Source organism: Ciconia boyciana, chromosome 8 (assembly GCF_034638445.1).
Source record: "Ciconia boyciana chromosome 8, ASM3463844v1, whole genome shotgun sequence".
Taxonomy (NCBI): domain Eukaryota; kingdom Metazoa; phylum Chordata; class Aves; order Ciconiiformes; family Ciconiidae; genus Ciconia; species Ciconia boyciana.
In genome coordinates, this window is record NC_132941.1 from 22,526,359 (window position 1) to 22,581,166 (window position 54,808).

Consider the following 54,808-nt stretch of genomic DNA (forward strand, 5'->3'; position numbering starts at 1 on the left):
AGCATCACGCACTCAGCCCCGAGTGCCTCAGGGATGCTGCCCAACACATGCTGGGTCATCCCCTTCTCTCTGCTCCCGGAGGAAACTCTCCAGCAAGAACTGCTTGATCATCGCTATGGTCTGTTTGCAGCTGAAAGTTTCTCTTTCTTAACATAATACTATGAAAATGAGTTTTTCCCTCTCCCCTCCAGCCCCAAACTGAATCACAGGGGGTTTCTGGGCAGGATTTTTACTACTGAAATTTTCTCAACCACCTGCTCGTGGGCAGAAGCTGAAAGTTTGCAATGAATGGATTTGTTCACGTGGAGAGTGGGGAAGACCCCAGGATGAAACCACTGCAGAAAAGAAAAGAGCTTGTTGGAAAATCCATGAAAAACACTGTCCTTCCCAAGCGACGAGTGTGATTGGCGGGGAGCTGAGCAGCGTTGGTCCACATATGGGTGTGGGCTGTATTTTTAAGGTAAGAAAGCAATGCAGTCAGCTCCATGCCCTTTTTTCAGCCACTAATTTCATGCCTGCTCTGCCCTGCTCTCCATCCCAGTGATGTGATGCAGTCACTTTATTCTTCCCCCAAAACAGATCCGCTGCCAGCATCACCCTGGCTGAAGTCAGCCCCATCCCGGCCAGTTCCCATCGGCTTGGGGGCCCAGAGGTGTCTGCAGCAGCGTAGGAAGGATGAGCTGCTCCCCCAAAACACCTTCCCTCTGCTAAATCACTGCAGTCTTGGCATTCCCAGCCCCAGGTGCCTGAGGGATGAGGTTGAGGAGGGGGAGTTTTCAGGGAGGCTGGGGTTTTGCTGGAGCTGGGGCTGCAGTGCTGGCTCAGTGATATTTCCTGCCGCGGAGCAGAAAGCCAGGGGTTTTCTCAGCAGCCTCTCAGAGGTGTGATTTACCGGGGGGAAGGTGTGAAGAGGCTGGGCAGTTAGTAACCCTGCTCGCTCGGGAGGTGATACGCACCAGGAAAGCCCCGCAGGTGGAAAGCAAGAGTGTGACGCCCACGGATGCCACCTCTCAGTAGGAGGAAACCCCGCTGGAGGGACCCTGCTTGTCCCCAGTGTGGGTGGCAATGGGAGAGGGCCACTGGGGAGGGGAGAGACTCTCTGTTTCGGCTCGTCCAAGAATAGTAGTGGATACGCCTGAATCACGCGGGCTTTGTGGGCGAGCTGCTGCCCATGGAGGCGGGGGAAACGCCTCCGCCCATCCACATGCCGCCCAGTTTGCTCATCACGGATGAGGCCACCAGCAAAAGCGATCAGAGCCCCCATCCCCGCTGCGATTTCTGCTGGCTGGGGAAAGAGTGACGCTGTGGGTTTCTGAGCACCTCCCCGACCCGTTTCCTGCCCCCCCAGTTTCCACCGGAGCCCCCCCCAGCCATGCGGGTTCCTGTGCCCACCGCAGCAGCTGGCGGTTTCCTCTGCGAGCATCGGGGGACAGGCACGGGGTGACGGAGCCCATGAGCTGGCTCCCCACACTTTGGGGAGATGGTGGAAAGAGGGGGTGCAGAGGTTACACTGTGATGGGTGGCTGTCCCCTCTTGGGGCTGGAGCTGGTGGCCAGCACAGCCACCCAGCCCCACGTGAGGGCAGAGCTCAGCTGCGTGGCCATGTGTCCCTCCATGTCCCTTGGGCCCACAACTGTGTTTTTACAAGCACCAAGGTGGCCAAACTGCTCCGGACTGACCCCGTTCCCATGGCTGGAGGGGAGGGAGCAGGTCCCACCCAGGATAGTGACAGTGCAGGGGTGAAGGACAGTGGGGTGGGATTGTGCCACCGTGTCCCCAGGGTGTGGGGCTGCTCTGGGGTGCACACTGAGCCAGCGGGTGCTCACCCAGGGTAGGCATCTTCATGCAAATGGTGGCAGATGGGACAAGATGGTGGCTGGGACAGGAGGGGACAAACCCTGTGCCTTGGGAGGGGACAGGCACCATGGGGCAGGAGGGGACAGACCCTGTGCCTTGGGAGGGGACAGGCACCATGGGGCAGGAGGGGACAGACCCCCTGCCCTGGGAGGGGACAGGGAGCATGGGGCAGGGGGGGACAGAGCCGGTGCCCGGCAGGGGACAGGCCGCAATGCCAGGGAGGGAGGGGACAGGCCGCTGGCAGTCCCCGGCGCGGTGGCAGCAGACGGGGCAGGCGCGCCCCCCGGTGCCCGCCGCGGTTGTGGCAGCCGCCGCGGAGCCCGGCTCAGCATCCTCGCCCGCAGGCATCCCCCGCTACTTCGTTCCTCCTCCCAGTTCCCGGGGAAAATGAAATCCTAAGAAAGGTTTAAAACCAGAATAAGCCAGCAGAGCCCTCCTTGAGCAACTCCTCCTCCTCCAGGCCTTCAAGACCGTGGAATGTTGTCCCTCAAGGACACCCAGGTCACCCCAAGGAAAGTCCAGGGACCCCCAGGGACCTGCCTGGAGTCCTCCCCCCCCTCCAGGGACACCCCAGAGACCCCAGAGACACCCCAGGGATCCTCAAGACCAACTCCAGGGACACCCCAAAAGGATGCCTCAGAAAGGCCCAGGGACCCTCCAGTGACCCCCGCCCATTAAGTCCATTGATACACCCCATTGATAACTGGTCATGAGTAGGTGTTACTGGGCCTGGGGACAAGGGAAGGTGTCTGCCACCACGCTCAGGGGTAGGGGACTTTGTCCCCAGCTCCGTGGGGGCCATGACACCCCAAAAAGCCTCTCCCTCCTGGCAGGGGCGGGTGTTTGGTGTTCCTACACTAAATGGCAGCTGATGCTCTGGAACAGGAGTGCCTGGGAAGGGGGGGACCTGCCTCCCCTAGCATCCCCTGCCCTGGGGAGGGCAGAGGTGAGATACCCCTGGCAGTGGCCAGGCCGTCCCCAAGGCTGTCCCCGCCTGCAATGACCCATCAGGCCTGAGCTTTGTTAAGTCTAACCCACGCTATTTTGTCCCCTAGATAATTTTTATCATTTATTCTGCAGACAAAACATTTCTCCCCTTTGCAGCTGTGTTTTAATTTTCAGCGCTTGCAACAGCACCCACTTTTATTGAGGTGGCACGGGCCACCTGCCAGCATCACCCCTCGTCACCCCACGCCGCTTGAGATCTGTGCATAGGGCAAAGCCCCCTCTGGTGAGGCTGGGAGAGGACGATGCTTGGCAAACCCACTTGCCTTCCCCAGTGTCAGCCCGCCTTGGTGCCAGGGCGAAACGCCCTGTCCCTGGGGCGGCCGTGACTCATCGGGAGGCGGGTGAGAGCATCTCGCCTTGAGCGGCGGCCGAAGGGGGATAAGAGCGAGGCCACCCTTGCCTCCCTCTCCTGCTGCCTGCTCCCATGCTCGCCCGGGCTGCGCCCAAGCCAGGCACCTTGTGGGGATGTCCCCCTGCCCGAGCTGGGGGATGCCGCCGGACTTGGGGGACTGCCGCCCCATTTCATGCTCCCCCCATCACACCAAGTCCTCGACCCTTTAACCAGCTGCCCGGTGACTGGCGAGCCGGCTGGCTCAACCTCTACCGCTTCTGGCAGGAGGGCGGCTTCCACAACGTCCATCACATCATGGCTCGCAAGTTCCAGCAGTTCGGGCCCATTTACAGGTGAGGCAGCGTCTGGCCCCGGCATCCCCCCTGCTCCCTGGCTTCGGCAGCCTTTCCAGTCCGGGATGCTGCTGCTATTCCCAGCCCTGCTCCAGGCAAGAGGGGGGTAAATAGGTGGCTGGGCTGCCGGAGCAGCTCATCCTGCTGTGCACCAGCCAGGCTCAGTGCCATGGTGAGGGGCAAGAGGGGAGACCCGCTCGTACCTTGCGGATCTGGGGTGTTGGGAGGAGGGGACGGCAGGGCTGGAGAGGGGCTCTGCCCCCCGTGATCTCCAAAGGTCCGGAGCTGACATCCCCAGACAGAGGAGGATGGGGGCAGTCCAGGTCCCGCACACCCTCGCTGTGCCTGCCTGAGCCCTGGGAGCCTGATCCTGGTGCTGAGCTTCTGCATCCCCTGCAGGCAGGATTTTGGGGGGTGCGAGGGGAAGGGTGGTTGATTTGGGAGTGCTGGGGGCAGGTGGTTGACCTGGGGAGAAGAGGGACTGTGGGGGGATGCAGATGGGGGTCAGGGTGCGGGGCTGACCCCCCCTCCATGCCCCGGCAGGGATAAGCTGGGTGTCTACGAGAGCGTGAACATCATCAGCCCCCGGGACGCCGCCACCCTCTTCCAGGCGGAGGGGATGCTGCCGGAGCGCTTCAGCGTGCCCCCCTGGGTGGCTTACCGCGACTACCGCAACAAGCCCTACGGTGTGCTCCTCAAGTGAGTCGGGGGGCCAGGGGGTTCCCTCAAAATGGGGCTCCCAGGTCCTATTGCAATAGCCCTGGCACACGGGGTGGTGAGAAGCTGGAGCATCTCACCTCTGGGTGATGGGGATCTTGACTGGCCCCGTGCTTGAGGGGGTGGCATCCTCTGGGGGGGATGGGTGGGGGGAGACTCCTCTGACCCCCCTACTTTGGTGTTCCGCAGGACGGGGGAGGCCTGGCGCTCGGACCGCCTGATGCTGAACAAGGAGGTGCTGTCGCCACAGGTGGTGGAGGGTTTCGTGCCTCTGCTGAGCGAGGTGGGCGAGGACTTCGTCCAGCGGGCACGAGCGCAGGTGGGGAAGAGTGGCCGGGAGTGCTGGACGGCCGACTTCACCCATGAGCTCTTCCGCTTTGCCCTGGAGTGTGAGTGTCAGGGGCATGAGTCTCTGCAAGACGTGTCCCTCCCAAAACGCCCCGTTGCAGGGTGCCCGAGATGGGCAACATGCTGCATTTCCCCCAGCTTCATCCTCAGGGATGGGAAAACAAGCTTCTCCCCCAAAGCCATAGGGTCTAGAGGGATGTCCTCTCTCCAGACAAGTAGAGAACAACTCAGCACTGTTGATAAAACACTGTTTTATCATCTACCGATCATCAACTGGAAGCCAGCCCTATCCAACAAGGGATGCCTCTATGGCCCCATGATGCTTGGAGCGAGGAGGAGGCCAAGCCAGGTCCCCGTAGCCATGGAAAGGCTGGAGTTGGCCATGGAAGGGTGGAGAGGATGGGGACGGGGTCCCCTTTGGCCAGATCCCCTCATGGGTGCTGTGCTTGCAGCCGTGTGCCATGTGCTGTTTGGGGAGCGGCTGGGGCTGCTGCAGGACTTCGTGGACCCGGAGGCACAGCGCTTCATCGACGCCGTGACGCTGATGTTCCACACCACCTCGCCCATGCTCTACCTGCCACCCGCCCTCCTCCGCCACCTCAACGCCAAGACGTGGAGGGACCATGTCCAGGCTTGGGATGCCATCTTCACCCAGGGTGAGCGCTCCTCCTGCCTGCACCTCCCTGTGTCACCCAAGGCCTCTTTGAGGACTTGGCTTCATAGTGCAGCCTCATCTCAACAGCGTGGAGACCTTCTCCTGGGTCCAACCACCCAGCACAGGGCCACCAAGGCCAGGAAGGCTTTCCACATCTGGAGCTTGTGGGATGGAGCAGTGAGGAACCATCCAGGAGTGATGAAGGGCAGATGATGCGCATCACGTTTAGGGGAGCAACTCTCCCAGAGGGGCTTGTGGCCTCAGAGATCTTTTGGCACCTGGGACAACCCTCCTGCAGGGTGTCCGCCCCGGGCCACCCTCACCCCCCACCCTCTGTGCCCACCCAGCCACTGCTGGGTCCCGCAGCAGGGACCACAGTCCCAGGCTGCTGCAGGGACAACTGTGATGGAAAAGCCACCGGCATGGGGCAGTGGTGTCCTAAGGTACCACATCTGGTGCCTTCCTCCTCCACCATGGCCCTGGGGGAGGAAGGCCATGCCATGTGTCCATGTCTCCTCAGCGGACCAATGCATACAAAATGTCTACCGGGACCTGCGGCTGCAACGCAAGAGCACCAAGGAATACATGGGCATCCTCTGCAACCTCATCATGCAGGACAAGCTGCCCTTGGATGACATCAAGGCCAGCATCACCGAGATGATGGCGGGTGGGGTGGACACGGTAAGGAGCAGGCAGGCTTGTTGGGCAGGGAGTTGTTCCTGGCTGGTGTTGAGCCTAGCTCTCCTGCCCTGCTCCAGACCTCCATGACGCTGCAGTGGGCCATGTTCGAGCTGGCACGGTCCCCGGGGGTCCAGGAGCAGCTGCGGGCAGAGGTCCTGGCTGCCAAGCGGGAGGCAGCAGGGGACAGGGTGAAGATGCTGAAAACCATCCGGTTGCTCAAAGCCGCCATCAAGGAGACGCTCAGGTGAGGAGGAGCCCCTGCTGAAAAACAGCCCCAGCCCCTTCCCTCCCCAAATGCCTGGCACTGCTGGGACATCGTGCACCAAGGTGGGATGTGGGCGGGCCAGGCTGTCCCCAAAATCAGGTGCATGGGACCTGTTTCCCCCAGGCTGCACCCCGTGGCGGTGACCCTGCAGAGGTACACCACGCAAGAGGTCATCCTCCAGGACTACCGCATTCCCCCCAAGGTGAGCACAGCCACCGGGTCCCTCCTCAGCCCGACCAGCTTCGCATGGGACTCTGGGCTGAGGTGGGACCTGGAGCATGGGTGGGTGACATGGGGGGAGCAGCCATGGGGCTCATCCGGGGCTGGATCCCAGCCCTGCACCCCCTTCCTGCACCCCGAGTGCTGGCAAAGCCCCTTGGGGAGCCCAGACCCATGGGGCTGATCCTTCCCCACAGACGCTGGTGCAGGTTGGTCTCTACGCCATGGGCCGGGATGCTGAGGTCTTCCCCAAGCCAGAGCAGTTCAGCCCCCAGCGCTGGCTGGCAGCAGGCCCCAAGCACTTCAAGGGGCTGAGTTTTGGTTTCGGACCCCGCCAGTGCCTGGGGCGCCGGATTGCTGAGCTGGAGATGCAGCTCTTCCTCATGCACGTGAGCATCCCGCTGCTGGGGACACCGGGGACTTGGCGCTGGAAGGGACCGGGGAGGTGGCATGTGTGGGTGTTGGTACCTCCAGTATTTTCCATCCCCTCTTTTCTCCTCCATCCCAGATCCTGGAGAACTTCAAGATCGAAACCATGAGAGCGGTGGAAGTCGGGACCAAGTTCGATCTCATCCTGATCCCAGACAAACCCATCTACCTGACCTTACGGCCACTCGAGTCCCCGGCATGAGGAGCCCGATCCTGGGTGACACCCAGCTGGTCCCGGTTTGGGGGACATCCCCAACAGCCCGGCAGGCGCTTTCAGCTCCTTACAGCCAGACTCTGGCATGGGGATGTGATTTGGGGGACGGCTGGGACGCTTTCACGGCCACAGCCTTGGCTTGGCACATCCCTGCCTTCGCTCCAGCCCGCTCAAGGCTGTGCTTACGCCACGGGGGAGATAAACCGGAGCAACCCCAGCCCCACCACCACCCCTGTAACCCCCAATGGAGTTCGGGGTGGGTGGGTGCTGCTGCACCCCTCTGGCTGCTCGGAGGTCCCCAGGGACCATGCTGGGGACCGCGGCCATGCTCCCCCGCCACCCTCTAATGTTTTGCTTTGCCTTGAATTTGCTCTGTAATTTCATCATGCGAAAAAGCACCGGCTCCTGTTTGCTAGCATTAAGTTTCTCCATCTCTCTTGCCAGGCGTGGGCTAAGGCAGGGGGGCCAGGTGCCGGGGTCTTCTCAGAGGGACTGTGGGGATCGCTGGCAGGTTCTGGTAGGGAACGGGAAAAGGTCTTAGGGAGCTGTAAATCCATCCCCCCTCCCCACTCCCCTGGGGGGCATCAGCTGTGGATGAGAGGGCTGCAATAAGGAGGTCTGGGGTTGGTCCTGCAGCCCTAGGGACCACCCTCCCACGTCCCTCCTGCCCAGGGTCCTGCAGGGAAACTGAGGCAAATCCTCCCTGAAGTGGGGGTGGGCATGGAGACCCCCTGCTATCCCCCGCCCCCAGCTGCCTGGGTGCAGAGGGGCGGCTCTGAGCCCCCCTCTGTCCCCCTGGCAGCAAACACCAGCTGCCAGCCCCCGTGGGGGGTGGCCCTGGTCCCCCCAGGGTGCTCACCGAGGCAGGATCATGGGAGAAGCTGTGCTCCCACTCCAGCAGACGAGTGCCAAGCTCCTGCTTCTCCCGTCCCCAGCTCCTCGCCACCTCCTCCAGCTGGGACAGACCCAAACCAGGCTGGTTCTCTCCAAAGTGGGGGGCCAGAGGTGCCCCCCACCCTGGCCTGACACCCCAAGACCCCTGCCATCAAGCGGGGTGCGGGAGGGTGATGCTCACCTGCCTCTCCAGCACCCGCCCACGGGCTTGTGCCTCCTCCAGCCTGGCCAGCAGAGACAGCTTCTCCACACTCCCAAAAACACCCTGTGGGCCATGAGATGAGCAGGAGAGGGAAAAGGCAATGCCGGATTACCCTCCCCTTCCCATCCCCTGCTCACAGCGGGGAGCAAGCCACAGGGGTGGCTATCGCCACGCAGAGCCAGAGATGCCACCTGGGTGATGCCCCCAGTGTGCCCAGTCACCCCCTGGTGTTGCTTTCTGGGGTGCCACAGTTCTGCCCCCCATCCCAGCCCTGTGCCCCCCTCCCCAGTCTCACCGGCAAGGCTGGGGGCTGTGAGGCGACGGGGGGCGAGGGGTGGGGCGGCCTCGCCAGCTCCTCCCGCAGCTTGCGGATCTCAGCCAGCAGCGCAGTGTACCCCTCCCTGGAGAGGGCTTCACCTGTGGGATGGGGTGGGCTGGCCACTGGGACGTGTCCTACACCCTCCCCATGCAGAGATGGGGGCTAGGAGCAAGCCCTCGCCTCCCCCACGCCCAGGGATGGGTGCTGGAGGGCTCAGGACAAACTCTGACCCCCCACCGCAGACCATCCCATGGTGCAAGCCATCAGAAGGGGATGGCCGCCATCAGAGCCCGGCAGCTGTATATGGTTCCCCCCACAAGGGTCCCCGTCCCCACTTGCACCCACTTGCTGGCTTCTCAGCGCTCCTGCCTGCCCTGGTGAGCTTCTCCTGCAGCACCTGCTCCATCGCCTCGATCACCTGCGGGAGAGAGCAGAGCTGTCCCCATGTCACCAGCTCAATGCAAGGCTGCGGTGACCACCAAATCTCCCCAGCCACCATGGTCCTGGGATGAGGTAGCGCTCATGGAGGGGTGGGATGGGCCAGAGGGTCCTGTCTGCTCCACAGACCCTCGTGCCCCTCAACCTGTCCTCACCCCAACCTCGTGTCCCCCGACTCACCTTCTCCTGCTGCCGCACTGTCTCCTCCAAGCCCTTTGTCTTGGCCACCTTCTCCTGGCACCTCCTCAGTGTGGCTTGCTGCTGCCGGTGGGCTCGCTGGAGCAGCACCAGGTCCTTCTCCCGGTCATTTTTCTGGGGGGGGAAGAAGGGGAAAAGCCCCCAGGGACCTCCGTGCCAAGCCTCAAGCCTTGGGGCATCACCTGCAGGGCTGGGAGAGCCTCATGGTGGGGGTCCTGGGGCTCTCAGGCACTTGCTTGGCTATGGGGGTACTGTGATGCTCTCCCTGCTGCCCCCCTGCTCCTCCACCCCCACCCCGTCCCTCGGGCAGCCCCTGCCTGCTCCTGCCAGAGTCCGTACCCGGATCAGCTCATTCTGCAGCTGCTGGACACGGTCCTTCAGCCTCCTCATCTCCGCCGTGCTGGCCACCAGCTTGCACTTGAGGGTGGCTGCAAGAGCCCATGCCACGTCCTCGGCACCCGGCCAGGGGACGGTGTGGTCCCCTCCACTGTGTGAGGGAGAGGGGTCCCCTAATTCCGCCCCCCTCCTTTCCCATCACGCACCAAGCCTGTCCATCAGCTCCTCCCGGGTCATGACGTCCAGGTCCGCGTCGGCAAGCAGAGCGTGGCCCAGCTCCTCCTGTGAGGCCAGGCTGTGCCGCAGGTGCCTGTTCTCCACCTCCAGGCTGGCGACGTGCTGGCGCAGGGACAGGAGGTCCCCCGCCATCTGCTTCAGTGCCAGGCGGTAGCTGCTTGCCTCCTGCCAGCCCAGAGCAGAGCTGCTGGCACCCCGCTGCCAGCCTGGGCTTTCCCCGTCCCCAAGAGCTCAGCTGAGGATATTTGTCTTGAGGGTTAGACCCACCATGGAGGAGCTAAGAAACATCCAGGTTTTCCCCTCCTCTTGCAATCATCTATCCGTCTTTTCCCCATCCATCCACCCTTCTCCAGCCATCCTTTCCAAACATCCATCCTTCTATTCCCCATTCATCCTTCTCCAACCTTCCTTCTCCAGCCATCTATCCTTCTCTTCTGTAGCCATCCATCCTTCTCCCTCCAAATCCTCATCCTGTCCATCATCCAAATCCATCATCCTGTCCCTCCAAACCTTCTCTTCTCCACCTGGCCACCTCTCCCTCCACCCCGCAGACCCACCCCCTCCATTTCCCCATCTCTTCCTACCACCGCCTTGGTGGAAAAACAACTCTCGCAAGGACGTGGGGTGGAGCAGCGTCAGAGTCGGGGGTCAGCCTCAAGCTCCGAGACTTAAGGGGCTTTGCAGGTCTTTAGAAGAAGGGAGGTGGTGAAGAATAATGGAGGGATGAATGTTTTATACAGATGAGCCTGAGGGTTTTTTAGCACCCATGCGGCTGGGGAATGTCTTGCCAGGTGATGCTGGGGGGAAATAATTCCCTGAGGGTTTGCATCTTCCGGGCTGACCCTCCAGAATCCCTCCCGGCCACACTGGGCTGCGGAAAGGATCCTGGCAGCGGGGACCTTGGCTGGGGGGAGCCGCGTGCCTCCAGCTCCCCCGGCCCCCCGCTCCCAGCCTTGGGAACGGCCTTGGCGGGGGGGGACAGGGCACGAGGAGGGGGTACAGCAGCATCACGCAGCCTTGGGGAAGGGGGGGAAGCGGGGAGCAGGTGCTGCCAGAGGCTCAGCTCCTTCCTGCCCATCTGCCCGAGAGCTGTTTCATCCAGGACTCGGTTCATGTGCAAGATAAATGCAAGGACTGCCCCTCCGCGAGACCTTCACTCACCGGCAGCGTAGAGCCAACGGCAGCCTGGCTTTGGTCCCCACAGGAGCCAGGACCCACCTCGGGGACAATGCTGTCCCCCCCAGTGCCCACATTGCCCCCTGCTCCTCCGGCCTCCCCGGCACTCACTGGCTCCTGGTGGTCCCTGATGATCTCCTGGGACCTATGGAGCAGAGAGTGGGGGGACACCCTTGGCCAGCTGCTCCCACCAGAGTGAAACACCAGCAAAGCCTTGGCTGGGGAACCCTCCATAGGAGACAGGAGCCTATTCGGGGTGCCAGGGGGCAAGGCAAGCACTGGTGGGGATGGGGGTGCAGGGAGGGTGGGAGCCTGGAGGAGATGAGGAGGAAGATTGGCAGTGATGGGGCAGGAGGAGAAGCTGCTGGGGAAAACATGGGGAGAATGGAGGAAGGAGGAAACCACCCCAAGGAGGATGAGAATAAGGAGCCAAGAGCGGGCTGCAAAACAGGCATGGGCCCTGTACCTCTGCTCCTCCGATGGCACCCCTGTCCCACGCGGGAACAGCTGTTTTCCAGGCAGGATGCAGGCCACAGCGTCAGCCTCTGGGAGTGACACATCGTCTTGGTGGAGCTGGCAGGAGACATCAGAGTGGAGGGTGAGGATGAGGAGCAGGCTGGGGAAAGCCCTCAGAGAGGACCAGCAAGCTACTTCAGCCCCTTCCCCACAGCTGGGAGCAGCTCTCCTGGCTTTCACCTGGAGCAAAACACCTTTGCCATCGTTGCTTTGGGGTCAGGATCCAGACCTGCTCCAAAACCCTCTGGCATCGCTGGCTGCGATGCTTCAAGCATCCCCCTTTGGGACTTGGATGCAACATGGTGTGGCCACAGGGCTGGAAGACCTTCTCCTGAGGATGGGGACACTTAAAAACACCTGATTTTGAGCATCATCTCATGGCTGGACCCTTGAGCTGGACCCTTGGGAGGAAATCTGGCTATGACTGAAAGCAACCCCAACCGGCTGCTGTCCCTGTAACAGGGACCTCTGGGTCCTCAGCTCCCGTTGGTGACACCAGCAACAGGGTGATGTCCCCATCCGCACCCACCACCCCCCGGCACTCACAGTGGAGGAGAAGGGTCTGTAGTACAGCATCATCCCCACTCCTGGGGTGCTCCGTTCCCCCCGGCACCCTGCTCCCAGCAGCCAGCCCTGCCCGCCGGCGGGTTGCCAGGTTCTGCCTGCCCCAAACAAACTCCCCAGCGGCCCGGCCACCCCCGGGCAAACATCCTGGCCCCACGCTGCCACCCAAGCTGCTGGCCGGTGGACTTACGGCTATGCTGGGTTGCTGCAACATGAGGAAAAGCTGTTTTTCCCAGGCCCTTTCTGCTGGCAAAGGGATTTAGGTGGCGCTGGGGGCTCCCGGCAGCTTGGCGTGCCGGCAGCTGTTGCTACAACACAACCCTCCTCTTAGCAACTCCTCCCTGCTGCAGCTCAGCACCTAAAATCACCCGGCTGCACCCTGATGGGTGCGTTCCAGGTGCAGGCAGGTGCAGGCAGCTGGCTCTACTCCTCCTTGCCCCGGTCACCCGCATCTCTTCCCCTTTAGCATCCCTCCCGCCATTGCATGTCCCATTGGTGTCCTATGGCCGCTTCCAAAGCCATCGGGGGCAGCAGGCAGCGCCTGCCTGCTGTGCTGCCTGCCTGCAAGCACTCCCTTTGAGACACCAGCCCCTCACTGCCCCCAGCCCTCCCTTCCCATCCCCAGCCAGGTTTCGGCCGCTGTTGCCTTATCTCCTGCTCCCAGCAGCGCAGACCCAAGGAGGTGACTCGGTGGCAGCCGCTGCCGGATCCCAGCGCAGCTGGGTGGGTCTGACAGCGGCAGCACCTCATTTCCATGCCTTGGATGCAGGCATGGAAATGCTCTCCCCTCCCAGCACACTCCTCTGATGTTTCAAACGCTCAATTAACTTCTGAGGACCCATGTCTTAGAGATGCTGGGCAGCATCGGGCTTTAGCTCTGCCTTGGGGTTTGGCCTGATTCTGAGCAGAGAATAATTTGCTGAATAACCCCACTTTCATCCCGAGATTGACTTTGTAGCATTGTAAAGCAAGGGATGCCCTGCCCCAACCGGTCTCCCAGTTCTGTCCCCCTTTCAGGCTACCCACAGAGGCTCTTCTGTCTCCCACTCGCTGCGGCATGCCGCATCCACCTCTCCTTCGGTGTTTGTTAAGAAACAAAGAGACCGGTGTAAGCCAATGGAGCCCCTCGCTACCTTGTCCCATGCCATCAATTTTTCATCAAAGAGCCTTTGGGAAGCGTGCAATTATCTGCTCCATCAATAATGCACAGGACTGCACTTGGCTTGCCAGGGCTGGGCAGCTGCTTTCCCTGCCTGTGCTGGAAGGCGCTGCGCTTGAAGGTGCTGGCTTTTCTAGGCTCAGACAATACCTGCAGAGGCTGGGAAACCATCCCCAGCCTTTAGTCCCAGCCTAACGCTGCTCAGACACGCACCGTCCCGTATTTCTGCCTGAGCTTGTTGCAGCATCACCTCTGCGCTGCCTCTGGGGACAGGGGCAGAGTTAAGGGTATCTGAACACATTTCCCCCTCCACCTCCTATCTCAAATCCACCCAGAGATAGCTGCGTCTCTCCTTCCCACAGGTGTCCGGAATGAAAGGCTGGGAATCCACGTCTGAAATGATGGGCGCTTTGAAACTCCTGGCACTCGCAATTTATTTTTTAATTTTTTTCCCCATCATTTCCAAGCCTCTGAAGCTTCCCCTCCCTTTAGAGCCTTTCATCCACCCTGACGAGCCACCCCGCTCCTTCCTGTATTTGCTTAGGGCAAGTTTTTTTTTTTTATTTACTTAACAAATTGCTCCGAGACACTTTGATGTATCCGATTAGCTTTGACTGCTGGAATCAATTCACCTCCAGATGGAGCAGCACAGAGCAAAGTGAGGGGAGGGGAGCTAGCAATAAACCTCCGTGGGAAGCAGGAAGGTCCAAAAGTGGCCAAAAATAGGGTGTGCCAGAGGACTCTGCATCTGCATGGCATCACCTGACCCTGTCCCTGGCTGGGGAGGGGACAACAATGCACCCCGGAGAGAGGCTGAGGACAGGCCAACTCATTTCACTTGTGAGCACGGAGGCATTTGAGTTCCTGGCAACACACCAGCCTCTTCTGCAACACAAACTCCCTCCAGCCCAACAAATAACACATCCCTGGATGAGTATTAAGCCCAATTCCTTAACTGTTATGAAGATGGGATAAGCTCAGATTTACATATCTGAGAAAAAAAATTGCTGCAGCAGCTTAGGAAGATCAGAGGGAAAAAAATCCCATTTTTTCCTCTTTCTGAAACAAAAGCTTATGAAACCATCAGGAGATAATGACGCCTTCATTTGCTTTGCCCAATGCCCCCATCAACCTTACCCATCCCGCTGGGACAAGGGTACCGGATGGGGCTGGGGGGGGATGTCAGGTCCCCGACACCCCCAGCCCCTCCCCGGGGACACACCGCTAGCCAAATCCATTCTCAGGACAACATCTGGGTGGGTCGATCAGTGGGGCAACTGGGTTTTTTTTTTCCCCTCTACTTCCAAAATCAAAGCATTTCCCTGGGGAACCCCAGCCCCCGAGGGATTTGCAGGTCCCCTGGGGGAAATACGGAGATTTTCAGCCCGACCGCTTCCCGTGCACCTTGGCAGCATGCACCAGCCAGCGAAAGGCAGCACATAAGCGGGGTTTTATCTGATTAAACTAAGGCTGAACTCCCTTCCCATGCATTGGGGCTAGCGGGGGAGCCGTGCTGGGGGTGGGTATATTAGCCAAAGCATTACAATTCAATTTAAGAGTTAATTGGATTGCATTGAAAAGCGCTTAATCTGAGCTGAGTTCGATTTAACAGAGACACCACATCTCCTGCTACCTTCCCAGCCAGGACGATGATTTTAGGACGGGTGATTACCATCACTAGCCAGCTCTGGGCCCAGCTGCTGGCTGCTGATATCATGTCAAACAAGGAAATAAAAGCCTCTGGATTACACTGGGTAACTTGGGGAGGCAAGATGCTCGGTGTAGAGACGACTGCTCCTCGGGCTCCCACCCGCCTGCCTGCTTCTTCAAGATAAGGCTCAAGAAAGCAGTCGTGCCACCAGCAGGGACTGTCATTCCTCTGTGAGTCGCTGCTGGTTTATTTTGCTCAAAGAAAAAGGAAAAAAAAAAAAAAAAAAATCGGCAGCTAGGAAGAAGTGGGATGACTTTTGAGAGCAAACTCTGGCTGAGTCAGCTCCTGGCTCCTGAAAAACAATTTTTCCCCCTATCCCGCTGCACAGGGCTGCTTTTGGGAAGGATGGGGACAGCCAGAGTGATGTCCCCAAGTGATGTCCTGCTGCTCATGGTGACCAGAGGGAAAGGGAGGAAGGGGAGGTCAGCAGAGCCTCCCAGGATGGGTCTCTCCTCCCAGCATGGGTCAGAGCATCCTACAGTGCTGCTGCTCACCCATGACCACAAACTGGGGCCAGACCTAAAAAAGCCCCCTCCGGAGATCAAAAAATGAGGGCAATAGGTTACGACTGTTACCCTGGGTTCACGCTGGTTCTTTGCAGTTTTTTTTCCTCCTAGGAAAACATCCTCATCTGTTCTTAAGATAAACATGTTTCCAGCAGCTAGAGATGTGAAGAAGTGGAGAAATATCACAAAAAAACCCAGTACCAGTGGGAAACTTGGCAGCACTTCGCAGCTCCCTGAAGAGTCTGTTCTCCAAGCATACCTTTTAAAATCTGTGCATGGGACCCGAGTTGCATACCCGCCCCTAGCCCCACATTTTTTAATTGCCCTCAAAGCATTTGCATCCCCTGGGCTTTGAAAAATAAGTGGCTGCAGAGGGATAAAACCCAAGCATCCCCCTCGCCCCTGGTGATAGGCGCTGCCGTGACTTGCCCTTGGCCTGGCAGGCGGTTTATTGCCGGTGCTGTGGCCATCCATTTTCATGTTTGCTTATGTATTGACGCGATTTGCTGATAAAACGCCCCTTGCATTTCAGCAGCGAGCATAAATCCATCAACACCCCAAGCCACCGCGCCGAGAGCACCCAGCGTTGTGCAGCATCTGCTGCCCTGAGCACCCACCACTCTGAACACCCCCCACCCTGAGCATCTCCCCCGGCCATCGGGCCCCATCCTGCGTTAATTAGCACTGGGAAAGGCTGAGAAGTCACTAAACGAGGATGGGTGAGCCGTTCTGTGCTATGTTCACTGAGGGTTTAGTAGTGCTGCCGGGACTGGGTTAGAGCAGGACATGCAAGGGTGCACACGTGCCAACACATGCACCCCCAAACACACAAAAAATGGTATTTTGGAGCCAGTTTTCTCTTTTTCCCCTGCTCTGGCTCACTGCTGGGGTCCCCGGTCCATACCCGCTGCAGCCACATCCACGGACACCCAGACCCAAGCAGGAGAAGCACATGCAAAACCCACCAAGCCCAACCCATTTCCCAGCCCTGCTGGTAGCCTGGATCACAAAAAAACCCCTCACGCAACGTAACTGTGGTACTCAGACCACTTGCAAACCCCTCAACCCACTCCCAGCCTCCCCCTGCCCCTCCAGCACACTCTGCTTTCCTGCAAAAGCCACATCCCTCCTCGCCATCCCACCTTGCCCCATCTTGCACCCAAGAAAACCGCATTTCCAGCTGCTTTTACTCTCCCCCAGCCCAGCCGGACTACAAGCAGAGACCGGGTATATTGCAGCCAGGTTTGGGGTGGCTGAGAGGCTTCTGCCACGCCCTAAATCCCATCAAGAGCCTCTCCCCACCTTGCGCCTGCTGGCTGTGGGTTCCCCCATCCATGCCCCAGTGTCACGCAGGGGGACACCAGAGGACCCACCCTCAGCACAGCATCTTCGTGCACCAGGTTCATCAGCAGCAGGGCAAAATGCTAATTAAATAAAAGGGGAGCAAATTGCTGAATCCTTAATCTCCTTGAGAAGTAAGACGGGCATAAATATCATCTGGGGTCACATGAGCTGATTTACGGGCCTCTTTTATTAATTGGCTTAACCCTGCGTAACGGCCGTGCTGGGGAAACGCACCCTTACCCACCCAGCCCGACACGTGCTGAGCCTGGTGCCTGGGGGTGCTCGGGCACCCATGGGTGTCCAGCTCTCTGGCAAACCTAACCGAGCCTCGCCCGGGGCCAGGGCAGAGCGGAGCATCCTCATCCCAGCCTTGCAACCACTCCTGCCTGCATCCCGGGCTCTCCCAGCCCTGGGAAGAGGAGCAGCTGCCCCGGGCAGGCGGGAGGGCCCCTGCTGCGGCAGCCCCGGCCCGAAGCGCGGGCTGCGCCGGCGGGGCCCGGCAGGGCGGCGGGGCTGGCGCTAGATGGGGCTGCAGCCGCGCTCGGGGCCGCCCGCAGCCCGGGCGTGCGGGGAGAGGGGCCGCAGCGTCCTCGGCCCTTGCGGCCGCCTCTGCCTTGCAGCACCCTCGGCCCTGCAGCACCCTCGGCCCCCGCAGCATCTTCACCCCCGCGGCACCCTTGTCCCTTGCAGCTTCCTTTTCCCCTGCAGCATCCTCCACCTTCACATCCCCCTCTCCCTTCACATCCCCCTCTCCCCTCGCAGCACCCTTTCTTTCCCCTCGCAGCACCCTCTCCCCTTGCAATACCCTCGGCCCTTGCAGCATCTTCACCCCTTGCAACATCTTCTCCCTGTGCACCTTCCTTTTCCCTTGCAGCATCCTCATCCTTCGCATTCCCCTCTCTCCTCGCAGCACCCTCTCCTCTTGCAGCACCCTCGGCCCTTGCAGCACCTTCATCCCTTGCAGCACCTTCATCCCTTGCAGCACCTTCTCCCCTTGCAGCACTTTCTCCGCTTGCAGCACCTTCATCCCTTGCAGCACCTTCATCCCTTGCAGCACCTCCACCCCTCGCAGCACCTTCATCCCTTGCAGCACTTTCATCCCTTGCAGCACCCTCAGCCCTTGCAAGCACCTTCATCCCTTGCAGCACCTCCATCCCTTGCAGGACCCTCTTCCTTTGCAGCACCCTCTCCCCTTGCAGCATCTTCTCTCCTCACAGCACCCTCATCCTTCACATCCCCCTTGCATCCCCCTCTCTGCTCGCTGGTACCTTTGCAGGTACCAGCCCCAAGGAGCTGCTGGGCTCAACAATGTCACTCAGTCCTGGGGGTCCCCTGCCAGCTCACTGAGGCAGACAACCCCACTCAGCAGGTGCAGGAGCCCCTGTCTTCCTTAGAGGTCACCCAGCAGCTAGAAATGGGTCCAGCAAAGGGGCCCCAATGCTTCTGGCAAGTAAGAAATGCTGCCCCCATCACTGCTGCCCGTTCTATCATGTCATGGTGTGTTTTGGGGGACAATCTGCACATCTGGGCTCTCATTTTATGTGATGGAGCTGATGGCACACATGCAATGCTGGGAAAAAAAATGCCAGCAAGGAAAAAAAAATTATATTTACTTCTCCCAGCCCCACAAGAGGCCCTTTGGCTTGTAAAACCCCCAGTGTCGACAGGTCAGGGAAATATGGGTGATGAGAGTAGGGAAAGAAAGGCTTGAAGAAGAAGAAAATGTTTGAAGAGATTGGAGAAAACGCCCCCCTAATCGTTAAGTGCTGCTTGTAAATTATTCATCGACTGGTAAGAGAGGCGCAAATCTATTCAGCGAGAGGGCAGAAGGGTAGAAAAACACGGTTAGGCTGAGCCCAGTGTAAACCTCAGCCTAAGGTCAGATATCTCGTCCCTCAGAAATCAGGCTCAAACCTTGGTAAGCCCAAGGGGGGGTTTAATGTCCCAGCACAAACCTGCATGGAGGCTTTTCTGCCTCTGTGGGACCAGGGCAGGGAAGGGTTACCCCATCTCCGATAATATTCCTCATCGCTTTGTTTTCCTCGCACCCCTCCCCTTTAATGAAGGCATTAATGAGCAGATCCGGAGCAGGACCTCAAAAGCTGCAGGGTAGGGATGGGGATCCGGGTTTGATCAGCCAGAGCAGAGTGGGAAAAAGTGACAGGGCTGTGATCAGCCAAGTGCTCCCCCCCAGACCCCCCCAGACCCTGCTGCCGGGCGTGGGCTGTCATGTCCCAGCTCCCTCCCGCACACACGCTCCATTAGTAGGGTGTCAGCCCTGATTCCCGGGGCTGTCAGGAGATGGGCTTTCTAGGGCTTTCCAAACAATTCCCCCGCGTTGCAATGCAAGTGGAGTGAAAATAATTTGCACTTTAGGGGGAAGAAAAAAAGCAAAAAAGAAAGAAAACGACTGTCAAAGGTTGGGGGGAAAAAATAATCCTACCAGCAATGCTTTCTAGCATTTTTAGCCAGCAAAAGGGCAGGGCAGGGTGTGCCCAGTGCTTGTGCAAACCCCTTCTGTCCTCCCCAGCTCCCGTTGTCCTGCTGGAAGCATCCTTGAAACCCCTTCCCACCCTCCCTCGCTTTACCAACACAGGGGTCATGTTGTGAGGATACAGCAAGCTGGATCTGAGGCTGCTCGGGGCATTGGCGCAAGCAAATGGCAAAGCTGGAGGTGAAAATGCATAGCACGGACCATGTAGTTATGCCAGGGCCGGATCCTGTGCAGGTCTGAAGGGTGCCAGGGCTTCTCTGGAGCCCCAGGGCAATTTGGTCCATCAATTTTGGACCTTGCATCCTCATCGCATTTAAGCTGTGCCCTGGTACCCGCCTCCGCACACCCCATTACGGGTTTCTATTAGGCTGGGCATAAAGCAGCCACCGCGGCCACAGAAAAGGAAGCAATAAAGCTCAGTGGATTGGAGGAATTAAAACAGCTGGAGGAAAAAAAAATAGCTTTTCTGTATTTTTATGGTGGTTTTTTATTGCTAATTTTCTTCCTGCTTTGCAGCCTGAAACACAGGGAGCGGGATTGGGTTGAAGGTGGAGTTTGGGCAGCCGCTGGTGGGGAAAGAGCTGGCGTTTGGGCAGCACAGGGCCCCTCCACCTCCTCCCTCCCAGCTATTTAATAAGCAGAACTGAGGTTTAACGACCTGTTATTTTTAAAGCCAGATGGCTTAAAGTACAGGAAGATATTAGGACCATGAGGGCTGGGTTTGAATTCATCCAAGGGCTCCATTTATCAATACAAAGAGCTGGAGAAGGAGAGCAGCTGCCTTTTTTTTTCCTGGAGCCAAAAGGTATGAGCTGGAGGTGCCTGAGGTCTCCAACATAATGCAGCGGTAATAGGAGAGAATTTGCTAAATGGATTTGGGATTGAGCAATCAGATCGAAGCTGGTGCATCCAGGCTGCTCTGGCGAGTGCTGCCCCCGCAAGGTGATGGGATGGTGTCCCCCCTCCAGCCCCTGTGCCACCCTGAAACAGCCGGGGACCAGGGGTGCAGGCACAGATGGAAAGTCTCCTCCATGGGCACAACACAAGAAATTATTGGTACAACCAGGCTACAGATAAAACCCACTGCTCCCAGCAATGCATACATTGGAAGAGAGATTAAAATTTGGGATATATGCTGTTTTTTCACCATTACAAGGCGGGGTGCACGCCTTCACGGCAGCTGGCAGGGCGATGCGGCGGGCAGGGTGTTGGTGTGGCATCACCGGCTGCTCTCATGGGTTCTTACCTGGCAATAAAATGGGTGCATGGGGGCTGCCCGCAGCTCTTCGCGCCTCTTGAGCGTGCCAGCGATGGCAGGGTCCAGGCTGGGGAGGGCATCGCTGCCCGACGGGGTCAGGAATGCCGCCGGTCTCTGGGGAGGGAGAGGCGATGGTCTGTAGGATGGATGGATGCGGCGACAGGGTGACATGCCCCCGCTGCATGTCCCCTGGCCCACATCCACGTCCCCAGTATGCCACCAGGACCAGTGTGATGGGCAAGAGCTGTGGGTTGGCCACACTCATCTGATCTTTGCAAGGTGCAACAAGGGGAGCTTTGGGCAGAGAGGGGATCCCTGGGGTGAACCAGTGCTGGACCAACAAGGCAAGGAGGAAGAGGAGGAAGAGAAGGAGGAGGCAGTCCTTCGCACTGAAGCCTGTGTTGGTGGAAATAGCAGGTCTGTGCCCAGCTCAGCCCATCTCCCTGCTTCCCCAGGCAGGCAGGAGGTGAGTACCCAGGTCCCATGGGTGCAAAGGGATGCTAAAAGCCACTTTGCCGCCTGGCACTGCCCCTGGCTTTGGGGCCTGCTGGATAAGGCACGCTGGCAGCCCCCGCCAGACCCCCTCCCAGATGCTGCTGGCAGCAGTAATGTGATTTCCCTGCCCCTCATTTCCCAGACCCGGCTCTGCACACCCCGCTCTCCTCCCGCCAGCCTGGCTTTTATAGACTCCCCTCTAATCCGGTTAGAGGGGGAAGTCAGATCTAATGGAATAAAGGATGGAGTCCGCACACTCCTCGCCGCTGCCTGCGATGGCAAGGTCACGGACAGGGACCCTTGCCTTGTCCTGGCCATCCTGGCTCCAGTACTGGGGCAGGTTTGGGTGATGGGGACCTGCCTTGCCACTGGGATCCTTGCATCAAGGCATGGCATCCTGGCACCCACCTATTTCACCACCTGAGAGCTGGCGACCGTGACCTGGCAAATCCTCAGCTCCCTGCCACCTCCCCACCTCACAGACGCTCTCTTTGCTTTGCTGGCTGAGCAATCAGGCTGGGCGCCCTCTCCAAATTGGCTGCGGGCATGGGCAGCGGTGAAGTGGCCCTCGCTGGGTATTACTCCGTGCCTGCGCCTGGCCTCGCCTCGTTAGGGTGGCTAACGAGGGCGGCGAGCATCCTCCCTCCCCGTGATGAGGAGGTGTCCGGAGGCGTCCCCGTGCCCTTCCCCATCGCTGCCTCATTAACACCATCAGCATCGTCGTCCCCTGTGCTGCCGCATTTCATTATGCTGCTGGCCCCAACCTCAACCAAGCTTCTCCAGCATCAAAGCCGGGGTGAAGATGCCCTCCGCCCCGCCACTCTCCCCCCTCCCCAGGGACGGGCATCATGCAAAATGCAACAGTTCAGGCTCTGTTTGCAATTACCAGGGCCACTGTACAGCTGCTGCCCGCTGCGCCGGAGCGATGGCCAGCCCGGCCCCGCCACCATTGCCCACCCGAGAGCTGCTCGACGGAGCACACTGCTCTTAATTCAATTAGCGCTGCCCTGAACGCTCCCCTGGGACCGGCAGGCGGAAACCAACAAATTCTCCTTAACAAAGACATTCCCTGCTTTTTTTTTTTTTGTTCCTCGCTGGCTCTGCTCAACCCGGCTAACGATGCTCCGGGCTGGCAGCAATGCCTTAAAGCCTCTTGTAATCCTCCATGTGATAAGGGGAATGGGTAATAATTTTGATGGACAGGTGTCAGTCAAAAGCTGGCAAGCAGGAGCTCAGCTGCCAGCCGTTTTGCTGTGCCGAAAGCCCTCAGCCAGCTCACCGAGGGAAGATGCTCAGCAGGGAAGGGCGACGCTCCCCCCAGACAAGCCTTTCACCAGCTTTGGCATCTCCTGCAATGTGGTTTGGGGATAAAAACCCAATTTCGGTGCTCATGGAAGACAAACCTGGCCAGACAGGCTGAAATAACGGGAAACGCATGGTGATTCCACCTTCCCAACCAATTGTAAACCTGGTTTTTTTTGCAAGCCCAAAAGGGGTTTGATCATCAAGCTGGCACCATGACAATTTACACCCCAGTGCTGTGACAATTTACACCAGGTGCTGATCTGCTTCTGGTTTTAAATGGCAGCAATTACATAAATTAAGGCTGTTTAAGCAATGATATAGCCAGCCTGTTGATTTTTTTTCCTTGCCTGGAAAAAAACAGCACTAGCTTTTCCCTTTTTTTCAGCGGCTGTCACCGCATGCTGGCACATCTCCAGACCCCATCTTGGGTGACATGACCAAGGGCACTCAGCAAAGTGGGTGGCAGAGGCTTGAGGTGACCCCGAAGGTCCCAAGTGCCAAGTTAATGTGCTGAGCAAGGTGGGGTCATGCCAAAATGAAGCGTAAAACAGGGCTGGATAATAATCAGGCGCAAGGAGTAAATCCCTTAGGAATAAAGATGCCCCCGGTGTGTATTTTCCAGCCCTTGGATGGGGCTTAGCATCCCCCGGGCACATCAGGGACCGCATCCTGCTGACCCTGCACATGGGTGTGCCACTGGCTGCTGCATAGTCGAACTCATCTTTCCTGGGCGAGACACCAAATTTGGGGTGGAAAAAGAAGAACGAAGGGAAAACAGGACCCCTGCCTTGAGCCACAAGCCAGTACAGAGGTGGATGAAGTCGGCTGCAGGTTTTGACCCTGAAATAGTTTTTCAGCGACAGCCATTAATTTGCTAAAACACCAGCGTTTTGCTGAAGTCTTTGATTTCTTTGTCTCCCTGAGATGATCAAAGTCTTTTGTTCTTTTTCGGGCTCCAAAGAGAGAGTGCAGGGGGATTAAGGCAGGGGGGAAACAGGCTGGGTGGGGGCAAAGCCGGGGGTCTCGGTGCCTTTACTGGGGTGGGGAGCGACAACCCAGCGCTGCCCTTTCCCTGGGATAACACAACCCCTGTTTGCTCATCCCTAGTGTCAGGGCTCTTAGTTTTTAATAAAGTAGCTGCTCCAAACCCTCTCCCTGTAGCTATTACAAATGTAGCAAGGTTTTGAGACCCTGCAGAAATACTGGGGGATGAGTTCTGTTTATGGGGAGCCCCCTATCCCTAGAAAACCCTGGCGCTGAGGACATTTTCCCCGCACGGAGGGTCGATGTGAGTATCCGAAGCCAAGCTTGGGAGCATTCAGACCCCTGGTAGGAGTTGGTGAAATCCCTGCAGAGGCCATGGAGCTGCTGGGATTTACGCCCAGCTCCGAGTGTGCTGGGGAGTACAGATGGCCCAGGGTTTATTTAGCTGCTGCTTGTTATAAAAAGCCCAGCCAATCTAGGTTATGCATTTTCAGCTCTCTACATTAAAATAAAAAAAAATAAGAAAAGAAACGAGACAAGCTTGATGAGTCTGTTCTCCTTTGCCATCTGGCTGAGGAGAGCTGTGGGGCGAGAGAGTATGGGGCAGGACGGGCAGGGATGCTGGGGCTCCTCACACCCCAAGAACTGGCAGCGATGCTGCAGCTCCTCGCACCCCAAAAACAGCCCTGGTACGGAGGTTGCCCCAACACCTTGCTGGACTTGGAAATCCAGCATCCCTTGAAGCCTGAGGCTGCCCAAAGCGGGAGAAGAGAATCTCTGCCCCTGCAACCATGGCAGCATCTCCCCTGCCTGCCGGGCTGTGGTTTCAGGGTGCTGGGGATCACAGCCAGCTGGCTGGGGCATCTTCCTCAGAAAACCCTGACCTCCAGGAAGGAAACAAGGGCCTCAGCAAAGCCGGGAGGAGTTGAACCTGCCCTCATCCTGCTCAGTAGCAGCTCGCTCATTGATTTGCATTGCTCCAGGTCTGTCTGCCCGGGCTGCTGCCGGATGAATTAACCAGACGTGGAGCCCAAGGCCGGCTCTGGCTCTCCTGTTTTTTGTTTCTACTCCCAGCTTTTACATATATTAAGGAAGGCAGGGCTGGAGGGGGGGAAAGGAAGAGGCTCGGGAAGAGGAGGAAAAAAAATTACAGCTCCCAGATCAAAACAATAATCAGCTAAATGAATTCCGCAGCATTTTCCCGCATGACTGCGAGTGATAATTTAGTGCAGCAGCCAGCTGGAAGCAAAAGGATTAATTCTGCACTTAGTGACACCCATGTGAATAATTCATCACACGCAGACCCCTTTTTGCTGACCCCCCCTGGGCAATCACTCCAAAGACCCCCAACAGCCAGCCCCAGCCCGCCATGGCTCCCAGGGGGATGGGGGGGATGCAGTCGCCAGCGCAGCATCCAGACCTGTCCCAGATTCACTTTATGGTTAGGAATTTTTTTTGCAGATGGGAGCGGAGACTGGCGGCTGCAGTAATTAGATCAATAGGGCTCACGGCCGCATCCTAACCTGCCCAAGGGCCGGCCCTGGAGCCAAGAGCAAGTGGGGTTCCCTCCTCCCCGGGAAAAGCAGCCAAATTCCCTCCCTGCTGTGACGTCCTTGGGGATCACAAGTGCTGAAGGATGAAGACAGCTGGACATTTGTCACAGTGGTTAACCAGCCTGGCCCTTCTCTGCACAGAAACAGTGAACAGCCTCTCCCAAATACCCTGCCTGTGCCCTGCCTGCTCCTCTGCCTCCAGCCGGGATTTCCTGGGAATACGAGCACATGCCAACAGCCCTAGGAAAGTGACGGATGCGCAAGGGCAAGAATGATGTTGCTTTTTCCAGCTGCCCGGCAGTGCAATCCAGAGCCCTGAGACAACAGGCACAAGGGATAAAATCTGGATCCAGCCCAGCTGATCCCTGCCTGAGAGGTTTGGAGAGAAGGTGGCAGCTCTAAAGAGCCATCTCCTGCCCTGTCCCCCTCCCCATCCCGCCTTGCCTCGGGGTTCACCATCCCCAGCATCTCACCTCCGATCGAAGGAGCTGCAGGCAGAGCTCCACGGTCGGGATGGCCCCAGATGTGGTTTTGAGGTCCATGCCCTGGGAAGGCAGAGGAAGGTTCACAGCACGCACTCACCTCTGGGTTTCTACCAGTGCTCTGGTGGGTTTGGCATCACCCAGATGCCATCCAGGGGGCCAGGGCTGCGGTTCAGAGCAGGGACCCTGGCTTCCTGCAGGAAGCTTGGGAGCTCTGTGCCAAGCTTCCCACCCAGACGCAGAGATCCCTCCCACCATGCCAGCAGCTATAGGTACCATCACCTATAGGTACCATCACCATCCCACCCTGCCCAGCATCACCCCACACGCCCCGGCTCACCTGCACAGCAAGGCCATCCACACGCATCCCGCCGCTCTGTGCTGCCAGCTCCCGGAAAACGTGGCTGGTGAGGGGCAGCACCGAGTATCCCACGGGAACGAGAGTGCCCGGAGCATCCCACACTGGGGAAGGGGTGAGAGCAGCTGGCTGGGGGCACGACAGCCCAGGACCTGCCCCCAGCCAAACCCAGGGACGAGGGAGAGCATCCTCGGTGGGGTGTCCAAACTCACTGGCTTTGTACGGATAATATTCAATCACCAGGGCAGTGTCTTCGGAGAAGATAGTGGCGACGTCTCGGCCTTGGAAGAGGAAGGAGGTGTCCCAGGTCGGCTGCTCTGGGGGCCCAGCTGGTCGGGACATCTTAGGAGACAACAGGAAAATTATCCTTCAGATACCTTCTCTCTCTTGAGATAAATAAGCAGACAGATAGGAGGGAGAAGAGAGGTGGGGGTAAAGAAAAGCACAACCTGTACAGCTGCATCCCATTCCTGGCTCAAAAGCAACCCCAAATCCCAGTTACTTGAACTGGTTTTCATTGGGTCTTTGAGCTTGGCTGCTTCTCTCCGGCTAACCCCTGCCAGCATCTTCCCCCTCGCAGAGCCGGAGGAGGAAAACAGCACATGGACCAACTACCCCATGCTTAAAAACACGATGGGAAGAGCCTGGAGGATGAGCTGTGCTGACTCCAGGGTGAGTCTTTTGATATCTGTTGGGCAACCCAGCACTCATGCTTGGGAAAGGGTTTTGCGATGATATACTGCTTGCAGGCTTTTGGGATCCGTATATCGTCACAAAACCTTTCCCAAGCATGAGGTCTGGGTTGCCTGATAGATATCAAACAGCAGGCAACATGTTTATCCCCAGAGCCGTGATCTGTCGTTGGAAATGGCAACAGTCCATCCCCGCCAGCAGCTGCTCCCCTTCGCCTTTGGAGAGCCCCGCCAGCTCTCCAAAGGTCATCCTTAACACTGGCTGTCCAGCACCAAGAAATTATTGGCAGCGGCTCCTTTTTAATGCTGTTACTCCATCCCCTCGGCCAGCATCGCCCAGCGGGGTTGAGATGCCGATCGGCTTTTCTGCATCAGCACATTTCTGCTTCATTATGGGAGGGTGGGAGGAGGAGAAGGGGGGGTCTCCCTCCACTCATGTTTGGGGATGCTAATGGGCATTACACACCTCGGAGACCCGCAGCAGTGCATTACCCAGCCCTGGGGACTGTTAGCAAGGGGAGAGCAGGGCTGGGATGCTTCAGAGCCCGAAAACACCTCCACGATGGGCTGCATCGGGCAGTGCTGTTAGTGCTGGCTCAGCACCAGGCTGGCTCTCTCAGCTGGGAATTTGTCAGGGGCTCCCCAGCATTAGCTGGAATTTTTAGCTGGGATGCAGCTTGCTTTGACTGCAGGAAGCCCAGTCTGTGCCTGTTAGTCCTTAGGGAAAACCCGCACGGACTGGGGCAGCTCCCAGCAGCCAGATCTGGCTCAGCACCCTCCAGCTGCTCCTCTCCTTTCCCAGCCTGCATCCCAGCCCACAGGGCTATTTCATCAGCCTCAGAAAGCCCAGTCTGGGGGGAAAATCTCCTAAAAAAACACCAAACGCCACATCTGGTTATTTTCCTGGCATCAACCTGTACAGGACGCTGCAAGACGGTGCCGTTTTAGACTCAGCGGGGAAGGGAAAAGTCAAACATGGGAGCATATTGTTAATTTGACCCCAATTGTCAGAGGTCCCGGGCCCACATGGCTCCTCTCACCAGGACAAGGATGGGAGATGACGTTCCCGAATTCCCCCCCCTGATTTTGGGGGCTGGGGGAGGAGGCAAGAGCACTCGCCAGGACTGGGCTGTCTCCCACCGGCTCAGCGGGACAGATGGACGCTCTGCACCGGGACGTCAGAGCCAATGCACTGATCTGGGCAGACGTCTTGGCACAACAACCACCTCTGCCCAGGGCCACCTGGAGAAACACAACAAAGGGGATGGGGAGGAGGAGGAGGAGGAGGAAGGAGACGCCTTCATCCTCCTTGGCTACCCCAGCTAGTCTCCCGTACAAAGGCTGCTTCAAAGGCAGCGTCATTGGCACAAGCAGAGGCAGAGGTGGCCAAGCCCACAGCATCTCTCCTGCCTTCCCAAGGGATGGGGCCATCCCCTGGTCCTCATGGCTGCCTGTCTGGAGGGTGCAGACCCCAGAAGGGAGCAACAAGCTCCACATAAGTGGGTTAAACTGGAGGTTCCCCAAGGGAAAGAGCTCAAAAGGGGATTTATCATAGAGAGGACCAACACCACGAAGGCTTGAGCTTGGTGCCAGGAGGGCAGACAGAGCATGGCTTTCTATAGGAGGCATAGCCTGGTGCCCATCCACCCCATGGATTAGCTATTGCCACCAGCATGTCCAAATCCATCCCTTTTGGTGAGAAAGGGGCTGTTGACCCAACGAGAGCACCCAAGAAGAGCACCCAATGCTCTTGCAGGCGGCTCTGTGCAGGTCTCAGCTAACTCCTGGCCAGGAAGACCAGGTCGCCAGGAGCTCTGGCCAGGCAGGGAAGGGTTAACTACCCAGGAGCCCCAAAAGCCCCTAAGTAAGAGGGGTGCCCTGCTGAAGGTGAACCCAAGCGTCACTGTCTGCAGACGCTGATGGGAACCGACAGGCGAGGGGACACACTGGGCTGGCAGAATTATTGAATCCGATTAGCCTGCCCAGGAGTTTGCTCGGGGAAAGCCATTAACCTCTGGAACTGGAGCAGTAATGCTCCCTCCTCCTCCTAGCCTTCCCCTAACCTTTCCTTCCAGGGTTCCCAGGAAGGAACCGCATCTTACAGGTGGGGAAACTGAGGCAGGAGATGGAGGGAGAGAGCGGATGGGGGTTATGCAGCTCCCAAGGGCACCCTGTCCCTGCATCCCTAGGGAGAGCATCCTCCGTGATGTGCAAAGACAGACAGAGCCATGTGGGCGCGGACAGGAGAAGGAGGAGGAGGAGGCAGCAGCATGCACGCAGGCCAGATGGCCAGGTTTAATCACTCGTCCTCCTGCATTGGGCTCCCACGGCTCTGCGCTGGCACTGCCACCTGTGCCAGGGCTGTGGGGCTTGGCTTGGGCTCACCCAGTGCCCATGTCCCACAAGTTCACAGGGGTTTGTGTGTGTTTTTATCCATATAAATCTGAAGGAAATGGATTTTGACTGCCTTTAGAGGAGAGAAATATCCGTGCTCCAGCTGGGAAACTGCAGCCTTGGGGTGCTGCATCCTGAGGCAAAGAGATGGGGGAGGAAAGATAAAGTGGGGGCAAGCGCATGGGGATTTCTTTCCTAATATCTGCTCTGGAGCTAGCAGGGGCAGCCTGTACCCTGAACCCGTTGCCATGGTGGGGCTCGGGGGCCTGGTCCCAGGGGGGCCCAAAGCGGGTGCAGACCCAAAGCAGAGTGTCTCTGGTGCTCCCCCTGCCTCTCACTTGCAAAGAACAACGCAGGGAGGCGGGGGGGGGGGAGCAATAAAACAACTATTATTGTAATGAATGAAACGCACTAGCAATTTTTATGATAATTCACCACCTCATGGGTGACTTGGCATTCGGCCGGCCTCCTCTAAGTAACATTTTATGGGCTCCCTGAATGTGTTGATACAGGGCGTTTCTCTCTGAGACGATCAAAATTCAATGCATGGGGGAGAAGGACCGAGACAGAGAAACGTGTGCTCCACTGGCGTTCAGGACCAGCTGGATCCAACTTTTCGGGCGACTGGACATCTGCCCTCAACACACTTTGGGCTGGCACTTTTCAGAGGTGAAGGGATGGAGCAGCTCTGGTTTTGAGGGGTGGCAGCTTCACGCTGGCTTCTGGCTCAGCTGCTTCATCACACCTCCTCCCTGCCCCAGCGTCCCTCCAGTCGCCTGCCTCTCCCTCCCTGGCAATTTTTGGCAGGGCTCAGGAACAAAAGCGGGGCCCTCCTCCTGCTCTCTGATGATGCCGCGTGCCGAAAGCATATGTTTCCCTGGCAACAGCTATTTTGAAGATGTGCGTCGCTAGCTCTCCCAGCAGTACTTGAGCCCCGGGGAGGAGAAGGTCTCTGCCTTCAAGAGGCAGCGCTCAAGCTGGAGGCGTGAGCAGAGCAGGGGGAAAAACGAAGGACAAAGGCACAAACGAGGAGCTGCCCATGGGTTTCTGCAGGCAGGGCGAGGTGGACGTGGGGACTGTGTCTTTGATGCTCAAAGCATCGCTTTGCCCCTAAAGCTTTTCCCTGCACGGGGTGCTCAGCTCCCCTGCTGAAGGAGGGATGCTCATCGGTACCCAAGTGGGATGGATGCTGCTGGACCCATGCATCCGTGCAGATGTGCTCGGCCTTGTACCTGCGGGCAGCCATGGTTGGCAGCTCGGGCAATGCTGAAGGCTCCTGCAGCAGGGTCCGGGAACGTGATGGTGGCAGGGCTGATGCTGGGACAGGCAATGGGATGCTTCTCCATGCGGTGCCTGAGAGGTGATGGAAAGGGGGAGAGTCAGCACATGCGGAGTTGTGCCCGCTCCTGGCAAGCCAAGCACAGCAGGAGAGGGTGATGGCACCAGGGATGCTCAGGTTGTCCCAAGCCCAGCACCCCCCACCCATGTCACCAACAGCCCCCCACGGCCATAACTCACTCGTATTCCTGAACATTGGTCACAACTCTGGCCACCGCAACGAGGGCCCCGAGAGGGGTGGCCAGGGGGGCCGACAGCCCCCGCAGCAGCACCTGGGAGGTGGGGAGCCCGTGGTGAGGGGTCAGCAAATGCACGGGGGAAACAAGCTGCCCTAAATCAACATCAACAGCCATCGGAGCAGGAGACAACGTGCAGCAGCATCCGCCCTGAGTCGAGATGCCGAGGTCCGTCCTGGACCCTGCAAATCCCCCCTGCCACCTCCTGTTCCCAGGGCTGCCTCTCACCTCCAAGGCCACGTAGCTCAATCCATCGCAGCGAGGGATGAAGCCCCCTTTGCGGATGATGGTGACATACAGGACCATCCCTGCAGGGTCCTGCATCCTCGGCTGTTTGCAGAGGAGAGCAAACCATGGGAGGAGGAAGGGTCAAGACCACCAAACAAGGGCTCTGTGCACGCAGACAGCCCATTGCTGACAATAAAGCACCAACTGATAATTAAAGCTCACTGTCCCCCGGAGCCTTCCCGGAAAAGATCAATATAATAAATCCTTCTGCATTTAAATATTTAATCGCTCCCAATCTCTGTGCAGGGAAGAGGAAACTCATTTCTGCCAGCCAGAGCACAGGGGAGGCTGATTTGTGGGAAGTATTGAGTGAGTTTGCCAGGTTTCAGCTGTACAGGGAGCTATCAGCCAAGTCCCCGGGACTGTTAACATGTTGGGATGGAGAAATCCCCACCAAGGGGCTTAGGAAGCGGCTTCTCTCTGGGGCTGGGTACCTGCCTGCATTAATTAATGCACAACGGACCCTGTTTAACAAATGATTTGATGTACGGCCCGGCCCCACGTCTCCTTACCCAGGATGCTGAGGGTGAAAGCACTTCCCAGCTTGCAATCCCATTGCTTTTCCTCCATGTTTTCCCACCGGAGAGAGATGAAAAAAGCCCAGCACAACGCCTGCCTTGTTCCCACCTCATGGGAAGCTCACAAGCCTCTTTGAGCACCTTCCCTGACTTGCCAATTTCGGTTTTCCCACCGGGATTACGCTGTTACATAAGGCTCCCTTTGCCCACAACCCCCAGCCACAGCCCTGGGGTGAAAATCAAAGTTATAAGCAGGAATAAGCAATGGGATGGAGGGGCAGGTGCTGTACCTACCAGCACCAGCCTGCAGTGGTGGGGCTGGAAGGGCTGGAGGTGCCGCACCAGCAGCTGGAAGGTCCCCAACACCTCCTTGGTGGCTTTGTCTGCCACGGTGAGAGTCAGGGCTGGAAGGGAGAGGGTTGGCCATCAGGATGAGCAGGGATGGCCGCGGGGTTTGGGGAAGGGGAGAGCAGGCCAAGCAATGGGGAGAGGTTTGGGGGAGGGTCTGGGTGAAGAAGGGACAGATGTGATGGGGGGATTGAGTCATTTTCAGCAGCCCCTTCCCCTTGCAGGTCATGGTGGGGTGGACAGGGGCAGGATTTACACTCGTCCTGGGTCTATATGCACACACCAAGGTGCCATCGGAGAATGTCCCAGGCATCCCCAAGAAAGCGAAGCCCGTGAGCAACTGGCACCAATGCAGCTCAGATTCCCATTTAAGAAACCAGGATTTCCCACCGATCCATCTAATCTGCCTCCCTGTCTCCAGCCCACCCCGCTCAGCTGCTGGGGTTCGATCCTGCCCCGAGCTCTCCCTGCCCCAGGGTCAGCCTGAAGCCCACAGGTGGGTTTTGCAGACACTTGCCACCACGGCATCTGCCCTCTTGGGGGGGCACAGTCTCCATCTGTCCCCCAGCACCCCCATGGGTGCTGGCACCCCCAGCTCTTCCCTTAATTTAAACAAAGCTGCAATTTAGTTGACAAGCATGAGCAGGAGGCTTTTATCAAAAAAAAAGGAGCTGATGGAAGGGAAAACCGCCCTCTCTTTATGCTGCCATCAAGACTTGGGCTTCCCTTCCCCCAGCTTAATGACTGTGCCAAGGCACCCGCCTTAACTCCTGCTTGGCCAACCTGGCGGTGCCACAGGTCATGCATGTCCCCAAAATAAAGACGATGGACCAGGCAGGTGCATGGACCATGCTTTCCTGAGCTCGTGCTTTTCAGCAGGTGCTCGATTTACATGGAGATTTTCTTTTTCTCCCAGTCCCTTGTAGAAAGAGCACCAGGGAAAATGTTCTGGGGTCGAGCGAGAGACAAGTGGCTTTTCTGCTAGTCGTCACCGATGATAGATCACGCTCAGCAGCCCTGCCGATGGAAACCGTATTTCTGGGCAAGAGAAAAGGATGGAAACCATATTTCTGGGCAAGAAAAGGTGTGAGCTGCACCTGGAAATGACAGCTCCCATCTGAACATCTGGGGGATGAACATCTCTGAACACCTGAGGGATGCTGGGAGGTGGACGAGTGGGGCCAGAGGTCCCATCGGGTCTCCCCACATCTCTCCCAATACCGCACGGGGCAGGTCCAAAGTACATCAAAAGCTCCTCAATTTCATTTAGGTCAGGGCCTAATGGGATTACGTACGATGTGAAGATTGGCTCCCACAGTTTGTTTTGCAAGGGTCTCATTATAATAAAATCCTGGCCCCTAATGCCATGAGTTTTATTACAATTACAGACTTAGCAGCCCTGCACGGGGAGTAACAGCATCATGATGTGGGTCCAACCGATACAAGGTGTCGGTGTCAGGATGGCAGCGGGGAAAGATTTGGGGTGTTATCCCCTGATGCCGATTCCCATGGGATGCTTTGGAGGACGCCAAGAGCTCGGCACCATCACTTGCCCCATCCTGCAGCACCGTATCTGGGGACGTGTTCCTCCTGGTCCTGCCCTGAAGCCACCACAGCCACACAGGGCTCAGGGCATGGCTCGTCTCCATCGCAGCCACCCTCTGCCTGGGTGCTGCTCGGGGTCCTTCGGAGCACGGGCTCCCTAATATCTCAGTATTAACCCTTTGAGGAGATGAGTCCCGTGTCCAGGTCCCCAGCACCCCTGTCCCCATTGTCCTCCAATGCTCTCACCTGCCCAGCCCGCATCTTCAGCATCCATTTCCACCGTCACCTCCTCCTCCCAGGTGGGTGCGTGGGTGGGCACCAAGGATGCACGGGTGGCCTCTGGCTTCTGCTCATCCCCTCTGCTGGTCTTACTGGGAAGAAAAGGGAGGCAAAACAGACCAGTTACTGGGTGAGGAAGGGGAATGTGTCAGCAGGGAGCTGGGCTAGGCAGAGGGATGAGCACTGTCCCCGCTCGGTGCAGCTAACAGTGGCCAGCCCACCCTCCCACCACCCTTAGCAAAGCTCTGCCCCTGCTCCAGGGGGGCTGTGCTGGGGGCCCAGGACCAGTTTTACTGCCGGCTGCCAGATCCTGTCGAGCCCCCAGTGATGGGGTTTGCAGCTCTTTTTATCCAAAAGGCTATTTCAGACCCTGGAGGCTAATTATCCGATTGTATTGATGAAGAGACAGGGAGGAGGCTGCTGGGAAAGGAGAGAGAAGATTGAATGTTAACGACTGCCGTCATTAAACTCGGCACATAACGAGGCTGAGCAATAATTATGGCAGTGTTAGTGGCTATGGGCCCCGGGTAATTCTGCATCTGTGCTGGTGCAGAGCCATCACCATCAGGGCTGTTTTGGGGTTGTTCCTCCCACTTCTATCAATTGATCATCAATTGTTCACAAGCTTGGCTAATGATAATAATGCCCCCCCCGCCCCATTAGGGGGGCTGGCAGACCTTTTAGAGGGTCTCTGCTGCCCAGTGAGACACTTGGTGTTATCCTGGGAGTCCCAAGACCACGGCAGAGTCCCGCCGCCTGGTGACGTCGTGACCACAAATCCTCTCCATCCCCGACCACGAGGTGAAGGGGGATGGTGACGTGGCGTCAGGCCAACGTGACACAGATGCCCCAGCCCTGTCAATAGATTGCTCTGGATATTAAGATGATAAAGTGTCTGGTGCCAACTCCTCCAGGAAAGCTCTTGCTGGAGCAGAGCCAATGCGGCTCTTAAGGAGAGGTTACCGGAACACTGCGGAGACAGAGAGCAGATGGTGGGACTTTGCCACCCCATCTCTGGGGGAAAGGAGATGATAAAGGTCCTAGCTGCAGCGTTGAGCTCCAGATAGTGGTGGGACCAAGCAGATTCATCCCAGAGGTACGAGCCGGATGGGAGGGTGCTCCATGCTCACAAGACCTCCATCCTCTCTCATTGCTGGAGAGACTGGTCTAACAGACCCTCAGCCAAGCTGCATCCATGCCCCATGCTCCTCTCCGATCTCCCATGTCTCCCCTTCCCCACCGGAGAAGCCCACCTGCATCCTGCAGGGATGGAGCCGAGCCGGCCAGCTCTGGCAGGTGGGAATTAGCATCGGGCTGGCACCATTATGGAGGGGCTGGAAGAAAATCGGCTCTCCAGTAATGAGCTCTGTGGGGGATTGCTCTACCAGCAACGTGCTCGGAGTCTGAATGAAGCCAGACCTGGGCTGGGGGGGTGGGAGGAGGAGGAGGAGGGTGAGAACTGGCTGGTCTGGGCCCCCTTCATTATAGACTTGCCTAAGGACGAGAGAGCATTCAAAAAGCTGTGAAGTGGGGAGGGGGGAGAAAAACAACCCACAACAGTACAACACATGGGGATGTGCTTCAAAATCAAATTAATAGGCCGGGGGCAGCAGGAACAGCAGACAGTGGAGATGGTTTGATGTCGTCTCCTCACCCCAGCCAGCTCCACACCCGCTGGTGGGGCAGGAGATGGGGTCTCCAGCGAGCAGGCACTGCAGACAGCTGCCCATGGGATCGCGTGCCTTGGGGCAGGACACGGCCAGGATGGATCAAGAGATGCTCCTCTGATGCTCCGCATCCCTCCCTGCCTGCTCCAGGGCAGACACTTCGCTCTGCCGTGCGGGGATGCACCAAGTCACCCACCGCTGTGATAAAAGATAAAGATAAAAGAAAAAGACGGCCACCCCAGGGAGTTATTATACACAATGTCTCAGCTATGGTGCTCGGGGACAGCATCACGCAGCCACCCCGCTGCGTGTGACACCCGGGTGCCCATGAAAGGGCTTGGCAGGGCTGTACCCAGCCCTCGTAAATATTTATTTATCTGGTGTTATAAGTTATTATCTCTACAGGGTGAGTTATTTCTTGGGGCCGACATCCCTGCAGAGGCAATGCAGTGGTGCAGCTGCATTGTTCTTGGAGAAGAAAAATTCTATGCAGCACGGCCATGGTTCGCAGGACTGACATCCAGGGTGTTACTTGTGTGGCGGTTGCAGGACCCGGCCCTGGGGAAGGTGATGCTGCCCCCCGCCACGCAGCCCCGCTATGCTTGGTGCTGAGCTTGGGGAGCTCAGGTGCAGTTTGGGTAAATAAATACGGATGAATAAATCACAGAGGTGTACGAGCAATGTCTGAAAAGATTCAGAATGAGAAAGGAAGAATTGTAATTTCCCCTCTCCTTTGAGAAACCCAATTTTTACATTGCTCTTGATCCTCTAACCCTGAGACAGTCCATCTTCATCCCACCATGACCTAAGCCAGGTGCTGGGGCAAGGAAGGGACCCCCAAAGACCCCACTTGGTCCCACTTCCCACACCCCCTTGCTCTGGTGTTGTCAGCTGAGCCCCTGGTTTATTTTTAGGCACGTTGCAGAGCCAAAAGGCTTTGCTTGCAGGAACACCCTAACCCCTTCCCAGGTGGAGCATCCCACCCACACCACGACCAGGACTGCTGCCTGCACAGGCAAACCCGCAGGCAGGGGGACATTGGAGCCCCCATCCCCCAGGCTGGGAGCAGACAGCGCATTCAGCAGCGACCTTGAGTTTCTTCTCTTAGCGCTGAAGAGCAGAAAGGAAGAAGCAAGGAGGTACTTTCACGGGCCTGCGGTACTCAATGGAGAGGAGAAGCTGGTCGGAGCCAGGCGCTTTGTGCCATTAATTGCAAACACACCTGGCTCCAGCACACCAAGGTCATCCCTGCATCAAGCCGGTCAGGGAGCAATTTATCTGTGTGCATGAGGGAGTGAAAGGAAGATGCAGAGCAAACCTGCGGGTGCCTCTGAAAGCAGAGAGCGGGGATTTGCTCAGCATTCAGAGGATGAGTAGCAGAGCCAAGCCGCTGCCAGGTCCCCAGAAGATCCCCACCCTCTCCAGGGCAGGGATGAGCCCAAGCCCATCAGGATGCCTGTGCAGGCTCTCCTGCTGCTCGAGGTCTTTCACATTTACTCTGCCAAGCTCTTCCCTCCCTGATCCTCTGCACCGAGAGCTGGAAGCGATGCACACAACTATGGAGCGCTGTGGGATGCCGAGTCCGGGCACGAGCGACTGGGCACAGCCGGAAAGGGCTGGTGCGAGTGGTATTGCTCCCCGCCTCCCATCCCATGCCTGATTTTGGTGGATGGTGCTCTGGGTGCCAGCAGTTTGAGCTCAGGCTGGCTCCACTGGTGGTACCCAGCCGCTTCGGAGGGATTGGCTGCCACCAGGTCCCCACTGGCACATCCACCGACCGCTTCTCCTTCCCGTCCGTAAAAACCCACCTTTTAACTGCAACATGCTACTCTCCTTCAAAAGCAAGTGCCCTGAAAAACAATAACTGATTCCCTTCTGCCTTGGCTCCCTCACTATGGTTACTAAAAGGCCCCTCATGTGTCCTGCATCTCTAATACTACCCTCCCCTCCATCACTCCCCTGTTACCATGGCAATGCGGTGATGGAGCAGCACCAGAATGTAAAGAGAGATGCAACAATCACACGCCACCCTCGTGCTATCATTTAGGATATTGATGTTTAAATCTCCTGAGATTATCTGGGTATAATTGGTTTATGGAAATAGAGACAACTCCTGTGGTGGAGTTACTCAGGCTGTCGGGGCAGAGAGCACATCCTTGGCATGGGGACGGTGGGAAAGAGGGGAAGGGGTGGTGGAGGGGCAGCAGTGAGGGCTGCTAGCCCACGTGCCAGCCAGGTCCTGCCAGGTTGCAGGTGCCAGCCAGCCCCAAAAACCCGACAGATGCTGCCCCTGTGATGGAGAGCTGCATCCCTCCTGCCCACGGAGCCTCCAGGATGTCCAACGCGGCTGGCACCAGGCACTGTGGAGAAAAGGCACACTGTGCCACATCGACAGACCGTGGGACCCCCTTCACCATGGAGCTCAGGGTTTTTACGTTGGAAAATGCCTAGCAAGCAACAGTTTGCTCCACACACCTGCAGAGAAGACGTTTCCAGGCTTTCACAGCCCTGGCTGCTGACTGTCTCCAGCAGATGAGCCCCAGCTCCACTTCCCTGTCCCCTGGCATCTATGCACCCACTTGGGTACCAGCCTGCCCAGCACTGCCCCGGGGAGATGCCCTGGAGAAACCAAACTCTGCAGGGAGCCAGGCGATGCTCCGAAGCTACCGACAGCCACTTTCTCCCTCCTTTTCCAGGGAAGCGGTGCCAAAGCCGCTCTGCCTCCTGGAAGGGCTCTTTGGGATCCCAAGCTCACCCCGCAGCAGCCCAAGCAGAGCGGCCTCCCTTTTAACACAGACCAAAGCATGACCGGCTAATTGGGTCCCCTGGCACATGCATAATGCATGAGGAGCCAAGTTCTCCTTACCCAAGCATCCTGTTTTATTTATTAAAACACTCTTTTATTTATTGTGATATAATCTCAAAATCCAGGCAGCATTACCCTGTGGATTCTTTGACATCATTTTATACTTTCAATATTAGGAATGCTTTCTTCCCGACGCCCTAGCGAGCCAAAGCACTCTGTCCTCCACCTTCCCTCATCTCAGCGAGGAGTCCCGGCTCCTCTCCCCGCACCAAGCACCTCACAGAGGTGATGCTTGTGCATGTCACCACAAAAGAGGTTTCCCCCTCCCCGGGGCTTGCAAAGAGTTAATAACACGGTCACAGCTCCTAAACTGCTGTGTCCCCATTGTCCCCCTTCACAAATGCTGGGTACTCACACAACAACGTACGGCCAAGGCACCCGGCCATCCCGCGTGGCCGGCAGGTTGCTGGCACCATGGAGGGTGATGGTGATGGCTTCTTTCCCCACACGGGCCACATGCTCCCCACTAGCCCCTGGTGTGTGCCTGGGCTCCTCCGTCCCGGCAGGGGACTCAGATATCTGCCAGGAGCAAGCGGGAGAGACATCAAGGTGGGGAGTGGCTGGCAAAGCTGCAGGCACATCCCCATCACCCAACCGCATCCCCACAGCCCCAGCTCAATGCTGAGAGCCCAGATGGGGGAGATAATGCCCCTATGCATCTCCATCACTCAAACTTCCCCCCATAACCCCTGCTTAATGCTGAGAACCTGGGTGGAGGAGAACAAGCTGGGCAGATGGTGTCCCCAGCACATCTCCATTGCCCAAGCTGGTCCCCACAACCTTTGCTTGATGCTGAGAGCCAGGATGGGGGCAAACAAGCTGAGGAGATGATGTCCCTGGCACATCCCTATCACGGCTGCCTCTTTCCTGTCCCCAGAGCCCAGATATGGATCTGCACCAGGGATGTCACCATGCCATGGCAGGGCCACAACAGGTGCCAGCCATTCTGGGAGGACACCCAGCAGCGTGAGAGCATCCTGTATGTGGTGAAACCAGCCCAGCATCCCTGCTCAGTGTGGTCCCATGGGGGCCAGCTACACCATGGTCCAATCAAAGACCCCAAGCCAGGTCACCAAAACAGGAATTAACCATCTAAAGCACCTCTGTTTCCCCCATGGCCCTCTTACCTGCCAACAACCACCCTCCCCCAGCCCCCGCCATCCCCCTGCTCCCCCTTGTCACCAGCCCAGGCACCTCCGCAATTTACAGGGACTCTGCAGGAGTTGGGATCTCAGCCCAATCCGGGAGAGAAAACGGGAGAGTGCGGCGGCTCCCCCTCCCCAGCTCATTAATTCCCACCAGCTGATGTGATAAGGAGCAGCAGAGCCACAAGCTGCCGCTCCTTGCCGCGGGGGGACCCTCCCCGCACCCATCACACCCCGTCCAAGTGAGAGACAGTGCCGTCCCCCACCGGCTGCATCCTCACCATGCCACCGTCTTGGGCAGCACACAGCATTAATGCATCTAATATTGCATAGTGCTGTGCCTACAAGGGGTTAAAACCCACCCTGCACTGCTTCAGACCCTGAAAAGCAAAGCCGACCTGCATCCTTCTGACCTCCTGGGGTGAAAGCAAGAGCTCCAGCCCAGCAACCACCCTGTGGGCTTCTCAAAGCCACTGCCTGCAAATCCCCTCCGACGTGTGGCTTTGCCTCCAAACTCTGTAATGAGGGGCTGGTTTGTCCCAAGCCCCCTCCCTTATCTCTCCGAGACTGCCTGGCTGCCGCTGCAGTGGTGATGGGCTTGGCAGCAGGGAGGTGACCCACCAGCGCGGGGGATAACAAGTCCAAACCTGAGGATCACTTGTGGGATGGAAACCTGGGTGCTCTGACCACCAATGGCTCAGAAAAACATTTATATCAGCTTTTCTCCCCCCTTATTTTTTTTGCTGTCAGCTCAGAAGCCAGCTGGAGCTTGGGGCTGGGTTCTGGGGACCGGCTCAGCATTGTGACAGCCACAAAGTGGCACCGAAGGAGCAGAAACAAGGAGAGAAGGCGGGGAAGGATCCCCCCGCCTGCAGGGCAGATGGCGGGGGATGAATCCCAATCCCACCCCGGCTCCAGCTCTGTGGCAATTATTCACCCGCCCAGCGACGTTGATGGAGAGGGGAAATTACAGGGTTTCTTGACCTGATGTGAGGTGATACCCATCAAGCCACCCCCCCCCGGGCACAGGCTCTCCCCGCTGGCAGCCGGAGCAGCTCCGTTCCCTGCCTGAGCACCCCAGCTCTCCCTAAACCCCCAAAAGCCTGGCATGGCAAGCCCTGACTCCTTCTCAAAGCTTTTCCAGAGAGGAAGGGAAAAGGGGGTGGTGGTGGTGGTGGTGGTGTGTGTGGAAGAGCAGAAACACTATCCTAAAAAAAAAAAAAGCATGATTTTGCCCCAACCCAGCATTGGCAAAGAGGGCAAACTGCGGGATGGAGCTGGGGAAAGGAGGAGGAAAGCACAGACTTGGGTTTAAGACCCCTGGGCTGTATCAACACGCAGCTGCATCACCAAGGGAGGGCAAGGATGGCTGGGGGCTTCGAAGAGGCGGGGTGCCCGATTCATGGGCAGGAAGCATGGGTGTGCAGGCAGGGCAGGCAGGGATGCTCTCCCTGGAGACCCCTCTCTCCTTTCAAGAAAGCATCTGTTCAGGCTCTGGCTCTGGAGTTTTAGTGAGTATTTGCACCCCAAATACCCACTAAAAACCCAATCTAGAGGAATTCCATCTGGCAGAGCCGGGAAACAACCTTGCTTTGAATTGCACGGACACCTCCAAGCTTGCTGATGGAGCCCTGCTCTGGGGGACCCCAGGACCTAAGCTGTGACGCTGGATCGGTGTCCCACACCACACCCTTATTTACAGCTCCAGGTCACTATTTTGGGACATTTTCCTATGTTTTCCCTATTTTCTTTCATATTCCAGATAACAGCAGCAGGTTTCCTAATGCACATCTTCATACCCACCACTTATATTTACATCTCCCTAAAAAACCAAGTAGGTTTTACCGCTAGCAATGGTTACAGCACAATAATTAGCAAGGGGTTTTCATAGAAAATTCACGAGCGGTTAAACTAAGTAAAACTCAGCAGGAGAACAGAAGATTTTAAAAATAGCAGTAATGAACAATGCCAGGCTTTGCAGGCAACCAGTACCAGAAACTCTCAGCAAGGCTGTGATTAACTACTGAAAAAAAACCCCAGTCACTATTCAAAGCCAGGAGGCAATTCAGTATTTCTTCCAGAAAAGAGGGTGCCTGCAGTTCCAGGTAGAGCCCACGCTTGTTTTTCAGCTCTCTTACTCAGCGGGAAGCAAAACTTCTCCGTCCTTGCCAAGACAAGTGCTCTCACCCAGGAGTTTGCAACCTGTCGCTTGCGGAGGCAGAGAAAAAATAAAGTTCCCATATCCCCAAGGGTCTCAGCTGGCAACATGTTTAAAACATTTTGAGGTCCCTTGGAGCATCATCAACTCCTGCAGAGCATCTTGAGCATCTCACGCAATCCACTGCCCTGATCCCACGCAGCACCTTAACCCCAAGCCACCCTTAAAGCATCCTTAACGATGATTATTAATTATTCACACTGCAATGTTGTGGGGAGGTTGATTAACAGTGCCTGAGCTGCCATCATTGTAATTTGTTTTTCTATCAACTCTTTATCATCTCGAAAGAAGCACTGGGGCCCAGGCAGCTCCTCTACAGCAGCGCTCAGCCAAGATTAAATTGCTTCTGGCTGCGAGCTGACAAGACATAAATAGCCTCAAGAGCCCGGCGTTTAGTTTGGGGAGGACAGCCCGGGCTGGGAGCCAGCAGGGACCTCCAGGCACAGCACTGCAGGGGCTCCTCCAACCCAGCTTGGCCCCTGCCCGCTGCTGGAGACCATGGCTGCATTTTCCCCCTGGCAGAATGCTCCTTGAATTTTGATTTCTCTGGTGCATTGGACAGCACAAGATGGGAGGTGAGTGCCTGGGGCTGTACACCTGCAACGTTCACCTCCTCAACCCCAAACACAGCCCTGTCAGTGCTCCCTGGGACGATGCACCGATGCTCTACAGGAGAACACCAGCCCCTGCCCTGCCATGGAAGGCTAGGATCCTCCTGGTCCTTCATAGTGAGCCCCACAAGCCCCCCAGCCCAGGCTAAAGCCAGGAGCGATGCTGCCACGGGAGTGGGGATCCACGCCTCTACGGTGGGAGTGCTCGCAGCCCCGAGCTCCTCCCTGCCCCTGGCAATTTATGAGCAGCTGTTGGGAATGTGTCAGCTTTATTCTCCTCCTGAGACTTCATAAAATAATAGTAGGTTCCATGAGCGAAGATGGACTAGGGCTGGTGTGAGTTTTCCTACGTGATGTCTCCCCAGGCTCCTTTCAAACCTCCTTATGGCAGCTAAACACCAGCAGGATGCTTCCTCTCCCCTGGCAGCCGAGAGGATGGGAAAAAAAAAGTGCCACTTAGCTTTAAACAAGCAGCAGGATCGACCCACAGGTTACACCTCCAGCGCTGTGCCATGGAGGGTCTGAACACGAGGAAGGGCTGGAGCATGGCCAGGACATCCCAGAGCCAGGCTAGCCTGAGGATGCTGGGTCCCCAAGTGTCCCTTAGGACATCCTAGCAGATTCAGCCACCTCTCAGGGCTGGACCTCAGGGCTCTGGGATGTAAGAGCATGCCAAGAGCCCCTGGGACACCACAGAGCATCTCCTGATAAAGGGGGCGAGCAGCCAGCTAACGGCCGACTGGCTCCATCACGGGCAGCGAGCAAGCATGCACCTCCAGGCACAGGGGAACTGGGATGGGGAGGGAGATTTTACATGTCATCAGGCAGCAAAATGGGGTGAAATAGGGGCTTACAGGCCACAAGCAGCCCATCAAGGACTCGGCGGCCGATGGGTGAGCGGGTGCAGCTGCTTTGCCCAGACCAGCCTTCTCCCAACATGCTGTGCAAGGGACAATTTAGCATCCTGAATTCAGGGTTTTCTGGGGGTGGCAGATGCGTTGCATCCCAGCTGCACTGTGCCCTGCTGTCCCCATGGCCCCAGGCTCCGCATCAGTCCCTGTAAGCCCACAGTGTTAAGAGTACAGCGTGACATCCCACATCCGTATGGGTTTGCACCCCTCCCACAAACATCACGGCTCCTCATCTGTCTGCCCCACTCTCCAAAGCAACCGGAGCCTTGGCGCTAATCAGATTTGAGGCTGTGAAATCTCATTTGAGGCTCTATTAATGCATAGCTGGCATGACACAGGCCCCGGCCTGTCTCCAATGAGCAAAACAAGGAAAGCAATCTAGCCGGGAAAAATGCATCGCCCGGAACAAGCTCGGGGGAGCCGGCCAAACGCAATTACAGTTAAAAGGAAGATTAAAACAGTATCAGCAGTCTTCTTCCTCTGACCCCTGCTCCCACCCATGGGAGAGGAGCACTGAGCTGCACCGATGGGCATCCCCAGCACCATGGCCCTTCAAGCAGGGCTGGGACCAGGTGTTTGCAAGATGCAATTGCAGCAGGATGCTGCCCTTTCAAAGCAAAGGGCTTTTGCACCATGCCACTATCTCCCTCCATCGGTGGAAGGCACATGGGCTCGTCCATGGTTTGCTGATGCAGCATGGGAAGGTGTTATCCTGCTGGGTCCAGCCACGGATGCTTTCTCCCTCAGACACTGCTGAGGTTTTACTCCCCGATGCCTTCGAGCTGCTTGGCATGGGATGGGAGGAGAACACAGGTCCCCTATAGTGACACCTACAATTAGCCTCTGACAGAGAAGCCCCTGCCCTTGAAAAATAGCCTCAAGGATGACACAGACGTGGGTGCACAAGGCAAGGAACAGCCATCAGCTTCCCAAACGAAAGGAGCCGGCGAGCACATGGTTTCCATTTCTAGGAGCTAGCAAGCGTATCCTCCCCCCTGCAAAGGCTCTAGACTCTGGCAAGCGCTGCTCAAAACACAGCCCTAAGATAAACAGCCATATGGTTGAAGAACTTCAGCTCCACCGACGGCCTGAGGCAGCCCAAGCTCATTTTTGAAGCAAACCCAATTGTATTACGAGGGGTATTTCCCAACATCTTCACGCAGCAAGTTCAAACCACCCTCCAAGGAAAAACACTCGGGCGGTTAAAGCCCTTTAGTAGATTCCCAGCGAAACAAAAGCAAGAGGAAGAAAAGCGATGCAGGAAAGCAAACACTGTTTTATTCATCGTTTCATCCTGCCAGCCTCAGCCCTCCCCACCACTCCACTAACCCTCATTGCTGCAGGCAGACACCACTGCTCTGCTCCCATTTCCAAGCCAGCTGCAGGGATGGGGGGATTTTTTCCTTGGATTTGGGCTGAGCTTGATATATTCTTCTTATTATTATTTTTAAGCAAGTTGTTTCCTCGAGGGGACCCTGCAGGAGCTCATTAGAGATCACAGGGCGGTTTCGGGGCACCAGGGGGGAGGATGCTCTCCCCCATCGGCATGCAGGGATGCTGACTCCGAGCCGATTTCCCCAGGGAGCCCCATTGCCGCTGGCTGGGAATCCCTTTGGGCTAAAAATTGCCAAATTCATTTTCCTTCCATTTATGTAGAAAACTCCCAATTCACCTGTCAAATAATTAAATGGGCCGGCAGCCCAGCACTGCCTCGTCTGCTCCATTAGGAGAGTTTTACACTTTCTATATTTATCAGCAGCACCAGTGCAATTTCCTCCCCCCCCCCTTAAAATGGAGCAATTTTCTCTTTTTAACCCCATTTGCTTTTCTCATCAAGGCAGTTATTTGACACTTAAAGGGACATGATGACTTAAATTGCAGGAATTAGAGCTAGCAGACACTCCTCCTGCCTGCATTTCCTCTGAGCATCCAAAGAGTGTGTGCTTTGCAGACGAGCAAACCGAGAAGCAGCTCGGAAAACCTCTACAGGATCCATCTTCTTCGAGAAGGTTTTTCTCCATTTTAGCTAAGAAAATGTGAATTGCCAGTCTGCACTGGCCCATTTCCATGCCAGATCTCCACCCAAGCAGGGAGAAGCATGCGGAGAACAGGACTTTTGGACCAAGCTGGGCAGCCTCAGCTCCCCAGCGTTATGATAGGGGATATCAGTTCCTTGCAATACATCACTAGGAATATGCATTTTCCCAACCAAAAAAATCATCTTTCAGTAAATCAGAGCTATGCAAGCAGCACCCCAAAGCCATTTGCCTCAGGTCCCTTTTTGCTCCCAGCTCCCTCTGGCACGGAACGGGGATGATCAAGGGATACGGAGAGCTGGGGCGCTGCCGGAGGAAGGCGAAGTCCCCGATGAACCCGTCAAGGCATGCTCCTCCCTGGGCTGACAGCTTTTCAAAGCCCTACAAATTGCTCACCAGAGTGGCGTTATTCATCTCGCCTGCATCCTGGGGCGAGCCCTGCCGGCAAAGTTTGTTTTTCAGCCTCATTGGGCTTTCAGTGAGTCGAGGCAGCTCCAGCCCCTTACCCCGGTGTCAGGGCAGCAGGCTGGGGAGAAGGGCTGGACCCCTGCCACCCTCCCTGTGACGGCCGCTGTCATCAGGATGAGTGATGGATGAGCCGGCCAGGGGACAGACGGGAGACACACGACATCCATCACCCGCTAACAGAGACCTCTGCCCCAGCCCTGCTGCTCTGGTGATGGGAAGACAGAAGCTTTTATCCACCATCATCGCTCGGCAGGGTGGGGCACATCGCGAGGGCATCCACATCCCAGCACAAGCATCCTTGCCCTGCCCCTGCAGCCCTGCTCCCCCTACCACTGCAGATGGACAGAAATGCAATATCTCAGCCCAAAACCATCCCCCAGCCCCTCAGCATAGCCAGATGGTTGAGCCAGGCTTGCAAATGGGTCTGGGTTTGTTTTGAAGCATTCAGGAGAGGCCAGGGCTGGGCTCTGCTCCCCACCAAAAAGCAGCAGAGCTAGCACTAGCAAGCTAATTCTGTTCATAGCCTGTCATCCACATCTGACTGGTGAGGAAAGGACTCCTGAGATACCCCCCCTGCATGCATTAAGGAAGTCCCAGCCTGAACCCCCCAAAAAAGGGGCCAAAATCAGTCCAGCTGTGGCTCAGACTCCCCCAGGTCCCTGTGCCTGAAATGCACTCGGTGCTTGAGGATCCACTGCTTTACTTTCTGTATCCTGCTTAAAAAATAAAGGTGATCCTTATTCCTGGGGAACTTCTTTGCTTGTCCCTGTGATTTATGTCACACCGTCACTTTACACCCACGCATGCTTTGCTAGGGAGGCTGTTTAGCTCCATGAGGAATCCAAAGGGATAACACACAGCGTAAGTGGAGCCAGGAGCTGTTTTGGACCCATTTTTCAGACCTGTTGAAGCTCCACAAGTCACAGCTGGCCTTGCACAGTATGGATGGGGTGTGCTTCCCATGGGAAGCACCAGCTGTGTCTCACCCAGCTGCCTGATACCCCTGCACTCTTGCAGCCTGGTAAACAGGCGAGACCAAGCAGGAACACAAGCTGTGTGCAAACCCATTTGTTTGATGCAGAAAGGCTGCGATTCCTTGTACCCTGACAGCAACAGATTGCTGTTTTGGGATGGATGCCTCGCTGCCAGCTGGTCCAGGGAGACTGGAAACAAACCATCTTCTGTGGGCTTGCAACCAAGTCCAACTGCCAAGGAGATTTCCAAAAGCTGGCTCTTTCCCCCCAGCACCACGCAGACCTGCTGGAAATGAAATGGGAATGGTTCCCAGAGGAAGGGACTGACTTCTGCTGACCTGGGGGCTGATTCCCTTAACAGAGCTCTGTGTTCTGCTGCAAAGTCCCCAAGGGTCCTGGTGAGCCCAGTCCCCTCTTCTCCATCCCTGCCAGGCTGGGGGAAGAGGTATCCCTGGGACTGACAGCTCCAAGGCTCAACCTCAGCCATCCCAGTGACTGAGAGATCATCCATGGCATGTTATCAACCTGCTCGGTGCCGTGCCTAGGTCCTGGGACAATTAGGGAGCCGTCTGGCTCTGCAACACGCACAAGGCATTTGAACAGCCAGCAGAGCCTCCCACTTCGTGCCTAGGAATACATTATCTGCAGGTTGCAGTGAGACGAGAAAATCGTTATCCCTGTGCCTTGGCCTTTCGGGTGGAGCTCAGCACCCATCCATCACCCCCACCATCCTGCAGATGAGATGCTCGGCACGGAGGCAGTGTCAAGGAGCTGGTACCCCGCTGGGATGCGCCCGCATGTCTTTGCCATTTGGGAAAGCAAAACAGATGGACACAATACCCCAGCATCCAGATTTCTCAGGACACCGGTCCAAGCAGCAGCCCTGTGATGGGACCCCTCACCCCTCTGAAGTTGCCCCTCTCCACACCCCAGCATTGCTGACTCCCCAAACTATTGATCACCCAAGTCCTGCCTGAATTTATGAAGATATTCAGGCTCTCAAACTTCAGTTTAGGGTTCAACTTCACCATGCACTGCAGGATCAACATGTGATGCTTCGAGATGCTCAGGTTTGGACCACCAAGAGACAAAACAGCTGATTGACAAGCAGCTCCCATAGCTTCAGCTTGCTCTGTGCTGCAGCATCCCAGGAGTGCTTTTGGAGATTAAAACTCCCTCACAGCTCCACCTGGCCCATGCCCCTTCCCCATAGCCCAGCACAGCTCAACCACCCTCCAACACATTTTCCATCACTCCAGCCCTCCCAGAAGGGCAGGGAGCCAACACCTCCCCCACCTCTCAGCTTTTAATTTTTAAATAAAAACCATCCTGGCAAATACTTGCTGGGTGACATCAGCAGCAGGTGATTTATTGCATTCCCTCCAGGGGCCCAGGAGCAAAATTGCATTTGCTAATGCCTCGCCTTACACTCCTGGCCTGGCTCCGCAGCATCCCGCTCCGCATCCCAGCTGATTGCTATCGATTTCCGCAGCTCAAAAGAGTTTACGTCTAGACATTTGCTGAGCAAACTCAATCAGGCCTCGCTAATAAGCATTTCTGGCCAGTAAATTTTCAGCTGATTGGGGTGGGGATAACACATCCACTTGAAAATCAAGAGATGCCAACTGCTGGGAAGGACAAGGAGCTGCTCCAGGGTCCTGAGGGTCTGCAATGCTCAGCATCCTGCCTGCAGTGCAAGGAGCAGGCAGCTGCCCTGGAGAGAGGCTGAGCAGCTCAGCAGGGCTCGAGCACCCTGTAACTCCTGTGAAATACATGGATCAAGTGCTGCAGAGCCATCAGCAACACATTTATCCTGTACAAGGGAAAGAGCCAAGGCATGAAGGCGTCCTGCAGCACTGCAGCAGCAGGTAGCTCCTGTGCAGGGCACACCGCAGGGGAGAGGGATGCCAACCCAGTTTTTACCCTACAGCCACACCAACGTAGTCACCAGGACCAAGAAGCACATGTCCAGCATTTAGGACATCCTGGTGATGGCACCGTGGGCACAAGCCACCACCTGTGGAGTCCCTTGTCACCTCTCCACTGCAGAAGCCCTTAGCTGGAGAACTGAGTAAGGGCTGCCAGCCCCGTCCCTGAGTCAGCAGCTTTTGCTGGTGGCCCAGAGGCTGCAGAAGACCTTGCGATCAAGCCCACCATCCCCAGCCCTCCCACCAGCCCAGCTGGAGGACACAAGGGACTCCCTGGAAAGAGAAGAGAGCCCAGAGGACGCCTGGGGAGGGTTCATGAGATCAATCTGGTGCTGTAATCCAGCTTTCTCAAGCCATGTTTTCACAGGTGTACGAGACACCTCCGAGAGCAGCATAGATGATGTCTTCATCAACGGACATGTTATTCTTACAAGATGCAGGAAATGGAGCCCCTGGGGTAAGGGTTGTCTTTTTTTCCTTTATTTAGACAGCTTTTAACATAACTAAGGAAAGAGAAATGCAGACTTTCTGACTGTGTTAGCCCTGTCCTATGGTTTCTGCAGTTTTTAGAAATCTATATTTTAGCTGCAAGATGAAATATTTAAGATGTGTCAGCCCCAGATGCCCACAGTCAGCATTTTAAGAACTTCTAGGTGACACCATCCATTGCCCGGGGATGGCCAGCTTGCAGGGCTGCCTTCTGGTACTAGAAATACAAAGTTTGATGTCTCATTCCCCCATCCCTATGACTAGGCTAGGAACGCGATGGCCTGGGAGCAGGAGCAGTGCTAGTACCCAAGCTGAGCCAGGGACAGCATGGAGGTGGCCATGTCCCCTTGCACCCCTCCATCTCCTCTCCAGCACCGCAAAGCTGTAATGGGAAGCTACTATAAACAATAGCATTTTGTTATTAATTTAGGATGGTGTCTTCTCCACCGGCTGCACTCACCTGCACTGGCGAGGAAGCCAGATCCGGGCTGTAGCCTGGCGAGGAGAGGTGGAAGCTGCTGCAGCTCGGCACAACAGGGGCAGGCACCGAGGAGGAGGAGGAGGAAGGATGCTCATGCTTGTCTGCTGAGTTACCCAGGAGCTCCGGGGAGGAGCTGAGTGCAGGGTCAGCCTGCAGCCTCTGGGTGTAAGAGAAGGGGTTTGAAGATCCAGCTTTAGGCTCCAGCACCCCTTTTCCCAGTCCCCTCAGTGTCCCACATAACACCTCCTCCCACATCCCAGGGAGACCCCTCTGCATCCCAGCTCCATCCTGTAACACTCGGGCTTGGGACTTCACCCTTCAAGGGCAGAACTTTTGCAAGAAATAATAATTAAAAACTCCTAAAACAGCCATAACCACCCCAACAACATTTATTTTAGACTTGAGGACCCCCCCGCCCAATGCATGCCTGCCTGCCTAGGGATTGCTCCTCCACAGCCCCAACTGCCTCAGGGGGAAAAAAAAAAAATCAACCAACCAAACAAAAAACCTATTCTCATTAAAAAAATTATCTTATTAATAAGCTTTTTAGCAGCCCAGCCCTCCCTCCATCCTTTATAGGGAGCACCTGCCCAGCTCCCAGCTGCCTCTAATGGGGACTGGCTCCCAGCCCTTAAAAGAGAGGAGCAGAGGAGGGCAGAGTGATAGTGGGGAGCTTTACTGTTTCTGGGGGTCTCTGCTAGTGGGGCTGCCCTGTACTAGCCAGGAAGGTGAGGGGGATTCAGGTAGGTTGGTGGTTCTGGTTCTGCTGCAAGTGCTGTGGGTCTTGTGCTTCATAGGAGATGGTTAATGTTGTGTTGGGCTATGCTGGGGTGGGTACAGCCAGGTGAATACCCCATAAAGGATCTTTTCCTACAGCTCTGAGCATGGTTTGACTGCAGGACCCTCTTTACTGGCTTTGCTTGGGTGGTTGCTGTCTCACCAAGACCCTGCATCTTGAGCTTGTCCCAGCTTGTTCCTGTCCTGGACAAAGAGGGTCCCTAACTGTGGTGGCAGGCAGGGGACAGGCACTAGGCTTCTACTCAGTAATGCTGGGGAATGAGGGAGGGGAAACTGAGGCAGGGCTGTGCTGTTTACTAAAGGTACCCCAGAAAGCTGTAGAGATGTCTCCCTTTTTGCTTTTCCTCTAGCTGGTGCCTATGTGGAGCCATCTAGCTACCCTAGGGCCAAATCCTGTCTGAAGCAGGCTGGCCTGCTCTTGTTTTGCTGGAGCATAGGATCCCTGGCCCCCAAATCTGGACTCTCCTACCTCAGTGGAGCAGGCGGGGCCCTCAGTGAGCAGTGAGTGGTAAGCAGACTCTGGTGTACGGAGTGAGCGGCTGGGGACATGGATGGCCAGGGTTGAGGATGCTGGGGCTGTGCCTGCTGCTCGCTGGTCCTCCTGGGTGCCAGGGGAGAGGGGTGGGGGTGGAGCCAGCACGGTGGGTGGCCGGTGCTCGTGCAGGGATGCAGTGAAGGCCAGCCGGCCGCAGTGCATTGCCGGCTGCTTGCTGCCTACCCGCAGCAAAGCCATCACGGCACTGTAGTGGTACCAGTCCTCATCCTTCCTGGCAGAGAGCTTCATCCGGGGTTGGTTTGTGCGGGGGTAGATGGCGAAGAAGGCTTCGCCCACCCGCCTGCCTCTCCTCATCCTCTCTGCCCTCCTGGGGAAGCGCAGGGCCTCGATGTGTAGCCGCACGTCATGGTTCTTGTCATTCTTGCAGAAACCTGCTGGGAGCGGTGGGGGATGAAGCCTTGCTTAGGAGGGCTGGTGGTCCCAGGAGCGTTTCCCTGGCTCATCCATCAGCAGCCCTGGTTCGCTCTGTTCTGTGAACACTAGCAAATGGGTTATCCAGCCTGAATACATCTAGACCATGGTGGGGGGGAGTGTTTGCATTGCTGGTGGTGTTGGCCCCATTCTCCAAGCTGGACCTGCCCCATCCATCCCACTAAGCTCAGACAGCTTTGACTCCAGCTCAGGGGTTTGCTGTGGGGGCAAAGGTATGAGCATGGTATGGGGATCTGCAAGACTGAGACAGGCTGTGCTTGCTGCAGAGCTGTGCTCTGGGGTTGCCTCTGCCATCAGCCCATCCCTCTGGCATCCAGCCTCTTACCTCTGGGCAGGGTGAAGGTGAATTTCCTCCTCTGGAAGGAGTAGATCTGGTTGAGGTTGCTCTGCTCAATGGTGTCAGTGGTGCCGGTGCTGCTCTGGATGACCTCCCCACTGTTGATGCGGAGCTGGATGCCGATGCTGGAGCCTTGCAGCAGCGGGTTCTCCACGGTGAGACGCAGGATGTAGTGGCCCCGTCGGTTAAACTGGGCACTGACCACCTCAAACTCAAAATCCAGGGTCTTCTCCTCAGCCTTCAGCCGGGAGTGCTGCAGGGCCAGGGGGATGTGAGGCTCCCCTGCCTTGCCTGCCATAGGGACAGAGATGGGATCTGGAGATGAACCCTGCTTGATAGCAGGGACCTTGCAGATCTCTGCCCTGGAGCAAGCACTTCTGGCAGCCTGGGGCAGGTTTCTGAGCTGAGCTGGCTCTGCTGACACTCTTCCTTTCTCCTCTCCAGTGGGGAAAGTGCCTGGGGGTGCCCCTGGGTATGTGTTGGCTTCACATCTCAACAGGCAGCTCTCAAAGGCAGCAAAAAACGAAAAGAAATCCCCGTCCCTGAAAAAGCATCCTTTGGTGCCACAGGGACTTGCTGACAGCTTTCTTACCCCTGTGCAACAGCAGGGAGAGGGGCTTTGAACTCCAGTTTGTTTGCTGGGAAACCAGGTAACTAGATGCAAAGTGGTGGCTGCCTTCCAGCAAACAGCCTGGGATATCCAGGGTGATGCTGAGTGATGCAACACAGACGTATGTGTGCATACAGGGTGTGCTGGGGGGTGTGTGTGTGTGCATCCCTGCAGTGGGGAGTTGATGGCTCCTTGAGCCCTTTGCTTTAGGAGATTCCCAACAAAGGTGTTTGCTGGATGTTGCAGAGCCTCCAGGAGACGGTGGTGTGAGCCATGCTGGCTGCTCCCATATGTTGCTGACCCCCATGGCACTATCCTGCTCCTTGTGCACCCATGGGCTGTTTGCTGGCTCTGCTGACAGGACTGGGCAGCCAAACCTGTAGCTGATTTTTGGTTTGTCTCTAAGGCAAGTTTTTTGTTGGGTTTGCTTGCGGAAGTGGCTCTCCACAGGGTCAGGCAAGCCAGGGGAGGATGAGCCTAGGAAGCAGTGCTTGGCTGTTAGATCAGCTTCCAAAAGGCATAGGGGGCATTTGCCCATGTAATTCTAATGCCTGGTAACTTTGCAGGCAAGCCCAAGGCAGAAACTGCCCTGTGACTTAAAGTGTCTCTACAAAACAAGCAGTTGAAATGGTTCTTTGCATACATGGCTTGGAGATGTGCATTTGCATCCTGCCCGGGAGCTTGCTGGGCTTTGGGCACCAAGGGATCAACCCAGAGCTGGGATTGTGCTGCTGCAGCAAGGGCTGAGGATGCCCTGAGAGTCACAGTTGGGCTGCAGAAGGGAAATAGGGGCTGGTGAGGTGCCTGCATGTGGGTCAGGAGCCTTTCAAGGGTGATGACCTGAGTCAAAGCTGGCTGCAAAGGAATTTTGGTCCAAGTTTCCTTTCCTCCAGCTCAGCATTACATAGGCTGCTCTTTCCTGCACAAGAGTATTTGATTCTGGCTGGTGCAACTGGAGCTGAGCTCCCCGCCTGCTAAACCTGCCACGAGCCAGCTGAGCATCCAGAGGTTAGTCCCACCAGGGATATTTTGGGACTGACATCAAGGGGGTTGTTGGTCTGGGGTGGGCAGGAGCTGGAATGGCACAGTCTGATCCTTGCCAGTAGCCCCCTGCCCTGTCATATCTCATTCCCCCATCACCACCGAGAGTAGTGTGTTCCCACAGCTTTCAGGATGTTTCCAGTGAAATGTGAGCTGGGCTAGCAGATGGCCTTTCTCTAAGACAGCTCTGTGCTCCATATAAAAAGCCACATTCCAGTCTCTTCATGCTGGTGCAAGCTTGAAACAACAAGGGGGGGAGTGGGTTGGGGGATAAAACAGCATCTGAGACCCTGGGGCATAAGGCTTTTGCTTTTTTTCCTAGTGTGGGAGCAGCCCAAGGATCTGCAAGGCAGCCAATACTGAAATCACTGCCCCCAAGAATCTCTCTGGAAGGGTACATGGGCCATGGATGGACTCACTAGAAATAAATCCTGGTGTCTCACAACTCCTTGCTGCTTCCAGGGAGGTCGATTGAGCCTCCTGGTCCTTCCTCAGTTTCTATTTGGGAAAGAAAAATACAGGTTGGAGTCTTGCCTTGAAGTGCTGATCCCAGACACAACCTTGGCTGACTCATTTAACCTTCTGCTGTGGTGAGGATGCTGTGGAGGTCAGGATGAGGACAGGAGGGAAATGGGCCACAGTTGAGGGGGTTTTGGGCACTGAGTTGGTTTTAAAGCAGAAAAGGATGGTCTGTGTGGTGCTAAGCTTGAGCTGGTGAAATGGAGGTGGGGGGGTCATTCCCCTGCCAGTCAAGCCTGTCGGGAAGAGTGCTAATGTCTCCAGGGTATTCAGACATGCTGATGGCTGGTTTGCTTCCTTGAGAGGGCTGAGAGCATAAAAGCTTTTAATGCTGTTGGAGGGCTTGGTGGTTCTTTCCCCTGATGGCTGGAGGCTGCTTGGTGCTCCCAAAGCAGAGATGCATGTGAACAAGATGGTTTCACCAGCCAAGAGCCCAGGGGTGGCTTGAATTGTGTGTGGTGCTGCTCAGAGTTGTTTCACCTACAAAATCGTGGCAATCTGAGCTGCTGGTCCCCTATGGAGATGTCACCGTGGTGCTTATCTGTGCAGCTGGCACTCACTCCTGCCCCCCCCCCCTTGCACCCCCATACCATGGTGGGAACCCTGTGCTGCTGAGCTGGGCTCTGCTTCCCTGGGGCACAGCAGCAGAAGGAATCATGGTGATCAAATTGGTGTCTGTGTGAAGGATCACACCCTGGTTTTCAGCTCCCAAATGCTTCTGAAAGTTTCCTCTGCCTCAATTAAAACCCTGCCAGGCTCTAATGCAGGGAAATGGGAACTATTTCATCTTTAACTAGCCTGCTTAATTTCCTTCCTGCCCTTGTGCAAACACATTACGGAGTCACTGCTAATGACAGCATCATCAAAGACTAATTTTCACATAAGCTAATCTAAGGCACAGTTCATTCATGCAGCATTTTCCCAGCTGTACCAGAGGCATGTGTGCAGCAGGTCTGGAGGTGCCACCTCCATTGTGTTAATGGGGCACCAGGCACAGCCAAACCTGGGGTGAAGACCCTCCCTTGCCCCCCCTGCCCCAACTAAATACCAGTTTCAACAGCTCTTCTGGGGATGAGGTTGATTCATAGGGCACTGTGAGGTCTATTTAGTTTGGCAGCCTGTGGGTTTTTTCTGTAAAATGAAAGGTGGCCTTTGATGGCTGGAGTTCTGCCTGTGTAATGAGCTCAAGGTTTGGGTCTGGAAAGCTGTGTAATAGTGATGAGAGCTGGGTGTTTTGGCCAAAGGTGGGTTCCTGCTGTCCTTAGCTCTGTTCTTCCATGTAAGAGTCCTTTCCCTAAGGGAAAGGGTCCCCATGGCCACAGTGATTTGCTCGTGGCTGCTGGGTTGCACCTGAATCTCCATGCCCCTGCTCCAGCACCTTATGCAGTGTTACAAGATAAAACAGGCTCAGAGCATCAATGCATACAAGGAGATGACACTTCTCCAGGAGCAGAAAAGAGGTTTAGGAGAGACCCTA

General features: G+C 56.7%; 2 protein-coding genes across 3 annotated transcripts; one reads left to right on the forward strand and one right to left on the reverse strand.

The window, feature by feature from the left end:
- Positions 1-448: 448 nt before the first annotated feature.
- Positions 449-7,413, forward strand: CYP11A1 (cytochrome P450 family 11 subfamily A member 1). 2 transcript variants are annotated; one of them, XM_072870524.1, is made up of 10 exons: positions 449-460; positions 3,482-3,549; positions 4,093-4,248; positions 4,456-4,655; positions 5,067-5,270; positions 5,790-5,950; positions 6,028-6,194; positions 6,339-6,417; positions 6,632-6,823; positions 6,943-7,413. In XM_072870524.1, exons 2-10 carry the CDS (start codon positions 3,512-3,514, stop codon positions 7,063-7,065), a joined length of 1,320 nt encoding a protein of 439 aa, XP_072726625.1. In that variant the 5' UTR covers positions 449-460; positions 3,482-3,511; the 3' UTR covers positions 7,066-7,413. The 2 variants fall into 2 exon arrangements, with proteins under 2 accessions (XP_072726625.1, XP_072726624.1); XM_072870523.1 differs by lacking the exon at positions 449-460 and having other exon boundaries at positions 2,938-3,549.
- Positions 7,414-7,946: 533 nt separating this feature from the next.
- Positions 7,947-51,459, reverse strand: CCDC33 (coiled-coil domain containing 33). The gene is made up of 22 exons (XM_072870350.1): positions 51,150-51,459; positions 50,306-50,763; positions 49,018-49,197; positions 38,133-38,296; positions 33,212-33,336; positions 31,367-31,476; positions 30,495-30,596; positions 30,211-30,302; positions 29,925-30,045; positions 25,819-25,948; positions 25,589-25,710; positions 25,240-25,311; positions 20,418-20,543; positions 11,344-11,450; positions 10,863-11,022; positions 9,671-9,866; positions 9,468-9,556; positions 9,111-9,242; positions 8,834-8,910; positions 8,469-8,574; positions 8,157-8,236; positions 7,947-8,061 (listed from the first exon to the last, which is right to left on the reverse strand). The coding sequence occupies exons 1-22, from the start codon at positions 51,457-51,459 to the stop codon at positions 7,947-7,949; spliced, it is 3,174 nt and encodes a 1,057-aa protein (XP_072726451.1).
- Between the last annotated feature and the right edge of the window lie 3,349 nt (positions 51,460-54,808).

Excerpts from the sequence above, each read along its gene's own strand:
- CYP11A1 (XM_072870523.1), top strand. The coding sequence starts at position 3,290 with ATGCTCGCCCGGGCTGCGCCCAAGCCAGGCACCTTGTGGGGATGTCCC. Across the intron at positions 4,656-5,066 it reads CTTCCGCTTTGCCCTGGAGT|CCGTGTGCCATGTGCTGTTT; the intron begins GTGAGTGTCAGG and ends CTGTGCTTGCAG. Across the intron at positions 5,271-5,789 it reads GGATGCCATCTTCACCCAGG|CGGACCAATGCATACAAAAT; the intron begins GTGAGCGCTCCT and ends ATGTCTCCTCAG.
- CCDC33 (XM_072870350.1), bottom strand. The coding sequence starts at position 51,459 with ATGGCAGGCAAGGCAGGGGAGCCTCACATCCCCCTGGCCCTGCAGCAC. Across the intron at positions 50,764-51,149 it reads CACCTTCACCCTGCCCAGAG|GTTTCTGCAAGAATGACAAG; the intron begins GTAAGAGGCTGG and ends CGCTCCCAGCAG. Across the intron at positions 11,451-20,417 it reads TGCACCCATTTTATTGCCAG|CTCCACCAAGACGATGTGTC; the intron begins GTAAGAACCCAT and ends GTCTCCTGCCAG.